At 43.3% G+C, this 60,948-nt stretch overlaps 1 protein-coding gene across 1 annotated transcript; it reads left to right on the top strand.

Annotated features, from left to right (window-relative positions):
- The first annotated feature begins 1,490 nt into the window (after positions 1 to 1,490).
- On the top strand, positions 1,491 to 30,809 carry TNFSF8 (TNF superfamily member 8). Its single transcript, XM_007057318.4, has 4 exons — positions 1,491 to 1,966; positions 10,320 to 10,365; positions 22,402 to 22,470; positions 22,983 to 30,809. The coding sequence occupies exons 1-4, from the start codon at positions 1,772 to 1,774 to the stop codon at positions 23,441 to 23,443; spliced, it is 771 nt and encodes a 256-aa protein (XP_007057380.2). The 5' UTR covers positions 1,491 to 1,771; the 3' UTR covers positions 23,444 to 30,809.
- Positions 30,810 to 60,948: the final 30,139 nt, after the last annotated feature.

Here is a 60,948-nt window from a genome sequence, read left to right as displayed (position 1 = left end):
AGTCCGCACAAGAGATCCACTTCCTGGACACTACAGTGCAAATAAGCGATGGTCATATAAACAACACCCTATACCGGAAACCAGAGAGTGCTGCCTAACAGAAGTATGCACTTTTCATATGAAAGAGAAAGCTGAATTTGTGCCTACGTTTACATTGTTGTGTTTGCTGTCTTTAAGTAGCAGCCTGCATACGTGAGTGACGCAGCCATGAGACGAAGAGCAGAGTTCTACAAGAAGTGGCCGGGGGTTGAATGGGTACCAGGAAAAGGAACGTTCATAGAGGAAGATATTTCTCTTTTATTTTATTGGAAAACTGCTGAAAACATCTTGTAGAAAGAATGGCTGGGCCAAATAATGCAGTTGTTTAACGCCAATGTAAGGAGTGGGTTAACATCCAGTTTTCACCTTAGCGCAAAAAATGGTGGAGAAACAATTCAATGAGCATTGTGCTTCTTTACACCAGGGCTGAATTTGACCTAAGATATCCAGCCATTTTTTTCACCAAACTTCATTAATCTATCTACTTATACAGCCGTCACCAGCATCGTATCTGCGTGCCCGCCTATTAGAACGATTATATGTATTACAGTACAGGTATAATTATTACTCTTACTCATGTTTATTACGGTGGAGCCTGAGGTCCAACCAAGACTGGGGCCTCACTGTGCCTGGTACTGTACATAGTAAGAGCAAGTCTCCGTGCAAACACCGTGTAGTCTAAATAGACAGTTTAGTAAAAAGGCATTATTGTCCCCATTTCACAGCTGGATAACTGAGGCACAGATGGACTGTGTGGTGTGCAACAGCTCACTGGAAACAAAACTGGTTTTGCTGAGATTCAGCCTCCTTCATTCACCACAAAACTACCCTTCTTTTCTAGGCAGCCATCTTCCTACCTGATCTATTTCTCTGGGTTCCACCCGGAAAGGAGTCCATCCAGCACTCCCTCCCAGCATAATTGCTGCTGTCAGGCCATTGCAAGGTCTTTTCAGCTCTGAATCTGCTGTGCCACCCATGCTGCACATGCCACCCTGCTATTTTTAGCATGCTCGCTCAGGCAGAGCTAGTGTGGGTCTGTCTCTCCAGGCTGGGAGCCACACTTCCAAGTGCAGTGTAGACATGCCCAAAGTGATTTAGGACCCTGAGTCCCACTAACTTTCAATGGGGCTTGTGTTCCTAAGTCATGTAGCCACTTATGAAAATCCCACCCAATGTTTCCAAATCATGACTGTCAGGACGGATGGTCACCAAACGCGTGTCGGCTCAATCACACCTGGACCCGGATCTCGAAAAGAGACAAGGAGCTTGCAGTCCTATAACACTTGACTAAGAATGAGCTGGAACTACACTGTGAAACAGGAGGATGCCAGCTGGGGTGATTTACTGTACTGAACTGTCCCTGCAGTTGAGTAGGAAGTGAAACAGCATTTGCCTTGCACTCAGTTTCACAGAAAGAGGGTGGAAGGGGAGGGGGGGGACGGACCAACCTTGGTTACCATTCACCTTCTGACATCAGAAACCGGTGCAGCATGAGCAGCTGCCTTCACGAAATCCCTGATCAAGAACATGAAGCTCCTTCCCCTCTTCACGGCTGCATCCTGCCTCACGCCCCCGGGTCCCTTTTTCTTCGTATCACAAATGATGAAGCTTTTTTTCCAGGTCACATGAGCCCAGGATGAAGGGGGAAAATCCTGCTAGGAACAGAGATGGGCTGTGAATGAGAAGCTGATCAAGGGGAGATACGGAGTGGTGTGCTGAGGGCTATATAAGAATGTGCTCCTCGCCAGAGCAAACATTTTTCCTGGTGAATGATTCTCATGAAGCAGCCATGAACATGACTGAAGCCGGTGTTCCAAGGAGGCTCCGTGCCACTAACAAAAGATACTTCTATTTCACCACAGCTTCCCTCACGGTGTGCCTCGTCTTTGCTCTAGCAACCGTCATGGTCTTAATCGTTCAGAGGAAGGTAAGTCACTGCCAGCTTTTCTCCTTCAGTCTCTTTTTTCCTCCTGCTCTCTAAGAGGGTCCTTGCAACTGGAGATTCAGTCACTGGCCCACAAAATAATGTAGATTAGGAAGATAAAGGCAAAACAGAGGAAGAGAAAGAGAGAGATGTTATAAGGAAATTATTTATTTTCTCTCAGTACAATACTGGTTTCTTGTGCACAATATCTTCCACACAAGAGAAATAGAAAACCTCATGCTCCAGGACATAATCCATCAGGAGAGGCTAGAACAAGACCTTTCTAGAGGGCAGGTTTTTACTGCTTGGTTCTTATCCTTTCCTCTGATGCATCTGGTTCTGGCTACCATCAGAGACAGGACACGGGGCTAGGGGGACCTGCGGTCTGAACCAGCATAGAAATTCTTATAGTACTGTGATGCTTTGCCCAAATGCTTTATTGATTGATGTGATAGAAGGAACCACTGTGTATGACACCATGTATTTGCAAGGAACGGTAGTTTGCAAGGGCCGGGGGGAAGTAATGCTTCAAAGGCATTGCATGGTACATTCCTGCAAGCATGCAGATTTCAAGCTCATTAATGGACGGAGAGAGACATGGAGGATAGATGTTTTCAGATTAGCTTTGGAAAGCAATGGAGAGGTCATCGAGGTAGAGGGATGCAGAGAAGCCATTCCAAACTAGCACAAGCTGCAGAGGATAATTCTCTTGAACTGAGTGTCAAGTTTGGGGGAAGGAACAAGAGAGCAGGGCAGTGCTAACTGCAGATAAGGAGCAAGAAAAATGGGGAACTCTGAGGTAGGTTGTCGACAAGCCTGTATTTGAAAATAAAAGAGGAGAGCTCTGAGCTGGATCTTGGAATGAACGGGGAGCCAATGGTGTATTTCAGGATTGGGCAATGGGGCTATATTTCTCTGTACAGCTGATTATGCACATAGTGGATAAAATCTTGAAGCTATTGAAATCAATGAGAGTTTTGCCATTATCTTCAGTGGAGCCAGGCTTTCACACAGTGGGGTTGGAAATCTTATTATAAATCCAAGTGCTAAAGATGCATCACTGCACCTGTTAGAAGGAAAGCTACAGTAGCTAAAGACCCAGCTTTATGGGAGAAAGTTGAGTTGAAAAATGCTACCCATCATATTCTTTTCTCTTGAATTACTAAATCGAAATGTGTGTGGAACTATCTGGAATTTACCTAAAAATGAAACCTCAGGGCCTAATTCATCTCTCTGTTACATCATTGTAAATAAGGAGTCACCTAATTGAAATCAAGGTTGTTACACTATGATAAAACCAGTGTAAGCAATGTCAGAATGAGACTCACGTAGTTTAACATAATAATCAACTAGTGCAACATTAAGGAAACACCTAAAATAATGGTTTCGTTAATTACTGCATAGATCCCACATAATGTTGGTTCCAGTAGTACTTATTAACACTAAATTTGACACTGAATTAGTGCTGCATCAGGATAAATGCTGTTACACTGAATGCCAGAGGAACGATAATGAAGGATTAAGGTTGTTCATTTTGGAAACAGAGCTTGCAAAAGAAGAAAGCTGCAAGCTGATAGCTCAGGTGTGTGATACAGAGAATCATCCTGCAATTTTGTTCTGCATGGGGGAATTAGGGAGTAAGGAATGTGTCTCCTGGTCTTGCTTTCAAGACGCTGAAGAACTCACATGCCTAAATCATCTCCCTATGGTCCCTTTACTCTCCTTCAATGGGGAAGTGACTAACCTTCAAGCCCAAATGATGAACTGTGACACCCCAGGAGCAGTTCCGCAGTGGGATGCGGTTCTCATTTGGAACATGCATCCGCCGTCATGCCCCCGCTCAGTGTAAGATGGGGCAGGAACTCCTCCGAGAGCTATGTTTGTTGCTGTTGAGTTAGGGGATCCTCTAGTCTAGGTGCTTTCTTTAATGCACCCCCACAATGCAAGTGTTTTTCGGAAGGTCTCATCATTGGAACCACATGGCTCATAGGGCTCAGTCCTGTGACACACTGCACCCAACCATGGCGTTGGATCAGACCCAGGGGCTGTTTTGATTGTCTCGAAAGTCTTTTTCAGCTGGATTGATGGGCGATTTCCAAAGCACACAGGGAAGTTAGGTAGCCAATGCCTATTGACCGTCAATGGAAGTTGGCTGCCTATCCCTCATTTGTGCTGTTGAAAATCTCCCTCTTAACAAATTTCCACTAAAAAAAAATGGTTCACGATTAAGGACCTTACATAGGGTGAAAATTCGATAAAAAAGCAGAGAAACTCTGCAGACCTGAAATCAAGATACCCCGGACATGGATTATACAACATGGAAGATCACAATAAACAACCACCCATAAATCCAGTCATCCCTCTGGATCTAATACAAATGTCATTAAATAATAATCTATCCTAGTTCGTTTCATAGCGCAGCAAAAAAATCTTCCTCACACCCACTTCTCTAGTGGTAATGGCTTAGCAGTGTAAGTTTAGACTCCTTGGAACTGTGTATTGGGATACAGCCAACTCAATTCTTCATGCTTCTGCTAGAGATACATCGAGCATCTTCCCATTTACTGTATCTCGCTCTTTTATGTGAGACCTTGTTTTTCATAAAAGCAGAAGGGTTTGCCATGGGGGACCTTGGACCAAATTTCTCTTTCTCATTGCAGCTGTGCGAGGCTGATGTCCTGCACATCAGAGGTGTCTGCATTTCATTGTTGCTGTATGTATTTCCTCAGTGAAGCACACTGGGGCAGAGGGTGTGTTGTAAACAATAATTATTATGGAGCGCCAGCCTTAAGTTACCTGGTTGTAGCAAAATGTTGCAGTGAAGTGGCAATAGTAGACCCCCTATTCATCCCCAAGCTTGTATTTTACCAGCCATCATAACTACACACCGGGACATGACATTTCAGGGGTTTCTACATGCTCATGTTTCCATCCTGATAGGATTTGGGTTTTTTTCCCCAGAGCTATTCAGCCCTATTCCAGCAATGACGTAAAATTGTATACGTACGTGTCCAGTAATTATACGGAATGATCTAGTTTTCAAACCTGTTATGGTTAAAATTCTAGAACAATTTCACCAGCTGGAATCCAGCCCGGCTCAGTAATGTCCAAAAATAATTCCTATCCGATGGCTGTTTAGAACACCGGCTAACGTGACTTCTAAAAATTCCACTCCATTTCCTAGGTGGAAATGTTGCAATTTGCATTAAAGAATGCCCCCTGGTGGGCAAACGTGGCAGAGACAGCAAGAACTGAATACCATGGAAAATGAGCCACCTACTAAAATAGAACCCTGCAGAACAGGACTAAGGCATCTTGATAGGAGCAAGACCCCTTCCGCTCGAACCCATGCTGTAACCTTTCTATGGTTAAACAGTATCCTTCACGGTCCCAGGCTGTCAGCCTGGTACCATTCACCAGTACTAAAATCATTCCCTTGTATGAATGCAATACACCTGCATTTGTAATGATGCCCCTTGTCAGCTCAAGTGTGAGGCTTGAGCCAGGAGATGTGGATCATTATTCCCAGTTCTTCCTTTGACTGTGTGAGAGTTTGGGCAAGCTGCTTAAATTGCCTCTGCCTCAGTTTCCCCATCTGTAAAATGAAAGTAATGATGCTCATCCACTTTGAGGTCCACAGATGAAAAGTATGAAGGATTATGATGCTGGTGCAACTGGGATGTACATTTTACAGCCTCTGCTGTAACAAGCATATCCAAAGATTAAGAATTAGGTAGCTGTTTATAGGCCCTGTGGGAATATAGGGGCTAGCTGTAATGGCTGGGACTCAGTCATTAATTTTCCTGTCTTCATATTCTTGCACCTCTTAAAAGGCAGAAAAATGGGGAACTGTTGTTTTAATAATAGATGGTTTAAGTAGGGTGACATCCTAGGGCAAAACTCCCATTGATTTTGATAGGTCCAAGATTTCGCCCCCGGAACCTCATTTTCAGAGCTGCTGAACATGCATGGCTCTGGCTGAAGTACATAAGAATGGTGTAGGCTCAGCACCCCAAAACTCCTGAACTAAGGATGCTGCCCTGATGTGTTTGTATAGCACTATGTTAGTTAAGTGCTTTTACATGGATTTTATAAGAACAATCCCACACTTCAATGAATGCAGGTAAAATGGACTTTCAATCCTAAGGCAGCTAAAGATACTCAGCCTGTATCCTCACAAGTCAAGGGTGAATCTCAAATGGTTGGGGGTGAATTCAAGGCTTCAACTAAGTCAATAGCAAACCCTCCCACTACGTTCAAATGCTCAGGATTTCACCCCAGGGAATTTGGAGTCAGGTTGACTACAACACCTGTAAATCAGGATGCTTATCTGAATCTTATCCCAACTACTGAATTCAAACCACTTGGGTCTGCAAAATCTAGGCTAAATTGCTCATAATGACAGTTTTTCTCTCCACGTGTGGGCCCAGATGGGAATGGAGATTTTGGTGACCGCTCAGTGTTGTAGGTTCTGGTTGGGGTCTGGATGTTGAGATACCCACAAGTGTCTGAAAAACGTTATCTGAACGGAAAGAAAGAAAGTTTCAGAACAGGCTCATGCCAGTGCAAGTGCACTGAAGTCAACTAAGTGACACCTACTTAGGGTAGCTGAATTTGGCTCTGCATTCAAATTCAGTTTTAGAAAGAGGCACAGAATTTGGTGAAAGAGTGCTTCTTTTTTCCAAGCCCATTCATCCACCCCTACTCATATCTTCTGCAGGGCATGTTGTGGCATCTGATGCAACAGTAATCCTCATACCTCGTTGTTCGTTATTGCGTGGTTGTTTAATTATTATGGGTATCATTCCTTTCCAGTCAGGGGATACGAGACCTTTGCAGTTTTTCTCCCAGGGAGCAGGGTCTGCAAGAGCCATTTATCAAGATGATTTTGATTAGATGACAAGTGAGACACCAGGCTGATTTGGTTTGGGAAGGTTTTTTATAAAAGCACTTTTTAAAAGCTGATTTTTCCCTGGCACATGATTATCATTTTCTCTGATGAAGCAAACGCAAATCATTCTGCTTGTGATGATTGAGACCATTCATCACCCGCACGCACTGCTATTGCAGATTTATAATGAATTTTTCCCAGGCCTGTACAATACACTTTCATCTCTTTGAGCACCTAGAGGGGAATGCTTTACATTTCAAATTAGAGCATTAAACTGAATCTTCTTGCTGTGGGAAAGGAAACGCCCCCCCCCCCCCCAAACGCTTAGAAGCAAGCACTAAAGTTTTATTTGGGTGTCTACTCAATTATTCTTGAAATAAGATGCATTAGTTTCTGTTATTTTTCATCCATTCTGAGACTTTCCAAGCAGGAATGTGATACATTAGTGCATTTTAATTTCTCTCAAGTCCTCCCATCTGCACAGCAAACTACAAGTCGTCAGATTTATATATTTTTTCCCCTAACCTCTATCGCAGAGGAAGGTTTGAAAGGTGAATGCCTCGCTCAAACACTAATGGCTCAATTGCTTTGCAAAACAGTCCTTTATAAACAGCCATGGAACCATCGCCTGATTCCATTTAGTGAAATGTAGGGCTGTCAAATGATTAAAAAAATTAATCGCGATTAATCGCGCGATTACAAAAATTAATAGCGATTAATCACACTGTTAAACAATAATAGAATACCATTTATTTAAATATTTTTGGATGTTTTCTACATTTTCAAACATATTAATTTCAATTACAACACAGAATACAAAGTGTACAGTGCTCACTTTATATTTATTTTTATTACAAATATTTGCACTGTAAAAAACAAAAGAAATAGTATATTTCAATTCACCTAGTACAAGTACTGTAGTGCAATCCCTTTATCATGAAAGTTGAACTTACAAATGTAGAATTATGTACAATGAATAACTGCATTCAAAAATAAAACAATGGAAAACTTTACAGCCTATAAGTCCATTCAGTCCTACTTCAGCCAATCGCTCAGACAAACAAATTTGGTTACAGTTTGCTGGAGATAATGCTTGTTTACATCTTGTTTACAATGTCACCTGAAAGTGAGAACAGGATTTTGCATGGCACTCTTGTAGTCGGTCGGCATCACAAGATATTTACGTGCCAGATGCGCTAAAGAATCATATGTCCCGTCATGCTTCAACCACCATTCCAGGGAACATGCGTCCATGCTGATGACGGGTTCTGCTTGATAACAATCTAAAGCAGAGTGAACCAATGCAGGTTCATTTTCATCATCTGAGTCAGCTGCCACCAGCAGAAGGTTGATTTTCTTTTTTGGTGGTTTGGGTTCTGTAGTTTCCGCATCGGAGTGTTCCTCTTTTAAGACATCTGAAAGCATTCTCCACACTTCATCACTCTCAGATTTTGGAAGGCATTTCAGATTCTTAAATCTTGCGTCGAGTGCTGTAGCTATCTTTAGAAATCTCACATTGGTACCTTCTTTGTGTTTTGTCAAATCTGCTGTGAAAGTGTTCTTAAAATGAACACTAATGTGCTGGGTCAGCATCCAAGACTGCTATAACATGAAATGTATGGCAGAATGTGGGTAAAACAGAGCAGGAGACTTGCAATTCTCCCCCAAGGAGTTCAGTCACAAATTTAATTAACACATTATTATTTTAACGAGCGTCATCAGCATGGAAGCATGTCCTCTGGAATGGTGGCCGAAGCATGAAGGGGCATATGAATATTTAGCATATCTGGCATGTAAATACCTTGCAACGCCGGCTACAAAGTGCCATGCAAACGCCTGTTCTCACTTTCAGGTGACATTGTAAATAAGAAGCACGCAGCATTATCTCCCGTAAATGTAAACAAACTTGTTTGTCTGAGCGACTGGCTGAAGTAGGACTGAGTGGACTTGTAGGCTTTAAAGTTTTACATTGTTTTGTTTTTGAGTGCAGTTATGGAACAAACAAAAAATCTACATTTGTAAGTTACACTTGCACAATAAAGAGATTGCACTACAGTACTTGTATGAGGTGAAACCTCAAAAATACTATTTCTTTTATCATTTTTACAGTGCAAATATTTCAAATAAAAAATAATAATATAAAGTGAGTTCTGTGCACTTTGTATTCTGTGTTGTAACAGAAATCAATATATTTGAAAATGTAGAAAAACATCCCAAAATATTTAATACATTTCAACTGGTATTCCATTGTTTAACACTGCGATTAATCACGATTAATTTTTTAAATCGCAGTTAATTTTTTTGAGTTAATCGCGTGAGTTAACTGTGATTACTCAACAGCCCATGTGAAATGTAATTGTAGATGCAAAGTTTCCTTCTTCACAGGGCAAAATGTGCACACCTCTTTTTAGAACCAGGTATATTGCATTGAGATTTAATGCCCTGAGTCCTTGGTTGTGGGGTCCCATGGTGGGAAAGACGGTCTAATGGCTAGGGCCCTGGATTGAAGCACAGGAGACTTGCCTTTAATTCCCAGCTCAGCTACAGCTTCCCTTAGTGATCTTGGCCAAGTCAGCCATTCTACCCCATGCCTCTGGTCTCCTTCTGTAAAATGGAGATAGCATTTTTTCCCTACTGCATGGGGATCCTTAGAAGGTAAAATCCATTAATGGCTGAAAGTCACTCAGGCCAAGATCATCAGAGGCATTTAGGCACCTAACTCCCACTAGTTTCCTTAGGGTGTTAGGCACCTAAATACCTTTGGGGATCTGGCCCTCAGATGTTACAGTAACAAGGGTCATATAAGTACCTAAATAGATCTCTAGCTGTGTCGTACAAACGTCTACCATTTGGACTAAAGGAGGAAGTGCCTTAGATGATAGCTGTAGCAGCCGATCTGTGGGTCAGTCACAGAAGGGGGTCACAGGCACAGTTGGCCAAGGAGTTATATTAAAAATATTCATGGACATTTAGGACTAGCACCTCAGGACTTGAAAGAGTGGAAGGGATCACAAGGCTGATCCTTGTGCCTCAGACAGATTTACAGAACATCAGACCAAGTAATGCCTTTTACACTCAACCTTTCTTCCCTCTTTCTACCTAACCATCGCAGGACTCACCAGACTTTAGCCCACTGTCAAGTATGTTCCCTTGACATTTTCAGGTATTTCTGCCTTGTGGCCACTGAACGAAGATCCTTTTGCCTGTCATTTCAGCACTTCTGGTTCTAGTCACAGCCAGAATTGGAGGACAGACAAATTAAAATGAGAAATAAACCACCTCTTGCTTGTAGGACACCATGGGACACAAGTGATGGATAAGGCCTTGTGCTGGTCTGCTGCTCAGATTGAATTTCACTCTTCAGGGACAGAATGTAATAGAACATAACTTGAAACCACTCTGTACCTTGAACACAAATATTCATAGGGCCTAGAATAAATATCGGCTTCCTTACTTTTCTTTCAGGGCCTGGCTCCCCCAGAGGATGGCATTACACATGCAAGCAGAAAAGGTAAGGCCTGTAACTGACTATCAATATAATTTGCCTGGTTTATAATGCAAATGCCACCCAGGGTAACGAAAAGCTGTTTGCGCAACTCTTAATCACTTACCCAAACTCTCCTCTTGTTGTAAAAGCCAAGCCAGTGGAAAAAGCTTATAAGTTACTCAGTACGTCCGGAAACCAGTGCACAGCTAAGCAAATAACAAGCATTTCTTGTCTTTGGTACAGTGTGGTTTTTGCCAGAGGATGTGAACGTTAATCTGATTATATGGCAGCACTTGGATGGCTCAGTCCTGCATTCCTGCACGCAGAGACACATTTTACCCTGTTTTTATTAGGGATGGGTCATTGTCACTCTCGTCAAAACCATTGGGACACCATGGGTTCATGGGCTTGATATGACTTCAAACAGTACTGGGTTCACATTCTGCTTCAGAGAGGATGCAAGAAAGAAGGAGAGTTGAGGTGGAGGTAGGCGGGAGGCTGGTGAAAAATGGGGCATCAAGAGAGGCAGAGGGAGAAATATGTGGGGGGAAAACAGAGCACAGAGGGGGAGACAATTCTAATGAGAATAGTGTATACAGTGGGCCAAGAGTCTGCTGTCACTTAAACCATCATAAAACTGGAGTAATTGTTGGTTTCATTGCAATTATCCATCTGCTTATATGGTCCTCATCACCAAGTATTTCAGCATCTCACAAATATTAATGAATTTATCTCCACCTCCAAGAAGAAGGAAAGCATCATTACCATTATCATTTTACATGTGGGGAAACTGAGGCACGACAATTTATATTGGCTAGCCCAAGGTCACACAGAAAGCATGTGGCAAAGTCAAGAGTTTAACCAGGAACTCCTGAGTGCCAGTCCAGGGCCTTAATTACGAGATCAGCGTTTCTCTTACTCAGCATTTACACAGAGGTAACTCAGAGCAATGTCTGTCCAAGTTCATACGCTTTCCAGCATACCAAACTGCCGTCACATGCCAACTATACCATCACAAGCTTCCTGGCAGCATAAATGTCTCATCACTTTTTATTGTTTTCAAATCGAATCTCTCTGGAAATAAGAGGTTTTAATTTACACAACCAGGTTTGGGTAAAGAGAAGATTAGATCCTTGAAGTCCACATTCTGCTCTCAGTCACCCGAGGACCAATCCAAAGTAATGGCTTCAGGGAAGCTACCCTGGCTTTACACCATAGTAACTGAGGTTGATACCAGAACCTGAGTAAGCTTTACAAACGCCCTCCGAAGATTTGCAAAACATCATCAGCCAAGTTTGGACCATTTCTAATCTTTACACCAAGAGAAGGAAAGGCAGACACTGGCAGTGTGAAGATAGGGACTAAAAGAGACACTCAGAGGACCAGAGCCTTGGCAATTGTAAGTTGACATGGCCTCACTGACATCATTGGAGTGATGCTGATTTACAGCCATCTGAGGCTTTAGCCCTAATTAGTAAGAGGCAGAGGGAGCTGCAGTAGTGGATGCTTACCATAGACAGAGTAATTGATGAAAACCAGGTGCAATGAAATTGGCGATCAATTAATGTATATTTAATCCAAAGCTAATGGTACAATACAATTCTCTGTGGTGCAAGGTAGATTGCTCACTTATTCTTGTATTAGCAGGAGTGTTGTAAGCAAGACACAAGAAGTAATTCATCTGCTCTACTCCATGTTGATTAAGCCTCAACCAGTGTCTTGTGTCCAGTTCTGGGCACCATATTTCAGGAAGGATGTGGACAAATTGGAGAAAGTCCAGAGAAGAGCAACAAAAATGATGAAAGGTCTAGAAAACATGACCTATGAGGGAAGTTTGAAAAAGATGGGTTTGCTTAGTCTGGAGAAGAGACGACTGAGAGGGGGGCATAACAGTTTTCAAGTACATAAAAGGAGGAAACAGATAAATTGTTCTTGTAAACCTCTGAGGATAGGACAAGAAGCAATGGGCTTAAATTGCAGCAAGGGTAGTTTAGGTTCCACATTAGGAAAAAATTCCTGTCAGGGTCTTTAAGCACTGGAATAAATTGCCTAGGGAGGTTGTGGAATCTCCATCATTGTCTTATCTGCTCTTAAAAATCTCCAAACACCTGTCAGGGATGGTCTAGATAATACTTAGTCCTGCCATGAGTGCAGGGGACTGGACTAGATGACCTCTCGAGGTCCCTTCGAGTCCTACAATTCTATGATTCTAAATAAACACACTGAAACCTTGATTCCTTCCCAGCCAGCTCCTGCCAATTGCTCTCTCTCTCAGCTCGAATAACCAGGGGAATGCCAGACAGAAGGAATGTGCACTCTCAGGATGCTTACAAGCTGTCATTTCATTTGCTCCTAGCTGCAGTGTAGACATACTCAAAGTGGGATTTGTGTGCACTTTGAGGCCCCTTTCCATGACTCAGTTGGTGTAAAGTGGCCTTCATGTAAATATACATTCTATATACAAAAAGCTACATTCAGAGAAAGTTAGTTAGGTTGTAAAGTCAAGCATTCAAAAGTTAGGAAATGCCAGATTTATGGTTGTCAGTGCAACCTTAATTCTACCCCTCTGTGTCCTGAAGGAGGCAGGTGGAAAAAATAGCAAATTATCAAGTAATTAAAAAATGTATCATCAGGCAAATTCACAGTGGGATAGACATATGCTACTTTCCAGAGTTGATTGAGTGATACTAAAAACATGCATTATATTTTCATCTCATGTTTCATTTAGAGTTTACATCCTATTGCATATTATTAACTAAATGCCAATGGGTACTTAACAGCAAATTTATTCAGGTGTACATATTCCTTACTCAGCTGTCAATCCTCTGGGGATAGGTTTGAAATAGTCTAATGGCATCTAATTTAGAGGCATGCTTTGCCAGCTAATTAAATGTTTATTTGAAAAAGCGCCACTGAAGCATTGATAAATCTCTTTTCGCTATTCGGTGGAATGGCACAAGCAACAGAGGGAAAAAATTAAGATCACCTTAAAATAAATCTTTCCTGAAATGTAGTCTCTGCAGTTGTGAAATCACTTCCACGGTTCTTGGCATGCATTGACCATTTTGCTTAACAAGTGATTCTGCCTGTCAGAAGCTGTTTGGTGAGAGTTACCTATCAGGGCTCCACAAACCTCTCCATCTGTCATTCCCCTTCAAGTTCTATGTCTCCAGCTTGCTGACTTCTCTTGTTCTTCTCTGGATCATGAAGTCATGGCACCAAACTCTGCTCTCATTGACCCCGGGGTATACCAGGAGATACTTCATCGTTTGCCTGGAAGTAAGATATTGAAATTCATTAGGAGCTGAGTGATAAGACACTGCAGGACATATTTTGATCTTTATTATGCCAGAGTAAATCAGAATAAACTTGGAGTCAGTGGAGTAATTCCAAATTTATACCAATAGAACTAAGAGCACAATTTCATCTTATGGGTTTGAATCTGGTCTCTCTTACACCAGAGTAAATCCGGTACAACTCCACTGAAGACTCTGGAGTTACACTGGGGCAAAAATAATGCAAGTGAAAGCAGAATCCAGTCATATGATGGTAGTCAATTTCTAAGGAGTCTGTCTGGACTGAGAGATATGGAAAGACTGCAACTTTACTGACCTGTCTTTGCAAGTCACAGTCAGTACATTTGTATATGTAATGTGGGGAGGAGAAAGCTACCTTGCCATGACTTTAGTATGGAAATTCACAGACAGGTTTGGTATTACCCTCTGAGAGCTTCCTAGTCCCCAATTATAGAAACCGTTTTTTGTTTCTTCCTCTGTTTCCTTTTAGGAGAAAAAGTGGGTGGTGGCAAGTCTGGGCTTGCAAATGCTAATCAGGTCCTTCAGTTTACTTCTAAACCAGGCTTCCCTACCTGACCACCAATGCAATATGTCTGGCATAACATTAACAAGTGGCCGGAAGTTAAAGCCAGACAAATTAAAATTAGAAATAAACCACCTCTTGCTTGTAGTGAGGGTGATTAATGACTGGAACAAACTACCAAGGGAAGTGATGGAGTCTCCATCTGCTGAGATCTTGAAATCAAGACTGGATGCTTTTGTGGAAGACACGTTTTAGTCTAACCCAAGCTGCTTGGTTCAATACATTTTTTAATAGCCTGCAATATACAAGAGGTCCCACCAGCTGCGATGCTGAGGAACCGGGGGACTTGGGCAAGCAGCTCAGATAGCAGGAAACCAGGCAGACAGCCTGCCCCAGCCAGCTTAGTTTCTGGTGAAAGTTTTGACAGAATCAATGGAACGTATCGATTCCACCAAGTCAGCATTTTCCAACAAAAAATTGCTCCACTGGAAATTCTGCCACCATCTCTAGTTCGTTATGATTATTTGTATTACAACAGAGCCTAGAGATCAGGGCCCTATTGTGCTAGGTACTGTGCCGGCACATAATGAAAGGCAGTTCCTGCCCTGAAGACAGGACAGACAAAAAGATGGGAGGGGAAACAGAGGCTGATGAAGTGACAAGGACACCCAGCAGGTTATTAGCAGAGCTGGGACTAGAACTCCCATTCTCTCAACCATGCTACCTGCTTTTCTCCACGACGGTGCCCTAGTAAAAGCAGCACACGAAGGTCATGCTGAAGAGCTCTGCTCAGCTTGTAGGATCCCCTAGGATCTGACAGCAGCAGCGGCTGCCATGTCTTGCAGCTGGCGGCAGGATACAAAAGCAAACCTACCGGTTTAATTAAAATACTCTCAGATAGCTAAGCAGATATTTGCTAGAGATGGGTGAACTCGTTTTGCCTAATTTCAAAGGCAACTTAAACAATAGTGGGTTTGGACTTGTGACTCAAACATTATTGGTGACAGGTTTCAGAGAGGTAGCTGTGTAGTCTGTATCAGCAAAAACAACGAGGAGTCCTTGTGGCACCTTAAAGACTAACAAATTTATTTGGGCATAAGCTTTTGTGGGCTAAAACCCACTTCATCAGATGCATGGAGTGGAAAATACAGTAGGGAGGTATAAATACACAGCATATGAAAAGATGGGTGTTGCCTTACCAAGTTGGGGGTCAGTGCTAACGAGCAATTCAATTAAGGTGGAAGTGGGCTGTTCTCAACAGTTGACAAGAACGGGTGGAAATCACTTTTGTAATGCTAATGAGGCCAATGTAATCAAGGTGGCTCATTTCAAACAGTTGACAAGAAGGTGTGAGTATCAGTAGGGAGAAATTAGTTTTTGTAGTGAGCCATCCACTCCCAGACTTTATTGAGGCCTAATTTGATGGTGTCCAGTTTGCAAATTAATTCCAGTTCTGCAGTTTCTTGTTGAAGTCTGTTTTTGAAGTTTTGTTTTTGAAGAATGGCCACTTTTAAGTCTGTTATTGAGTGACCAGGGAGATTGAAGTGTTCTCCTACTGGTTTTTGAATGTTATAATTCTTGATGTCAGATTTGTGCCCATTTATTCTTTTGCGTAGAGACTGTCCGGTTTGGCCAATGTACATGGCAGAGGGCACATTGCTGGCACATGATGGCATATATCACATTGGTAGATGTGCAAGTGAACGAGCCCCTGATGGTGTGGGTGATGTGCTTAGGTCCTATGATGGTGTCCCTTGAATAGATATGCAGACAGAGTTGGCACTGGATTTGTTGCAGGGTTTGGTTCCTGGGTTAGTGTTTTTGTTGTGTGGTGTGTAGTTGCTGGTGAGTATTTGCTTCAGGTTGGGGGGCTGTCTGTAAGCAAGGACTGGCCTGTCTCCCAAGGTCTGTAAGAGTGAGGAATCGTCCTTCAGGATAGGTTGTAGATCCTTTGGAGAGGTTTGAGTTGGGGGCTGTAGGTGATGGCTAGTGGGTTCACCATCCCCTTAGGAGATGGAGAGGAACAGCCAGAGAAGAGAGAGGGGCTAGCCGAAAAGCAGATACACTGTGTACTGGATCCCAAAAATAGATCACTCAGGTTGTGGCTGCCTAGCTACAGGGGTCTCTTCACAGGCAGCTGTTTAGCTAGAAATTTGTAGTATTATTTGAATCAGACTTGTAGAATCATTTTGGTTCAAATTATACTTCAAATAAGCTGACCACATTTTATGAACCTCCTAAATAATTCCATAAGAATCACAAATGTTCAGCTCCCTCAGCTCCAACCAAACCTGATGCTCCACCATGTGCAGGAGAATTTCATTGAAATGGGGCGACTACCTAATCAGGGTAAACTTCATCTGCCAAGACATCCTGTCTAAGCATCTTCTCCTGTTTACTCCTTGATCCTGTTGCCAGAGTGCTCCATCTGGTGGCTGGATTCACCATGTTCTGTGTGTGTGAGACAGAAAGACCAGATGCATGTGTATGGCCTTCAGATTCTTCCTGTCCTGAAGCTACAGTCCACTGAATAACATTGTGTACCTGTTGTAGACACCCGCCTTCTTGCATGACTGGTGGAATCTGAGTCATGTTCCCAATGTTACTGCAGATGTGGCTGTAGCCCACCTGAGACGCATGTTCCATAGACATAGCAAGCTCTATTGGTCGCATCAGATAGGGAGCCTCCCTTGATCTGGACCCCAAGGAGATACACTAGGCTTGTGTGAGCTGTTACTGTCTCCTGTCTTTCAGCATGCAGATACCGCATCCCTCAAGATAGGTTCCTTTGGGAGCCACATGTAACTTACTCCCAGCATCCATGGCAATGGCATACAAATGTTGAGAGTCTCATGACATAAGTAGCATCTTCAGGACAGAATAGTCTACACACCTTCCCTCTAGGGCTTCTCTCCCACTGTCAGACTCTCCTCAAGTTTGCACCATATGTGACCTTCAGGTACCACACATCTCAGGGGACAAACATGCAGCCAGCAAAGATTCCCTTACCCTTGTTTCCAGCATCTGGCCCTGGTTTTCCTCATACTTACTGTGGTTTAAAACTGATGTAACCCAACCGACTTCAGTGGCATTACTCCTGATTTACACCATTGTACGTAAGAGAATTAAGCCCTGCACACACGGATCTTCCTGTGCTTCTGAACACACTCACACTAGTTTTACGCTCATGGAACTCCTTTGATTTGCACTGGGCCAATTGCGATCAGAATAACTAACTAGAAAAGCAAAACTGAAAAATGGTTATAAGCAGCCCCAGTGGCAGCTTCAGCTCAGGAAATGCTTCTTTACAACCAGACTTTTTTTTTCCATGCTTGGTTTTCTCAGAAACACAGCTGATGTCACCAAATAAATGCTATTAAAACTTACTGACGTCAATGAAAGCAAGTACAGGTTTACAAAGGCCAGGTACAGTCACTTCAGCTCAGAGCTGATCGTGGGAGATGCCTTGAATCGCCTGAAGTTATCTAGTGAGGTACTCAGCTCTTTGCTCAATCATGCTCTTTATTTCAAGGCAGCATTCTTTGCTTGATCAATAGAGCTTGGAGTGCTGGAGCTTTAAATGCTACAGGGGCTTTTCTGATCTGAAGGGTGAATTCCACTCACTAACACTGAGTTTCTGTTAAACTCCCACCCCCAAAAACAGACTCTACCCTCCTGTAGGACAGATGAAGTTTTTAGGGTCCAGGGCTATGAATGCATATTACCAAATCCTATTTTTCATCATGATGCAGGTTTTAAGTATCTAGGATAGTCATAAAGCTTTCTATTCTATTCTATTCTATTCTATTCTATTCTCATCACTGTAGTATCTGGGCAATTTCCAGTTGTGCATGAAGCAATGTGATTAAGTCTGTGCTTTGGTCTTTCTTTGACTGGGATTTTCAACAATAAAGGACCCACTGTCATGGACTTTCCGTGTGCAACAGTCACCTACCTTTGGCCCTTTTGAAAATCCCAGCCTCGGTCATATGTTTAGTGTTATCTAATTTAATTCATTCCTGTGTTCGTCACCTGCCTGGCCAATGGTTTGGTGGTATGCGTACAAAGATTGCAACATTACAAATGCCCAGCCAGTAGGATTATCTATAGCAGCTCAACTGCTCCCCTGTTTGCCCACCCCAATGACAGGCAACCTCTACCTTCTGACATCAAAGTCAGCCTAAGCCGATGTTCTTGAGACCTAGACATTAGGATCTCTTTTCTTACACTTTTATAGCAAATTTTATCTGAAAATCTTAACTAGTTTTACACACAGGCCACAGTTTGTTCTCATTTACACTGTGTAAATGAGTAACTCTATTGATCTCAGTGGAGTTACTCCAGATTTACTACTGATGTGCTTTGACAGCAGAAGTTGGCCCTGTCATTAACAAGGCTTCGTAAGAACCCTGTGAGGTTGATAAGTATTATTCCAGTTTAACAGAAGGAGAAATTGAGGCATAGAAAGGTGTCAGTGACTTGCATTTGGCTGTATATCTTGGGCCAAATTCTTTGCTGGCATAAAATGACACAGCTTCATTAAAGCCCATTTACACCTGGAGAATTTGGCCCTGTAGTGTCAGATCCAGGTACAGAACCCATGAATCCTGACTTCTGTTCCCCTGTTTTAGCCACTAGACAACACACTCTCCGCGTCTGGATTACTGGTCACAGATTTTACTTATGCCCTGTGTAATTCTATGTGACTTAGTCAATGGGGCTTTCATGTACTATGTGAAAGTAGCATTCACCCATCTGGAGGAAATGATTAGCTGTGCACTGAAATATATTTCCTGGACCGTGTGCTCTAGTTTATAACACCTAGTTTATAGCCAAAACAGTCAGGGAAACTATGGAGCGGGGGCAGGGGGGGGGGGGAAACACAAGAGATGCAAGATCTTTCTGTCTTAATCACAAAGTAATGGTTATTATTACTATTTATTATTTGTGCTACCATAGTGCAAGGGAGACCCAGTCACGGAGCAAGGTCCCACTGTGCTAGGGATTATACAAACACAGAACAAAATACATTCCCTTCCCCAAGAGTTTACAATCCCAGTATAATACAAGAGACAACAAATAGCTATATTTAGAGGGGATGAGTGCAGGGAAACAATGAGACAGAATTGGCAGTCAGCACACCAGCAGCTGAACTGTGTCAAGGTTTTTTGTTGGCATCACAGCAAAGGGGAGATTTGAAGGTGGCTAAATGAGGTAGCTTTGTAGATGTTAACGGAGAGCAACGCCCAAGCGTGAGGGGCAGCGTGGGAGAAAGCCTGAAGGTGCTTGTTTGAAAATTGAACCAGTGGGCAGTGGAGGGTGGTAGCATAGGTAGACTGGAGGCAAGCATCGACAGTGAAGGAGAGACGATAGGCAGGATGGAGCAAGGCTGTGAAGGGCTTTGGAAGTGAAGAGAAGTACCTTTTATTTGACACGCTAGAGAAGAGGGAGCCAGTCGAGTGATTCAAAGAGAAGTGTGACATGCTCAAAGCGACGGGCTAGGAAAATGGTCTTTGGAGCAGCATTCTGAATGGATAGGAGCGGGGTAAGATTACATTGGTCAAGGCTAAGGAGAAGGCTGTTGCAGTAATCAATAAAAGAAGGAGAATTGGGGGACAGGTTAGCAAGAGGCTAAGAGCTGACAGGATCGTTGGTTAAGAAGGGAGGAGGTCTGGCTTACAAACATCTGCATCCACACTGTGGTAGAATGTGAAATTCACTCCCTGTTGTATTGACAGAATTCAGCTATGCTGCACTATTTTTGCCCAGTAGGGGGACCTGTTCTCCTGCTTTTGAGCAACGGTAAAGCAGCTACAGAAGTACAGTGCCCTACTCACTGCAGTCTATGGTTCACACGCAGTATGCATGAGATCACCTCTCCATTGCATAATTTGAGTCGCTCAGCTTCACGCTTGCAAATCAGCCATTTCTTATTGCCTCATCATCAGAGAAAAGGATGCGGGTGAAATGCATTTGTGCGTAATGGAAATAAAACCTCCGAGAGGGTATATAAAAGGGTCAATTGTTTCATAACATTTAGGGAGTTTGCAAGAGTTCTTGAACCACTAAAAAAATTTAAAGTCCTCTTTATACAGTCCTTCTGTCCTCTGTCTACAGCTTGATTATGCTGATAGGGCAGTGATTTAGGGCATGACAATGAGCAAATAGGCTCAAGGATGGCAAAATAGGCTCAAGGATGGCAACGGAGTCTGAAGAGCTAATGGAAAACATCTCAAGCATCTTTTGTTGGGTTTTACTGGCTTTCCCCACGCCCCATTCCTCCCCAGCTTCAGTTCCTGGATTGACTGAAGGTGCTTGCATTGTGCGTACCAATTCCTCTTTCACTATTGTTATGCAGGAAGAAACGTATACAAAAATCAAATTGTCTTATATGAAGTAACCTGTGGCCTTCAGGTCTAGAGGGTCATCAAACTCCCATGAACATCTTTGAGCTCATCTTAACGTTTCTCTAATTATAAAGAAATAGGGTAAAATTGTCAAAAGTGCCCGTGTGAGCCTAAATCCCCTTTTCAAAAGCAAGGCCTTGTCTACCCTAGAAAGCTGTACTTCTTTAACTACATTGGTCTAGTCAAAGCAGTGAAACTCGCTAGGGTGGTTAAATGTTATAACTTATCCCCATACGGGATGGGGAAGAAGGGGTACCAGTGTATGTCACCTTTATACCAGCGTAACTGGGTCCGAAGGCTTGCACCAGTATAATGATATCAGTAAAAAAATCATACCCCTAAATGAGATAGGTTTCAGAGTAGCAGTCGTGTTAGTCTGTATCCGTAAAAAGAAAAGGGGGACTTATGGCACCTTAGAGACTAACCAATTTATTAGAGCATAAGCTTTCATGAGTATGCATCCGATGAAGTGAGCTGTAGCTCACGAAAGCTTATGCTCTAATAAATTTGTTAGTCTCTAAGGTGCCACAAGTCCTCCTTTTCTTTTTACTAAATGAGATAGTTATACTGATATGAAAGCTGTGTGTGGATCAGGCGTTATTTAGAAAGTTAATAAGGCTTAGGCTATGTCTACACTTGCAGAGTTTTTGAGCTGTCAGTTTCACCGGTGATTGGGAACCGGTGAAAGAAAAGCACTGGTTTGTGTTCTCACTTACTTCCACCGGCGTCAGATCGTGTTCACATTTGCAGCACTTCCTTTGCTGATGAGAGCAGCGCTCTAGGGCAGCTATCTCTCCATTTTGAGGGTAGGTCTTGTCTTGTGGGAAGTGTGGGGTGATGGCGGGGCATCCTGGGTCCCTGCACAGCCGCCTCTCCCCAAACACTGATCAGCTCCAGTAACTCAGCATTGCTCGGAGCAGGGGATCCTTTGCTCCATGGAGCAGCCATTGTCACCTGGCCAGAGGATAAGTGAGCACTTGCCAAGACAAAGGAAGGGGAGTTTCAAAGTTCCGCAGCTTTACACGGGGAGGGGCGGACGTCTGTTTACCTGGCCTCAGAGCAGCAGAGCTGCTCGCCAGAGTGGTCACCTAGGCACTGTGGGATATTCTGTGGAGGCTAAAAGCACTGTAAACAGGAAAAACGGGTCTTCACATGCCCATCAGGGCAAAAGCATCATCAGTAAGAGCTGTACGCCTCTCGTGGAGGTGGTTTTCTTTTGCGGTGAAACTTCTGAGTTTCACTGCAGAAAGTCACTGGCAAGTGTAGATGCTCCCACGGTTTTTGCGCACAAAAAGGGACTTTTTGCGCTTTAAATGGCAAGTGCAGACATGCCCATAGACGCCGAAATCGCTTCTGAAAATGGTACTTCGGCTAAGTCATTTGCAGTACAATAGGGACAATTATTGCAAAATGTATTAATATAGGGACAATTATGTTTCCAGAACACTGATTTATTAACTCCCAGCAAATTAATTTCTGGGATAATATTTGGTTTATTTTCAAGTTCTTTCTCTGTTGTCTTTTATTGGCATCCTCAGCTGACAAGTATTCCATCTGGGTGTCAGCAGAATGAATTTAAAGCAATACTGAGATAAAGTCATCCCTGACTTCAGTAAAGTTAAACCAGGAATGAATTTTCTCCATTCATTAAAAAATGAAATGAAGCTAGAATAGGATTATGCTGCATTGAGGACCATGGGACTTGGTCTTTTTACTTGGGATGGGGAACGGTTCATGATGGTGTGGGTTGGAGAATCACTGCAAAAGACTACTGGTAGCAAACCCTCTAATGGAAATGAAACTGCAATGGTTATTTATCTTTTGCTTCCTCCAGGGAATGATTTAGATGTTTTAACAACCCTACAGAATGCTTCATTTAAGAAAGTGGCGGCATACATGACAGGTCAGTGAATGAGTCCAGCTAATTCAAGTTTATGGGAGCCTATATCTCAAACTGGCTGAAGATTTTCCATAAAAAAAAATTTGGTGGAAAATGGCCTTTTGACTAAGTGGATATTTTCATGAAAATAGTACTGGTTTTCTGGGGAAATTTTTTTTTTTTTTTAAGTTTTCAGCAACCAAATATTTTGTTTTTAAATGATGAAAACAAAAATTGAATGAACGAATGTCTTTGTGCTCACTATTTCCCACCACATGTTCCTGGCAACATTTTGACTGCATCTGCTTGTGTTTAAGTTGGGAGGAGAGGTTTAAGTTGGGAAGAGAGGTGTTCAAAATTCTCAGTCTAAAGCCTAGTGGGCCTAGGACAGTGGTTGTTGTCTCCTATAGGAGAATGACAGAATACATGGCTACCATTTACCAGCAAATAAGTCCAGCAAGCTCTCATTTGTGTGTTTAAATAGAATATACACCGTATTGGTATACTGTATTAGCTCATTCTCCTTTTCTTTCTAGTGTCAAAGCCAATAAATAGTCCAAAACTGAAGTGGACTAAAAATCGTATTCTCCAAGACATCACGTACAACAGCAACGGAGACCCGGTGATCCAGACGCCAGGCTTGTACTTGGTCTACTGCAACTTGCACTTTCATCTAACCAACTTCTCAAGAAACACAATCGACCTACAGATGGAGCTTTTTGTGAATAACAGCCTCAACAGGCAAACGTTACTCACACATTGTCCCACCACCGACAGGCAAACAGTATTCAAGCAGTGTGCATCAGTTGCAGACTCTAACAGGATATATCAGGAGCTCTCCATACTCCATCTGGTGAACCTAGATGCAAATGACTGGATATCAGTAAAAACTGAGCAGTACAAATATTTGGATTTAGATTTCTTACCCAATGAGAATGTTCTTGCAGTCCTCAGGTACAGCGATAAAAGTAAGGAGTGCGCTGGCTGCTCCCTGTAGCTCAAAGTAACCTACCTTCAATGACAATGCCTCTGCTGGACAATACCTGGTCTTAGTTGACATACATTACCTCATCCTAAGGGGAAATAAGGAACTTTCCAAGCGTCCAAAAGAGAAATCTAAAACACAATAAAACATTCACCCAACAAACATAGGAAAACACTCTGCTTTGGCCGAAAGTGGGATTGCCGTGATGCCAGAAGACTGTCCGTCAGGAACGAGGCCAGCAAGTGATTCGCAGTCACGACAATGGCGCCTCAAAACAAAAACAACCAAATTAGGAGAAGAACTGTCCATGCTGAAAATGATCAGCTATCTGATATCTTCCACTTACAGAAGCAGCTGGGCAAGCATGACTAGCCTGGGGGGAATGGGATCTCTTGTCATCTGAGGATTTTGGAATTATACACAATAGTACTTTGAGCTAGTTTTTTCCAAAAACTAGCAGTCAAAGCTGATTACTGATGCTTTCTTTACAACTAGAGCAAGCAGCTGTAAATCTGTGAGACAGCCTGTGGGCAGCATCGTTGAAAGCAGAGGTGGGAAGAAGTTAGGTCATGAGAGGCAATGTGGCCCAGCGGATAGGGCACTGGACTGAGACTTGGGTTCTGTTCCCTATTCTGCTACTGACCTGCAGGGTGGCTTTGCACAAGGTGTTTCACCATTGGTCCATCTTTCGTATTTAAATTGTAAGGTCTTTGGGGCAGGGACTATGTATTTGTACAGTGCCCAGCACAATGGGATGCTGATCTCAATTGGGACCTCTAGGTACATGCATAATACAAATATTAAAAGTAATAATAATAATCTAGTCCATGTGCCACGTAACAGGCTTGTCCCTTACAGTATATGTTGAAGTGCTTTGTGAAGTCAAGTTTTAAAGGTAATCTGAATGTCACCACGGCATACATGCATATAACCATTTGCTTTTAGGGGGCTCAGAGGAAGAAGGAATGTCCCCCACTGCACTAAACACCTACCATTTTGTGACATTTTAGACTGAGCTCTGGATTTGAGCACCCATATTTGGGAATGTTTGCATCTGGAGTTTTGATATGGGCCACCATCGAGATCTGGCATTTGGATCAGGGCTGCACTGTGCTTTTGGTTTGACCTTGCATCTGTTACTTCTGAGTGTAGAGGATGGAGGATGCAACAGGAGAGGACCATGCTCTAAAGTTATGAAGTTATTTATCTATAGTACAGTAAATCAGAGTTTTACCTGAAATTCCAGCTTCACAAACATGTTTAATTAAAATGTAATTCCTGTACTATTGGTGACAGCAGAAAATGTAAAATTAAGAAAGCAAGCACTAGATCATACTATCTTTTCACCATCAAAAGCCTACTGATATAAAGATTTTTCATGAGTACCTATATTTTGTTTTAGCCACATGACTGGAGCTGGGCGAACTGTTCACAGTGGAGTTTTTCACTGGATTTAGCTCCCTTATGTCTTTGTGAATTTCCCCTAAACAGACTACAGTTTTTACTATGGGTTTTGTTAGTCAGGTTTTTCTGATTAATGGCTTGTGTGAGCACATTCAGAATATTTGTAATATTAATAATTCATTATTTGTGCCATGTGACTGGTCACCCAAGTCACATGGTATGGTTTCTGCTCCCTGGTCAGATGACTTCAAAATGCACAAAGAGCTTCAAAACACATCCACTTCATCTGTGCAAATACATAGTCACACAAAAATGTGTGTGTGTGGGGGGGGGAGCATAATTACATAAGTCATAGATTCCAAGGGCAGAAGGGACCAGTGTGGTGATCTAGTCTTGCAGGCTACAGAACTCCTCCAAAATAATTTCTGTTTCAACTAGAGTATATCTTTTAGATCAGAGGTTCTCAAACTGTGGTCCGTGGTCCACTGTGGTCAGTGGTCCGCGAGCTCCATTCAGATGGTCCGTCGATAGTTCCCTTTAAAGTGCGTGCCTGGGCGGCCACACATGAGAGAATAAAGGGCCACCCACCCAATTAGTGGAGATGTGCAGGCGTCTCCACTAATTAGGTGCCTGGACCCTGGAGAAGACGCACATGTAAGGTGAGGTGATGGCCTTGGGGGGATTAGGGGGTAGGTGGGAGGGGGCAGTGGGGTGAGAAGAGGGGGTGGGAGGAATTTGGGATGTGCAAGGCTGTGGTGGCCAGGGAAAGAGGCAAATTTCCCCAGAGCCAGGGCTGTAGCAGCCGGGGAGAGACGGCCCTCCTTCCCAGCCCCAGCTCGGGGGGCTACTGCAGTGGGAAAGAAAGGGAGAGACCCCCGCCACCCTTCACAGTCCCAGCTCGGGGGTTGCCGCAGAGGGGAAGAGAGGGCACATCCATTGCATTAGAAAGGTAAGACTACTGGTATTAAAATATGAGTTGTGTGCTTTTATTTGTAGAACAAAAAAAACGTTAATTATTATTAAGGGTTTTTTTTTCTACAAAGCGCTTTACAGTAGTTAGCTAACAGTACAAACAACATTTGGAAAGATCATTAAGTGGTCCACTGAGACCCTCAGCAATTTTCAACTGGTCCGCAGAAAAAAAACGTTTGAGAACCACTGTTTTAGATCATTCTGTTTTGATGACCATTCATGTGAAAAATATTTCACACACATACACACACTTGCAAAAAATGTGTGAAAGGGATCACAGATACTGTGGAAACAAAACCATGTTTTTTATTTAAAGGCATATATTTTTTGCAGCATTCACCTAGCTCTACACATTCAGACCCGTGGTAGAATCAAATCATCCCTCTGCTCTTAAAAATCTATACTGGTCTATGAATGGCTTTCTATCCAGCATCAGCCTGCACTTGTGTGTCGCATGAGTAGAAGCCAACAGAGGTTAAAGAGGTTCATCCCTCTTAGGAACCTTTAACAAGAGTTGATTTCTCAGCCAACGTGAATGCAGGAGCAGCACTGACACAAAAAAAGGCTTTGACTTTGAAGGGGAAAATAGCTCTTTTAAAAAAAAAATCCCCCCTGCATAGGACGATATGTCACTATTCTTTCAGCAAATGGAGGAAATAATGGAAGAGTGGAACTAGACCCATCAGCCCCTGGCTTTGCACGATGGCAGGATAGAACAATCTTGCCCTTACCACGCCACATCCAAGAAATAGGCATAAATTATAGCCAGAATTTGCTATAGCTAAATTAGCTATATTAGCTAAATGTGTGTCAAACAGCTTTCATGAAAACAAAGCCCCGGGCCAGGCATCAGACTCCACACTTCATTGCAGATTCCAAACCACTTTACTATTTCATCTTCTCTCCCGCCCCCTCTCTTCTCCCTGTTTTTGGCCATGTTTATAGAATAAGAAAACCCATTTCAGTTCTTTGAACTACATCATGCCTTTTCAGCAAGGTCCGTGGCGACAGCCTTTGGAGGACACATAATTCCACAGGCCTAGACTTCACGGGTTGCAGAAGACCAAATTCTCAACGAAGGCCACTTTTCAGAAGGTGGTTGTTCTCCTGTATTAATTAGCTTGGTCTTAGTCCCAGGACACACTGGTTATGCAAAGTTCCTTCAGTACGGGTGGTAGCCCAACCCTGCAGTCCTTACTCAAGCAAGACTCCCAAAGACCTCTAGAGCTCTTTGGAATCAGGAGTTTTTCCTCTTTTGCTCTTCTCATTGTCTCTCAAATCCAGAAGTTCTGGATGTACCTTCTCTGAGGTTCCCTCAAAAGACAGAACAATCTTGGACCATTGAAAGAGCCTATGTCACATAGACGCTTTTGACTATCCCTCCCCATGTCCTCAGATGTGGCAGTCCTGTGGCTTTCTGTGCGTACTCTCTGTTCCTAACTTGACCAGAAACGGGAAGCAGCAGAAACCTCACACGACAGTCTGTTCTTTCTGGGTTTCTGGTCCTTGTTCAGAAACCAAAGAATCTAAGTCCTCTGAATCTTTTTATGCTTTCTTGACCTGAGTCTACAGATGCTGGAAGATTTGTCTGTCACTGATAAATATAGGCGAGATTTTCAAAAATGCTCAGCATTGGTCTAACTCTGCTCCTATTGCTTTACCATAGACTTCAATAGGAGCAGAGTTGAGTGCTTTTAATAATCCCACCCTCTGAGAATTAAAAATCAGAGGGATGAGCTGGAGTCATCGATTTCAGAGGTGGACCTGAACTTTCCCAAAGGAGGAAGGCTTGGGAGCCAGGCTTTTGACTCACACCATTATAAAGTTTGAGGTCACCTGCAAAGTTCTGATCTTGATCCAAACTTTCCCAAAATTCAGAGGTGGCCAGGTCTGAGGGATTTAGTTGTGTTCTAACTGTTACATATTCTCAGCCTAGGCAATGGGTGGTTTCATCAGGTGTCTTGAAGTTTCCTTCTCCATTTATGTCCATTCTTCAGATCTTCCTGGCCAGGGATCTGGGGGCAAGATTCTACACAATCTGGGTGAAATTCTTCACTATGCTGAGGGCTGGCTCAGGTATATGCACACATAAATCCCACTGACGCCATATTGTGAGAATCCAAGTTGAACATAAATGTTGCATAGGCCTTGTTTTGGTCCTCCACAACGGGGCTCCTATAGAGGGAACAATAATAAAGATACAACTTCCACCAAACTGACTGAACTAAGCAGTTAGAATAAGGCTACGTTTACACTACAGCTTATGCTGGCATAATTTATGTCGCTCAGGACTGTGACTATTCCACCCCCATGAGTGACATAAATTAGGCCAGCATAAGCGCTTATGTGCACACCGCAATATCAGCAGGAGAGCATCTCCCACTAACATAGTTTCTGCCACTCGCGGGTATTTTTATGCTGCCAGGAGAGCTCTCTCCCATCAACATAGAGCATCTTCACCATACACACTGCAGCACTGTAAGTGTAGACATGCCTGAGGCTGTAGAGACTTGGAGTAAAATTTTCATAGGAGCCTGAGTAATTTAGGCCCAGACCCTCAATGGCATTTGGGTGCCTAACTCCCATTGAAATCAATGGAATTTTTGAGAATCTGGGCCAAATCCAATTTTCCAACATAACTGAAGAAGTTAGGAGCCTAAGGGCCTGTTTACATGAGTGTAATGCACACTACAGGATGTGATTTCTAAAGTGCATTAATTGGTCCATGTAGGCCCTGCTGGTGTGCAAAAATGGTTTGAAACAGCACAGTGTTAAAGCACCCTAGGGAAACTTTAGTGTGCACCAGCCTGGTCTACACGGACCAATTAATGTGCAACACATTAGTGAGCTTTAGACATCACACCCCCATAGCGCACATTGGCACACCGTGTAGACACGCTCTAAGTTTAATATAAAGTCAGTGGGACTTGCATGCTTTTGGAAAATATTACTTTTAGAGACACCCCCCCCCCAAAGAAATGTCATGAAGAAATGTCCAGGGCTAATTTTTCAGATGCAATTGATGATTTTGAGGGCCCAACTTGACACCTCCTTGAGGGTCCTGCTTTTCAGAGGATGGGAGTTTATCACTTTCTAAAATTCAGGTCTCTTTAAGGTGCTTTAATCTGGGTGCCTTCAAAGCACCTGGCACCACTGGTTAATTTTGAAAATGTATTATTATTTTGCCTAGGAGCGCTAGTCATGGACCAGACTCCCATTGTGCTAGGCACTGTGCAAATACAAACGTAGGCCCTGTTCTTTGCTGGGACACTACTAAATTAAGACCTGATCCTTCGAATGCTTAAGAGTGGAAGCAACTTTTGACTCCAAGAGGATTACTCATGAGCATCTCATTTATGTGAGGATAAGCACACGTGTAAGTGGTTGTAGGATCAGGGTCTGTGTGTTTGCAGGATAAGGCCCTTAATTACTGTCATGATAGTGTTCTACCCAATGATAGGCTCAGGTACCAATGATATTCCAGGGCCCTTGTCTTCTTCAATCCTGTTTAATACAAGATTACTATAAAGGTAATTAGCCCTGACGTGTGATCATTTCTTACAGTAGAGGCCCAACAGAAGCTTGCTTGGCATTAAGAACATAAGAGCGGCCATACTGAGTCAGACCAAAGGTCCATCTAGCCCAGTATCCTGTCTTCTGACAGTGGCCAATGGCAGGTGCCCCAAAGGAAATGAACAGAACAGGTAATCATCAAGTGATCCATCCCCTGTCGCTCAATCCCAGCTTCTGGCAAACGGAGGCTAGGGACGCCATCCCTGTCCATCGTGGCTAATAGCTATGGATGGACCTATCCTCCCTGAATTTATCTAGGGAAAGTATGACATTTCAGAGCAGCGGCCAGTCCCACATCTCCCCAGTGGCATCTGCTTGTGCAGCAAATCATTGATGCCAAGTGCAGAGCAGGGCTGGAGAATATTTAGATAGTTGTGCTTGCGTTCCTGGTTAGGGCATGTTTAGATTTTATTTTTCCAGTACATGGAGGGAGAAAAGAAAAAGGAATGAGAGTGGATGCTATTGCAGCCAATGGCCTGTATCGGATTTCACTTTTACCAGTTTACACTCATTACAAATGGTCAAAAATGAAGGGGGGGGGGCGGGGCAGGGAGCCCCCCCAAAATTAAAATGCCTGTCATTTTAATGCTGCAGGTTTTGAAGAGGAATAATTTATTGTTTACTCTACCTTTTCATCAATATTTTATTGAATATTTTTTCTCCAAACATTCATTTTTGAAATGTTTCAACTTTTCAGATTTTTTAGTTTCTTTGTTTTCCCCTCTCCCTCCTTCTCCCCCCCACCCCGTCTTCCTTTTTCCACTGAAAAATGGGTGGGAGAAAGGAGGGAGGAAGGGAAAAGGAAAAAACAACCCCAAAAACCCCCACACGCAATAAAAAAAACTCTCCAAACAGCCATTTTTTGTTTTTTTGCCAATTTCTAAAAATACATTTTTAAAAAGAAAAGTTTGAACGCCAATATTTTTTTCTTGAAAATGTTCAACAAACAATGGTTTTGTTCAAACAATTTCAGTTCCAGTACTGCTGCATCCCCATTGACATCACTTAAAATTAATCCCAGTTTAGGTCACTATCCTGAAAATAAGCGTTCCTGTGCTTGAAACTGATGAGACTATTCACATGTTTAGGGTTACGTACATGTGGAAATCCTTGAAGGATGAGAATCTTGCACTGGGCTAACTCCACTGATTTCAAATGAGTTCATCCAGATTGATGCCGATCAGAATCAGGTCCCATTGTGAGCAGGATTGGGCCTAGTGTGTCAAAGCCTTTACCCTTAAAGGCTATTTAAACAAAATATGTATAAACAGGATTGTGTTCAGTGAGATAGTGTAGCCAGGGGCTTTAGCAATGAACACAGATATAGGACGTCTAAATAAATGTCATGTAAACAAACTAAAATGAAGCAGACTTTTTGTAAATTGTTATTTTCTTTTTAGAAATCTGAATAAATAGATCTGGTTGATAACTCAGTGATGGTTTGTTTTTAATCTGAGTAAGTGTCATAGATAAAGATACAAGCCCCATGGTACAGACAAGCATTAGACATTCTCGTGCAGACAGGGTTGTGGACTGGTATTCAGCTGACTTCAGCTCAATTTTGGTTAACTCAATACATGTAAGTTCTTGGGGCGGGGGGACGGGAACAGATTTGTGTGCAAGTCTAATTGTTCCGGCATTGATCCTCGCTTTCTGCTTCCACTGATCAGAGGTCCAGAGACCAATGGAACTCAATGGAAACTCTTCAGTTAGTGCAAATCAAGAGGCAATTGAGTTAAACTGGTATAAGTGAAGGGAAAAATCAGACCCCATGTTTTTAAAACACATAATTTGGTTCTATGGAAATGAAACAGGATTTAAAACAAATTACTCTAATGACACACATGGCCTGACTTTGGGCTCACTTACACCAGCAGAAATTTGGAGTAACATCATTGAAAGCAATGCAATTCCCCTGCTGTTACATGGGCGTAAATGAGAGGACAATTGGGCCCATAGAATTTAATTGAGAATGAGATCCCTGCTGTGGAATTTTAAAGATTGGTTTAAAATTTCTGCCGAAAGGTTATCCATCTCTGGGACAGCTATAGGGCATTTCTATCAGTAAAATGGCTGTAGCAAGGGTTAATGGTTTGCATAATGGTGTTTTAATATATTCATTGCCGCTTTTACACTGGCTTGATCCAGCAAGTTGCTCAGTAGCCTGTCCCTGATGCAGAGAAAAACTTAAATGCTTGTTTAGCTTTAAGCACGTGCTTATGTCTTATTGAAGTCAGTGGGTCATAAGCACATGTTTAAAGTTAAGCATGTGTTTGGGGGCTGTCCTGAATGGGACTGGACTTAAGTGCAGCTTGGGTGCTTTCCAGAGCCAATGCCATTTCAGCCTGTAAAGCTATAAGGTGATTCAATCTTGGTACATTTACCTTCTGCTAATACTTTAAACAATTGCTCAAGCACTTTGATTCCTCATTATCATATATATTAAATGTTAAAAAAAAAAACCACAAAAAAACCCTGAATAACTTTAATGCAATTTTAAGGTTGTGAAATCCAATATTCAACAGTGACTTCAGTGTGAATTTTGTTTTACTATTCACTGAAACCACTCAAAGGCTAATAGGAGTTGAAGGTTGTGATGTTTCCCTAGGCAAAGAGCTCAGTAGCTTTCAGACTGGATAGTTTTTATTGCAGAGTAAGAGAAATCAAGAAAGAAAGAACGAATATAATGTCCCCATAAGAGAGTGAACAGTGTGAGTGATGCATTCTGTAAATGCATCCATCTTGAATTCCATGTTGCAGACACGCTAGGCGTGCCAACTGACTCTTAAAGTTTCACTACTTAGGAAACTGCTTTCCAGACAGGAAACTAGAGCCTTGCAACCTGACTCAACCCCCCCTGGGACCAAACAACAAGCGTCATGTTCAGGTCAGGCCTGAAAAAACGCAACCCGCTGATGCTCAGGTTGGGCTGTCTCTGATCACCTCCTCCAGCCTGTGGGGTTGGCACGGGAAAGGATGGGAGCCCTGCTGGCCGCCGCCACCTCCCTGCTCTGGGCGTGGGCCCCCTAGTGAGTCAGTGCCTCTCTCTCCACAACACACAGAACACTGAGGCAGTGGCCATGAGGAGAGGGGCATGCAGCTGCCGCCACACCTATCCCGTGGACAGGAGGCAGCCGGAGATGGAACAAGGGCAGCGGGTGTTGGGAGGGAAGGGGTACCTTTGGGAACGGAGGGTTCCCCCCGCCCCAAGCTCACCCTCAGAGATGAGGCTGTTCATACAGGTTTGTTAGTGGGGAAATGTTGGGTCCAGGTTGGTCTTTAAAATCTATGGTATACACCACAACGGTTATGCCTGTGCAAATTATGCTAAGGTCTGTGGTTAAATGTGAGATTTCCCAGTAGTGTGAACTTACTATCCTGAGGATTTAATAATCCTCCTGGTTATATAAAAAGGGAAGATGCTGGGATTTTATTAATTGACAAGGCTATATTTCATTAATAGTGATAGCTAAAGAGACGCTGTCAACTTAATAAAAAGCAAGTTAAAAGTAGTTTCAGGTACTTTTGCAGAAATATAGGAATTTCCAGACTGAGTCAGACCCAAGGACCATCTTGTCTCCAGTAGTGGCCAGTACCAACTGTTTCAGATGAAAAAGAAACCTGAAGTCAACAGATGTGGGATAATCTGCCAGGTGTTCCCCCACCCTCATACCAACTATCTGTAACAGAGCTCGGTTAAACCATGAAGCACGTTTATATCCACTCCAAAATGTTTGCTGGCATTAAGAAGAACTCTGGATATTCTTGATATCCCTATAAATGTCCAATCCCTTTTTGAATCTTGCTAAATTCTCAGCCTTAGCGATTTCCAGTCTAATTATACAGTTGTGTTCAAACGTATTCCCTTTTATTGGGTTTTGAACTGGGCTATTATCGAGGATTTCCAATCACATTCCAAAAATGTTTTCCTGTCTTGTGTTGCTTTGTGAAAGAACTCCACAAACAACAAGGGATACTGACTACAAAGGGGAAAGAGTGAAACTGACTACTCGTGCAGAAGAAACAAATATTACAGAGAGGACCAATTTATCAAAAGAGCACAGCTTGTTCAGAGTTGAGCCCTTTTGGAAATCTGCCCATCAACGTGAGTGGGAATTTCAGGTGGCTGAACTTTTATGAAAATCTGGCTTTACTCCATGCATTTTACTGGATGTGAACACACTGGAAAAACTAAGTGTGTGTGTGTCGGGGGGAGAAGCGGGAGAGGGGATATTTTTTTTTCTCTAATCTCTTTCAGTAGCAGGACTCATAGGGGTTATTTGTATTGGCAGAGGTAACAATTTTAAACGATAGTGTGATGAAGTTTATAGGCTCCCTTTCATTTCTAAAATGTAAGTGATTGGGTAGCCCAAGTTACACTTTAGGGTCAGATCCTCATCTGGTTTACAGCAGCGTAGCTCCATCCAAGTCAATTACACTAGTTTACACCACCTGAAGATCTGGATCTAGCTTTTTAAAGCAGTGCATATGGATTGGTCATAATTCCCAGGTGAGTCTGTATGTTTGCCAGTGCACTCCCGCACTGCATGGAACTGGAATGCTTAACCATATGCCAGAAGCCCTTTACTGATAATGAGGATTTCCCTTTAGTTCAGATTAGAGGGAGCTGTGTTTTCAGAGCAGGAAGATCTGAATTCTATCTTCACCATCAATATGAAGTTCCAAGGGGCCAGCCAGGGTATGTAGCCTAATCCAGCTGGCCCCAAGAGTCCAAGGAGGCAATAGATTCATTACAATTAAGGCTGGCTAGAAAACAAGAATTCCCGTTTGTAAAATAACATTGAGCTTTCAGAATTTGGTTTAATGCCATGTTGGATCAAAACCAAGACATTTCAATATTTTTTGTGGGGGAGGGAGAAAGAGAGAGGCACACATCTACCCTAGACTAGTCATAAGCCCTTTTGAAACACTTAAATCCTAAGCGGCAGGATTGTTTTAAAGTTCCCCAGAGGAAGGTGGGCATTGATTCTCTTCCAAAGGCTTTCTTCCCATTTTTCAAATTATGCAAAGGGAACACTGCAAGGAACAGTTGACAAGCAGGGCCGGTGCAATCACTAGGTGAACTAGGCGGTCGCTTGCAGTGCCAAGTGGTTGGGGGCGGCCAAAAGCGCGCTCTGGGGAGGCGGTGGAGCGGAGGTGAGCTGGGGCAGGGGGGCGCGGGGAGGGCCGCCTGCAGCAAGTAACGGGGGGGGGGGGCGCACAGGGGAACCGCTCCCCACCCCAGCTCGCCTCCTCCCCTGAGCACCACCCTGCTCTGCTTCTCCCGCCTCCCAGGCTTGTGCGCCAAACAGCTGATTGGCGCCGCAAGCCTGGGAGGCGGGAGAAGCGGCGTGCTCGGGGAGGAGGCGGAGCAGAGGTGAGCTGGGGCAGGGAGCTGCTCCACGCAGCTCCCCGGGCCGAGGGGAGGGAGGGGGTGGCGGGAAGCTGCCTCGGCGGGGACTCCCCAGGCCGAGGGAGGGGGCGGTGGGGAGCTGCCGCAGGGGGGGCTCCCCGGGCCGAGGGAGGGTGGGCGGCGCAAGGTGGAAGTTTTGCCTAGGGCGTGAAACCTCCTTGCACTGGCCCTGTTGAGAAGATTCCCAATACCAGTGGCAGGGAACATGACGACATGCAAGGGTAGGATTTTAAACTCTAGTTTCTCTTCCCTTTCAAGAGCAGATTGGTAATGGTCACAAAGGAAGAGTGAAGGAGGTTTCCAGAGAGAGTTCCCCAGCCCTACAGCCCCTGTTTTCCTCAGTCATGAAGGAGGGAGGGAGGTGTGAGCAATCTTTTTTGACTGTCACTTCCTCTTTCCATTTCCTCAATTGTTTTGTTCTCACTCTTTGCTCTGCTTATCCCAGCTGCTGAGTCTGCCACCTTCCACTCCCACATAGGAGATATTGCTCAGACCAGATGTTCTGTAGGTTGGAAAGTGAAAGAAGCAGAAATGGAAGATTAATGGAATTCTTAAGCAGTGATGCAGCGTTTGCACGAAAGCATAGAACATCTTAGTGCCTGTTTCCTGGTCTTATAACAGGCCAATGCGGCTGTTACAAGAAAGGCCATGTTCGTTGTGGGTTACAGCGAGATACTGGAGATCAAGAGACCTGAGTGCTGGCTGGGGTTTAGCAACGAGCCTAAAAGGTAGTTAAGTGCTCAAGTCCCATTGAAATTCAGTAAGACTTGGTTTCCTAAACTCCTTTGAAACTCCCTTGAAACTCCCAGCCTCTCCTCCCAGCTCTACTGACTGACTGAATTATCCAAGGTCACATAGTGAGAGTCAGGACAATGTTTTCAGAAGTGACTGATATTGGCGTTCTCCATTTTCCGGAGCAAAGCTTGTGATGGCACCCAGAACTCAGGGACACCCACAGTCAGTGGCCACTTCTGAGAACTCTTGACTTAATCCTACCAGTGCCCTAGGTTCTCCTACCTAGAAAGAAAGGTCATAACAATATTTGTCGTTGGTCATCTTAATCAGATATCACTGTAGTGTGAGAGTGTCTGAACATTGTAGAAAAACCTAGCGAGTTAATGCAATTCCAATTTAGTAAGACACTTTTTGCAAAGTCTGGTTTCTGGACCTGAGGGTTGTAAACAGGTGTCCAAAAAAAGTCAACCACTTGCTAAACAGGGTCCTGGCATGGAAAATATCGACAACGGCCTTTCTAATGTGATTCATTGCTAATCTTTGTTCTTTTATTTTGGGAGTTGCTTGAATTTTAAAAAAAAAAATCTGTGATTATAAAGAGATTTGAATGTACTAGAACTTGATGATAATGGAATAGTAGCACCATATACATTCCAAGATAAGGGATTGAATGCAAAGGATGACAGTCTAGCAATACTGGTAGATGACCATTTAGAGACAAATTATTCAAGGATATGCATCTCTTTAAGAACGTTGGGCTCAGATCAGTCTTCCCTACCTCCAATAATTCTTGGTTCTTAAACTCCCACTGACAGTTAGACTACAAGGTGCCACAAGTACTCCTAGTTCCCATTGTGTCACTGATCGGCAACCCAGATGCAAAGCTAGGAAATACCTAAGGGACAGATGAACCATCATGAGCCTGCTAGGTCTAAAATAGAAGGAAGATGACTAGAAGATCAACTTTATGTAAACCCACACACCTTATCCGTGAAACACCAGGTGAAACCCCTTTATCTGAGAGGTCTAATTATGAAAATTGGGTTGTAGCCAACTTTCCTGCAGCCCTCCAAGTCCTGGCTTCATTTGTTGTAACTTACGGAACTGGAAATGTTTCGATCTCTTCCTTCCTGGAGATAATGGATTTTTCAAGTCAGTGACAAATAGATGACAGGAAAGACTTGACAACAAGATGATTCAGAAGGGATGCTTAAAAGAAGTCAAGAGAGAGACAACTTGGTGTGATCAGTTAATGTCTCTATTATCTTATAGGAATGAATGAAAACATTCTCCTCTTATCTTTTTCTGTAGGATATCAGGAAATAGGAATTGTGGGTCTGACCCAATCAGAATTAAGGAAGACTTCCATAGACTTTCTCAGACATTGGATCAGACCCTATATCTTGTAAGGAATATTTTATGCATTCATTTATACACTTGTTCAATAAAAAGGCGCGTTTACCTTTTGCTTAAGGTACCCCATTGTGCATTTCTAAATTACAACTATATAGCCTCCTTCATTCACCCACTAATTAACATAAATCATAGCAAAGCAGATAAAGGACATATTCTCAGTCTATGATCTTTCACCAGAGCCCTTCTAGCTCTCCTTACTAAAGAAAGCAAGTGTGTTGTTAATAGGGCAATTTTGGACCTTGCTAACAATTTAGCAAGTTCCTGCGTTGTGCAGGGTGAGGATGCTGATCTGATATAGCAATGTCACAGCTGGAAGGGTGATTCTGTGGTTCAAGGATTGCACTGGGACTCAAAAAGACACGGGTCAGGCTCGGCTTTGCTACTGACTCAGTGTGACCCTGACCAAGTCTCTTAGGGCCTCATTTTCAGAGGGATAGGTACACTGAGTGTGAAGAGGGACTGAGACCATGGCCCTGTCTCTCCCTTTGGGATAGATTCTATCTCCAGCAGGTGCACAGTGGACTCCCCATTGCACACTGACCGCAATTGGCATGCTCTGTGCACCTTTCCTTCTTCCTTGTCCCAGTGCTGCAGCCAGGGACAACCTGCCTATCAGCTCAGATTGCAGAACCTTTATTAGAAGCTCTTGTAATGCAAGAGGCAGAAGGGGCACAGGTGAGTTTTCAGATGTCAGGCTGAGTTAGTGACCCTTGCAGACAGCAAAGCCAGCCTTTGATTTGTAAAGGGAGAAACTGGACCTAGAAGGGAAGGAGGGAACAACTGCAGAATGCAGTGCTGCTATTTCTACAGAGTCACCTCTCCAAGTACGGGAGCACTTTCAGGATTTGGAATTCAAGAAAGGGGGGGTTGTGATGCTCTGTACTTCTGGGGAACACCTAGAATCCCGATGTTAACATGAGTTTAAGCATAATCACCAACATGTGTTTTGCTTTTATTTCATTTGACCAAATCTGACTTCTTATGCTTTGACTTATAATCACTTAAAATCTATCTTTATAGTTAGTAAATCTGTTTGCTTATTCTACCTGAAGCAGTGCATTTGGTTTGAAGTGTGTCAGAGGCTCACCTTGGGATAACAAGCATGGTACATATCAATTTCTTTGTTAAATTGATGAACTCATATAAGCTTGCAGCGTCCAGCGGGCATAACTGGACACTGCAAGACGGAGGTTCCTAGGGTTGTCTCTGGGACCGGAGATACTGGCTAGTGTCATTCACTCGCAAGTAGCTGGGAGCAGCTTACATACCAGAGGCTGTGTGTGAACAGCCCAGGAGTGGGGGGTTCTCAGAGCAGAGAAGGATAAGGCTGGCTCCCAGAGTCAAGGATTGGAGAGGCCTAGAAGATCACCAGTCCAGATAACACCAGAGGGGAATGTCACAGGGGTTCTTTTGTGCCTTGGATCACGGGGTGTAAGAGAAATCATTTCATCCTTCAGAGTAGCAGCCGTGTTAGTCTGTTTTCGCAAAAAGAAAAGGAGGACTTGTGGCACCTTAGAGACTAACCAATTTATTTGAGCATAAGCTTTCGTGAGCTACAGCTCACTTCATCGGATGCATCTGATGAAGTGAGCTGTAGCTCACGAAAGCTTATGCTCAAATAAATTGGTTAGTCTCTAAGGTGCCACAAGTACTCCTTTTCTTTTTGCATTTCATCCTTGATCCTCCATGTGGTGGGCAACAGGATGTACAACGCTGTTGTTCCCCAGTGCGAGCATGAGTGGTAGCTGCATCTAGGTGAAAGTAGGGTAAAATGGCTAGGCATAATCCTGATCCCTCAGTAAAAGTGCAACTCAAGCCTCTTGCACAGCCACTCCCTTACAAGAGCACAAGGTGGTAGGAGAATGTGCATGGCTGAGGAAACATGAGTTTACGCATAATCACTAACATGCTAATGAGATCCTTAGCTGTGTGCCCCTCTCTTCGGCCTCCCTCTAGGCAGGAGTAATTCAGCAGCTGCTGTCGTATGGCAATGGTACAGCATCACGGAAAGAACCGTTGGCTTCTGACACTGAACACGGAGCTTCATTAGAACAGGTGAAAACAATATTATCTGGAAGGTACATTCTCTCGCTCTGTGTTAGAACTCTATTTGGAACATTCCTGGCTTCCCCCTTTGGCCTGGCTTCCTGCTACAGATTTAAATAAACGTTCCACATATCCTTACAACCATGCTGTCACAATAAAGGATCGTTTTCATTCCTTTTTCCCCCATGCACATAGACATGTCCAGGATGTACGAGATCCACTGCCTCCGATATTCCATCAATTCAGTGCATACAGCCTGAAAAGTCACCCTTTAGCTCCTCCCCAACTCAGAGGGTCCAGGAAGTAATAAGCAGATAGCACCCTGCCTCTTAATCAAAAGGACCAGAGCAATAACAAGGCACCCACTTCACATTTAATTATGCTAAATTTTCATTAAAATTGAAAGGCAAAGATTTGACCATTGCATTGTACATTACACTTTATTGTTTCCTTTGTTTTTGCTTAAGTCTGTAGCACAGATAATAATCTCTTTCCTATTGTATTTGGCTTCATTCTCGTTCAATGCATCAATGATGCTTTCTTTAAAAAAAAAGGTCAGACCCTAGTGAAATCAACAGGAATTTCAGAATTGGCTTCAATGGGTCCAGGATTTAGCCCTGTGCAAAACCAAACAGGCCTCTTTCTGCATTCCTTGAAGTCCAGTGTGCTTTTGGCTTCCATGGGACAGAATTCAGGCCAAGAATGGTTCAAAAGTAGTAAAGGAAGTAGTGGAGCATAGACCAGCATTTGGGTCATAAATTCCATCACCGTGACATCCCAGTTGACCACATGCTCAGATTTTCCTCAGCCAATAGGATAAGACGACAACAACAATGCAGTTAAGTGACATAATACCAAAGCCTAGGCTGCAGCAACTTGCATGGAACTTAGAAGGAGCAGCAGAGCTTGCAGCATGGAAGTGTTTGTGTTGTGATGTATGCTATATGCTATAGGCCATATGGGCCTAGTATAAATGCTGTATGTTTGACATGAGCACGTGAGTTGCATGCTGGCAGCTGAAGCAAGCATTCAAGGTTATGAGTGATCTGCAAAACCAACTTTTATGTCTATGGGGAATATGAAGAATTAGCAGAGAAGGGAATAACACCAGCTGTGCAGTTACGCAAAAATTGGGGGAAATGGAACCTTTTGGATTATGGTGGCCTGCCCAGAACTGTTTGCCTGGAGTTATGGGTGAAAGGCTTTGTAAACAGAAACAAAGTTGAGGATGCAACAAACTGGTCTATAAATAATTGTCTGACATATCTGAAATGTGGAGTCAGACATTGATCCAGAGCTCTGAAAAAGAAAAAGTGTGTAACACCAGCTCCCCAGACCTTGTGATCGGACTGAATTTCGATGGGCCATTGGGATTTCATTTGGATGTTCAGATTCTGGTGTAGTATGAAAGGAGTGTGAATGTGGAGTGAATGAGATTTATATTGTAATCAATAAAAATATTTAGAATATTATATGCCAACACTGTGTCCAGTATCTGCCTGCTCCCCCATCCTGTAGGCCTCTATCAGAGTCTAACATCTGGAGGAGAATGCGGACAGATACTGGACACAGTGGAGAATTGTGGGGGGGGGCAGGAAGGGGGACGGGCTAGGGGGAGAGATATAAGGAGTGCTGGATTGTGAGACGGGGTCTCACAGTGTTGGGGGAGTCTAAAGGGTGACTCCTTATTTGTGGGATTTGTGAGATTAAAAGTACAGATGGGGAGATACTGCGTGGAGTTTTGGGAACATGCTACATTAAGTATAGGTGAGTGAGAGCATGTGGGGAGATACTGCGTGGGGTTATTGAGATAATGTTTAACAAAGAGTAAAGGGGTAGAGGAAGCACCCCAGTGGATTAAAGTTAAAGCCCTTTCTATGTTAGAGAAGGAGATTATTGCATTTGGGAACTGCCTTGGATGGAGGATGCAGTGGAACCTGATGTGATAACTGATACATTAGAAAACATGTTGGAGAAGTATGTACAGCTATACAAGCCTAATGCCAGCAAGAAGCAGGCAGCTGTGACATGGTTGTTGTGGCAGGCTACGTAAAAGGTAATTGAATACAAGGGGGAGGCATGTACAGGGCTACAGACCATGCAAGAAAGTTCTAAATTCTGCCAGGGAAGTTTAGAGAAGGAAGTCAGGCAAGCACAAGCAATGCAGACTCCGTTGGAACACCTGGAAAAACAAAATAGAGAACTGGAAAAGAGAATGATGGAAGGGGGACACAGGCTAGGCTCTGCGGCATCAGAGCTGGGAATGGAATATTGGGGAGCAGGCTCTGCCCGCGTGTAGAGCTACGAATATGTTTGCCTCTATTACTAGCATGGCAACAACAATGGGTCGAAGTCAAAGAGGTATAGGATAATTTATTGTGGGTGGCCTCGGTGCAGAGGTTGGGGTGTTGAAATTCATTTGATATTAAGACGTTAGGAGGGAAAATGTCTTGGGTGAGGTTTTGGGAGCCATACAAATGCATGTAAAACAAAATTTCAGCACATTATCAGAGCAAGGAATAAGGAATGTAATGTTCCAATTAAAACAGATACAAGCCTTGGAAACATCTTTAAATGCAAGTTTATGGAGCGTGTCAGAAATTAATAACAAGATTGTGTTAGAAATGATTCAAGCTTATGGGATACAGTATATAGAGAGAATAGTCAATATACTGAATAATGGGCAATGGCCCTTTTAATGGTTCAAAGACTCCCATATATGGAAACAATGAATTATAGGATGGAAGAAACACCTTAGGTTTAATTGGAATCAAACCAAGCTAAAAGGGGACTGGAAGGGAAGGATGCTATCACGTCACACTGGAAAAAAGAAAAGAGCGGCAATGGCCTGGGTGCTGCTGAAGATTATTAATGGAAAATTAGAAATAAGTGGAACACACTTGATCCAGGAAGGGGGGGGGGCTCTAAATTAGTGGAATTGATAAAACATTGTGAGGAGCGGGGGAAAATAAATGGGTGTGCCCACAGCTAACTTGGTCTTTAGAGGGATGTCATCTTAACCATTCAAGTGGGCAATGTATAATACAGTATTTAGCCCCTAATGGCACAAGTGTGTTTGATTTAGGCAATGGGTGTATTTGTGTCATGACCCCTGAAAAAATATATATTTTGGGGAGATGGGACAGAAAAGGTCCAGTTGAGACACGCAAATGTCATGGAACAGAGGTTATTATTGAAGGAATTATTTATCTGGCATGCTGCGGAACAGCTGATCGTGGCAGGCAGAAGGTACTGGGAGGGAGGGGGAGGAGTTGATTGACAGGGCTTCCGGTGGACGGGAGGCGCTGGGTGGGAGGCGGGAGCTGGCTGCTGGTGGGTGCTAAGCACCCTACTAATTTTTTCCCCCAAATTACTAGAGAGTCAGTGCCTATGGTAGAGAGTGTTTATCTCTTTGATGAACCTATCTGTTATCGCAGTGTAGCGATAAGGCAATTAATTCTCATTTGCACGTGCATACTTTAATTCAGTTCGATAAGGGCCTGATTTAAGTCCTTCTAAGTGAAAGAGAGTCTCGCCACTGACTTCAATGGGTGTGGACTAAGTGCTAACATCTTAGTGACCCAAGACAAGCTTTACAAGTGGGGTCCTAGTTTTCCAATAGACAGGCCTCTCAGCTACCCATGAAAGGCGGGGTTAAACTTGCCCATAATAAGGACTTACAAGATGCTTGTGATTTTTTTCCTTCCTGTCCACTTGACACCATTATCCATCCCTGATTACTCAGACATGCTCTCTTTCTTTCCTGCCCAGATAACCAACAGGAAGTTTATTTTAAACATTCCTCGGTTCTCTTGTGAACTTCAAACCTGACATAGTTTGTAACACCCACCACATTCCTAGCTAGGTCTATCACTTTGGAGGTATACACCAATTTCTCCATGTAGGCACAGTGGGCTTATCTCACTTTTCTTCCCAGACATTTTATAGTTGGCTTAACAAGAAAGCTTGTGTGGGTGGGTGTGTGTGTGGAGGGTGGAAGTAGTAAGGGAGAGGCTATGGAACTTCCATTTCCTTGTAACAGGACATGAGACAGGCTCTGAAAATTCAATTTTTGTAAAGTCCATAAACATCGTTGTGTATTTTCCCTACAATGTTGTACTCATAACCCACACAATAAAATAGAGCTTGTCAACCTGAATGAGCATTTTTATCAGCAAGAATTGGAACTTTTCGAAAGAATATCATGACTTTGTTTTAAGTTTTCTTTTTTTTCCAAAATCAAACAATTGTCTTGTTTATTTCTTTTCCTTTTTAGATCTTTGCTGGAATATTATTTTCTTTCCTTGTCCCCGCTTTCTCATCCTTCTGTATCAGTGGCAATGTGGAGGGAAGAGGAGAGAAACTTGGAGAGGGGAAGGAAAACTGAAAATAAGATTCAAAAAGAAATTTTAAGAGGAAGTTTATTTTTGTTTTGTTTTCCTTTTCTTTGCCTCCCCAGCCCTCCCGCCTTTTCAAGTTTCTGTAAAAAAACGTGGGGGGAAAAATTAAAAATTGTTCCTTTTCAAAACCTCCAGATCAGTGCAATGAAAATTGCACCACCACTCAACCCGCTCTACTACAATAGCCAAACAAGGAACTTGCGTTCATCAAAAATCAGTGACTGACAGAAGCTGCGGTGTATTGTATTGGCCAGCTTTATCCCACCACTCTCAGGCATGCTGCCAACTGGAAAGGTACTTCACTCGTCCAGCAAGTGGTCACCACTAAAAGGTCAATATTTGCCAACACTATCGGTGATGCTATGATTTCTGCTTACCATGGAAACAAACTGATCTCAGTTATTAGTTGGTCGTTCTTGGTAAATTTTTTTTTTTTTTTTTTTTTTTGCTGGTGACCACTGTATATATTTTTAAGGTGAGCTCTGTTACCAATATCAAGTAAAACAGAATTCCCATACCTGGTTGGAAAATGGGGATAGAGTGCAAAAATATTTCTGAAACATTTCCATTTTTATGGAAATTGTTAGTATAGAGCAGGCCAGAAAAGCTCAACGATTGGTACACATGTCGCAGTGTGACTGAGAGCCAGATTCGATTCAATAATCATCCTTTACATTCACAGAATGCCTTCCATTCCACAGCTCTGGGGAGGAGAGTGACGAGTTATGCAACCACCACATTGAACAACCAGGAAAGGCATATTTTGTCCAAAGATACTAAAGCAAACCCTACTGGAGGGGAGCTATACGATGTTTAACACCACATACACACACAGAATACGCTGTATGGAACTCAATTTATTCATCTGCTTCCCGCAGCTTCCATTGGCTGGGAACTGCAAACCACGGTCTCTTGGAGCTGCAGGGGGCCGTGCCTGTGGACAGTCAACGTAAACAAAGCGTCTCGCGGCCCGCCAGCAGATTACCCTGATGGGCCGCGTGCTAAGGTTGCCGACCCCTGGTTTACACTATAAAGTTATGCCAGCATAGCTATGGCCCCATAGCTATGCCAGTACAGTCCCTGTAGTGTAGGCAAGCCCTAAGATCCTGACAATTCCAAGGGAGCGTAAACCATTTCTGGACACATACTGCTCACTTGATGGGCACTGAGAGTCCCTGGGCCATATCCCAGAGCCTGGCCCTAGATATTTCTTACTGACTCTTAGATCATTAAAAATCCATGTCCTCCCACATGAATGCATGAGAGGCCAGAATGCTGGCTGTGTATAGATTCTGTAAAAGTCCAGAGGTACTATATATAAATGAAAAGTGCTATATAGGTGAATATTTTGGGCCTAATTCTGCTTTCAGTTACCTTGGTATAAATTTGGAGTCACTGAATCAGTGAAATTGCTCCTAAGTTTACACTGGTGTTTATGAGAGTTAGAATTCATAAATTACCTTTGGAAAAGCGAAGCAGTTGCCTAAACAGAACAAGCGTGCAAAGACTGAGACGTTGATTTCACAAAGGGATGCTGACTGCACGCCAATCACAGCAGTTCTTGCATAGAAAGGCTTGAACTTCTGTTTCTAATTTTAAGATATTCCCTTTTCCATGAGTACAAACTTCAGCTATTACGTAGGAGAACATTGCAACAGCAGTCTCTGTGCCAGCAGAATTGGGGCATATGGAACATATGTGTAGATCTTCTTGTGCAATACAATTTGTACTCCAAAACAACACCCTCTTTTACCCCTTGGAAAGTGTGATTGTTAAGACACCCTCCAACTTCCTGCTTTGTCTTTGCTAGAGCTGATCAAAACTAACAATGTTCATTCTGCGAGAAAATGTCAACATTTTGAAGTTTCCTTTCATCCTGAATTGGAATGGAAAGTCACAGTTTAAAAAAAGAAAAGGAGTACTTGTGGCACCTTAGACACTAACCAACTTATTTGAGCATAAGCTTTCATGAGCTACAGATCACTTCATATCCGATGAAGTGAGCTGTAGCTCACGAAAGCTTATGCTCAAATAAATTGGTTAGTCTCTAAGGTGCCACAAGTACTCCTTTTCTTTTTGTGAATACAGACTAACACGGCTGTTACTCTGAAACCAGTTTAATAAAAAATGCTGCAAAACAAAAATCCTGAAAAAAATTGTTTTGGAAGTGTCCAAACAATCTTATCAAATTGTGTACACACACACACACACTGTACTATGCTTAGGAAGAGAAAAGAAATACATAACTACAAAATGAAATATTCTTGGCTAAGGGGTAGTATCGCTGAAAAAATCTGCGGGTTATAGTGGATGACAAGTTGAACATGAATCAATGTGACGCAATTGTAAAAACCACTAATATTCTGGCAGGTAGTAACAGGAGTTACTACAGACACAGTACATTGATACAGACACAGGAGCTGCTCTACTTGTGTCAAGGTTCCTTCCCCACTCTGAACTCTAGGGTACAGATGTGGGGACCTGCATGAAGACCCCCTAAGCTTATTCTTACCAGCTTAGGTTAAAAACTTCCCCAAGGTACAAACTTTGCCTTGTCCTTGAACCGTATGCTGCCACCACCAAACGTTTTAAACAAAGAACAGGGAAAGGGACCACTTGGAGACATCTTCCCCCAAAATATCCCCCCAAGCCCTACACCCCCTTTCCTGGGGAAGGCTTGAGAATAATCCTCACCAATTGGTACAGGTGAACACAGACCCAAACCCTTGGATCTTAAGAACAATGAAAAATCAATCAGGTTCTTAAAAGAAGAATTTTAATTAAAGAAAAGGTAAAAGAATCCCCTCTGTAAAATCAGGATGTTAAATACCTTACAGGGTAATCAGATTCAAAACATAGAGAATCCCTCTAGGCAAAACCTTAAGCTACAAAAAAACACAGCTTATTTTACCAGCCATTCAACAAAAGAAAATCTAACGCATGTTCTAGCTAGATTACTTACTAACTTTACAGGAGTTGTAAGGCTGCATTCCTGATCTGTTCCTGACAAAAGCATCACACAGACAGACCCTTTGTTCCACCCCCCACTCCAGATTTGAAAGTATCTTGTCCCCTCATTGGTCATTTTGGGTTAGGTGCCAGTGATGTTACCTTAGCTTCTTAACCCTTTACAGGTGAAAGGGTTTTGCCTCTGGCCAGGAGGGATTTTATAGCACTGTATACAGAAAGGTGGTTACCCTTCCCTTTATATTTATGACAATTTGGCACTGGTGAGGACTCAGCTGGAATATTGCGTCCATTTCTGGGTACCACACTTTAGGAAAGATGTGGACAAATTGGAGAGAGTCTGACTTTGAGGAAAGGCTAAAAAACTGGGCATGTTTCGTCATGATAAAAGACCTGGTGGTCTTCAAAATATGTGAAGGGCTGCCCTAACCCTAAGAGCTGTTCTAAAGAGGATGGAGAACAATTGTTCTCCGTGTCTACCGAAGGCAGGACAAGAAGTAATGGGTTTAATCTGCAGTAAAGGAGATTTAGGTTAGATATTAAGAAAAACTTTCTAACTTTATGGGTAGTTAAGCTCTGGAACAGGCATCCAAGGGAGGTTGTGGAATCCCCATCATTGGCGGTTTTAAAGAACAGGGTGGATCAACACCTGATAGGGATGGTCTAGGTTTACTTGGTCTTGCCTCAACACAGGGGGCTGGACCTGACTTCAAAGTCTCTTCCAGCCCTAAATTTCTATCCTTATATTAAAACAAGACAAGTAGAAACAAAAAATGTAAAGCAAAGTTTCACCTTTATTAAAATGAAATTCCTTTTTGTTGAAATTTTAGACCAAAAAAACCAACACCGTCCCATCAAACATTTCAGTTTAGCTGAATCAGCATTTTATGAGGGAAAACTGCAATAGAGTTGGTTGAAATTGTTCAACCAAGGGAACATGCAGATGACGCAAACTCTGATATGTCAAACTATGGGGCCGGAGTGCTGGTCCATTATGGACAGCATACAGAGGGACATACTTAGCATGCAGCAGGCACAGCTTATATGCAACCTGTTATCATCTAAGGCACCCTACAGTGGTGGAGATAGAACAAGCTGGAGGGAGTTAGAAAGATACAACATGAAACGTATTTAGGACTTAATTCTCATGTTTGTTTTACACCAGTGTAATTCCACTGCAGTTACTCCTGGTTTACAACATTCTAAAAAGGAAATTAGACACTTTGGGTCATATTCCTTTCTCGGTTACACTCTTCAACCACTTCTTGTTTTAAATAAAGAAACTAGCTGGGGGTGGGGCAGCTGAATCTCTTTCGGGCTAAACTCAGATTCTAAAGCCAGATGGAACCATCGTGATCATCTAATCTGACTTCCTGCCAATCAAAAGCCATAAAACTAACTGTCCCCAAACATTCCGTCCTCAAAACCATACGTTTGAGATGAGCAATAAAGCGTCTTTTAAAAATACCGGCTCTTACTTAGCACTTCTTGTCCATAGACCTCAAAGCAACTTTATAAGCCAACTGGGCATCATTACTAGCCACATTTTACAGATAGGGAAATTGAGGGATAAGGCGGTGAAGTAACTTGCTCCAGGTCACCCAGCAGCCGAACTGGGAATAGAACCAAGTTCTCCTGACCCCTACAGAGGTACTGCAGACACTTGACCTCACAGCCTCCCCGACAGTTTTTAAAGAGACAGGATGAAAACTGCGCTATAACCCTGTGTAATTTTTTTCTGTGGTCTATTACCCTCACTGTTAAAAGTTCTTGCCTGATTTCTAGTCTGAATTTTTCTAGCTTCAGCTTTCCCCCAGTGGCTCTTGTTATGCTTTTGTCTGCTGGCTTTGCCACTTCTTAGTAAGACAAGCTGAAAACACTTAAGCAGCACAGAGTGATGACCGAATGCAATGTGTGTAAGATTCCTGGAGCAGATTAAAGCTCCCAGCCTTCTTGGCTGGGTTGAGCTTTCTGTAAAGTGGGCCAGAGAACACTAAGGGCTAATCAAAACATTTGCATCTTTTTTAAAAAAAAAAAAAAAACTACAGAAAGTGGATGACTTTCAAGTAAATGGGAAATTTTGCCTCCCTCCCAACAAAACAAAATAATGCAGGTGAAAAGAGACAAGGTAGGTGAAGTAAATATCTTTTATTGGACCACTTCTGTTGGTGAAAGACACAAGCTTTCAGCTACACAGAGCTCTTCTTGAGGTCTGGGAAAGGTCACAGACATAGGTGCCGACTCTGTGGGTGCTCTGGGGAGGGGGGGAATAGGGGAAGGGGTGGAATGGGGGTGGGGACTGGGTCAGAGCAGGGGTCGAGCACTCCATGGCACATTAGAAAATCGGTGCCTCTGGTCACAGGTAAATACAAAGTGGAACAGAGTGTGTAGCATTAGTAATTAATACATTCTAAGAGACCATTCAAGGTGAAGTGGCCCGTTAATACCTTTTCAGTCATAGGACAAAAAAAGAGGGGGGAGCGTGCAGTTAATGGGTTACAGCTTTTAGTAATAATCCGTTAAGATCAGGGTTTTTAGTGTAAAAACTAAAAATGACAAAAATTGAATTCACCTTTGTAAAAAAATTTCATGTAAAAAAATTCCTAACCAGTTCTAATTAAAAAAACCAAACCCCATGACAGAGCTATGCCAATTCACAGCAACTGAAGAAAACAAAGTCGCCCACAGTGTGCTATGGTCCCATGTACACTTCCATTTCCAAAATAAAGATTACTAATAAGAATTTACAGATCAGACGAGCACAGTTTCTTCTGGCAGCTGTTTAAAACAAAGACCACATCACTAAATGTAATTAGAGTCCTATTAGCATAATAAACTTAGAAACTGATCAATAATGGGCAAAATTCCATAACCTAGAACCTTAACCACATGGAACAAAACTAATTAATGTAAATCAGAAAAGACATCTCTATAGCTGGTTGCTAAAGCTGCAAAGTTTGCTTGAATTTGGCTCAGGCTGCCAGTGATTAGTGCAGTTTATGGTGATGCCGACAATTGCTAAGCTAAGACTTTGATTAACTCCAGTAGTGAGGGTTCCACCACTTCCCAAAGAAAATGACCCCACAGTTTATCAATTATCAGGAAGTTTCTCCTTGGTATGCTGGCCTCAATTCATGGCATTCTTCTAGGATAGCCATTCTTCCCTCTGCTTAATATTGACACCCATAATTATTCTTTGGATTTCAATAGCATCATCTGAGACTGAGGTCACTTTCTGCCAGGTTCTGTATAAATACAGTAAGCCAATCCCTGACCTAATAGCCTTTCAATCTAAATAGCAAGAGAGGCTAACCTAGTGAGGAGGGCTTTAAACTAGGTTCACCGGGGAAGGAGACCAAAGCCCTGAGGTAAGTGGGGAAGTGGGATACCGGGAGGAAGCACGAGCAGGAGAACGCAAGAGGGGCAGTCTCCTGCCTCATACTGAGAAAGCGAGACCATCAGCGAGTTATCTTAAGTGCCTATACACAAATGCAAGAAGCCTGGGAAACTAGCAGGGAGAACTGGAAGTCCTGGCACAGTCAAGGAATTATGATGGGATTGGAATAACAGAGACTTGGTGGGATAACTCACATGATTGGAATACTGTCATGGATGGCTATAAACCTTTCAGGAAGGACAGGCAGGGCAGAAAAGGTGGGGGAGTTGCTTTGTATGTAAGAGAGCAGTATGACTGCTCAGAGCTCCGGTATGAAATTGCAGAAAAACCTGAGAGTCTCTGGATTAAGTTTAGAAGTGTGAGCAACAAGGGTGATGTTGTGGTGGGAGTCTGCTATAGACCACCTGACCAGGGGGATGAGGTGGATGAGGCTTTCTTCCGGCAACTCACGGAAGTTACTAGATCGCAGGCCCTGGTTCTCATGGGAGACTTCAATCACCCTGATATCTGCTGGGAGAGCAATACAGCAGTGCACAGACAATCCAAGAAGTTTTTGGAAAGTGTAGGGGACAATTTCCTGGTGCAAGTGCTGGAGGAACCAACTAGGGGCAGAGCTCTTCTTGACCTACTGCTCACAAACTGGGAAGAATTAGTAGGGGAAGCAAAAGTGGATGGGAACCTGGGAGGCAGTGAACATGAGATGGTCGAGTTCAGGATCCTGACACAAGGAAGAAAGGAGAGCAGCAGAATACGGACCCTGGACTTCAGAAAAGCAGACTTTGACTCCCTCAGGAAACTGATGGGCAGAATCCCCTGGGAGAATAACATGAGGGGGAAAGGAGTCCAGGAGAGCTGGCTGTATTTTAAAGAATTCTTATTGAGGTTACAGGAACAAACCATCCCGATGTGTAGAAAGAATAGTAAATATGGCAGGCGACCAGCTTGGCTTAACAGTGAAATCCTTGCTGATCTTAAACACAAAAAAGAAGCTTACAAGAAGTGGAAGATTGGACAAATGACCAGGGTGGAGTATAAAAATATTGTTCAGGCATGCAGGAGTGGAATCAGGAAGGCCAAATCACACCTGGAGTTGCAGCTAGCAAGAGATGTTAAGAGTAACAAGAAGGGTTTCTTCAGGTATGTTAGCAACAAGAAGAAAGTCAAGGAAAGTGTGGGCCCCTTGCTGAATGAGGGAGGCAACCTAGTGACAGAGGATGTGGAAAAAGCTAATGTACTCAATGCTTTTTTTGCCTCTGTCTTCACGAACAAGGTCAGCTCCCAGACTACTGCACTGGGCAGCACAGCATGGGGAGGAGGTGACCAGCCCTCTGTGGAGAAAGAAGTGGTTCGGGACTATTTAGAAAAGCTGGATGAGCACAAGTCCATGGGGCCGGATGCACTGCATCCGAGAGTGCTAAAGGAGTTGGCAGATGTGATTGCAGAGCCATTGGCCATTATCTTTGAAAACTCATGGCGATCGGGGGAAGTCCCGGACAACTGGAAAAAGGCTAATGTAGTGCCCATCTTTAAAAAAGGGAAGGAGGAGGATCCGGGGAACTACAGGCCAGTCAGCCTCACCTCAGTCCCTGGAAAAATCATGGAGCAGGTCCTCAAGGAATCAATTCTGAAGCACTTAGAGGAGAGGAAAGTGATCAGGAACAGTCACCATGGATTCACCAAGGGCAAGTCATGCCTGACTAATCTAATTGCCTTCTATGATGAAATAACTGGCTCTGTGGATGAAGAGGAAGCAGTGGACGTGTTGTTCCTTGACTTTAGCAAAGCTTTTGACACGGTCTCCCACAGTATTCTTGCCAGCAAGTTAAAGAAGTAAGGGCTAGATGAATGGACTATAAGGTGGATAGAAAGCTGGCTAGATCGTCGGGCTCAGCGGGTATTGATGAATGGCTCCATGTCTAGTTGGCAGTCGGTATCAAGCGGAGTGCCCCAAGGATCGGTTCTGGGGCCGGTTTTGTTCAATATCTTCATTAATGATCTGGAGGATGGCGTGGATTGCACCCTCAGCAAGTTTGCAGATGACACTAAACTGGGAGGAGAGGTAGATACGCTGGAGGGCAGGGATAGGATACAGAGGGACCTCGACAAATTGGAGGATTGGGCCAAAAGAAATCTGATGAGGTTCAACAAGGACAAGTGCAGAGTCCTGCACTTAGGATGGAAGAATCCCATGCACCGCTACAGACTAGGGACCGAATGGCTAGGCAGCAGTTCTGCAGAAAAGGACCTAGGGGTTACAGTGGATGAGAAGCCGGATATGAGTCAACAGTGTGCCCTTGTTGCCAAGAAGGCTAACCACATTTTGGGATGTAAAAGTAGGGGCATTGCCAGCAGATCAAGGGACGTGATTGTTCCCCTCTATTTGACATTGGTGAGGCCTCATCTGGAGTAATGTGTCCAGTTTTGGGCCCCACACTACAAGAAGGATGTGGAAAAATTGGAAAGAGTCCAATGGAGGGCAACAAAAATGATTAGGGGACTGGAACACATGACTTATGAGGAGTGGCTGAGGGAACTGGGATTGTTTAGTCTACAGAAGAATGAGGGGGGATTTGATAGCTGCTTTCAACTACCTGAAAGGGGGTTCCAAAGAGGATGGATCTAGACTGTTCTCAGTGGTGGCAGAACAAGTAGTAATGGTCTCAAGTTGCAGTTGGGGAGGTTTAGGTTGGATATTAGGAAAAACTTTTTCACTAGGAGGGTGGTGAAACACTGGAATGCGTTACCTAGGGAGGTGGTAGAATCTCCTTCCTTTGAGGTTTTTAAGGTCAGGCTTGACAAAGCCCTGGCTGGGATGATTTAGCTGGGGATTGGTCCTGCTTTGAGCAGGGGGTTGGACTAGATGACCTCCTGAGGTCCCTTCCAACCCTGATAGTCTGTAGGAAGTATTTTTATCCCCAATTTGGAAGATGAGAAACTGAGGCACAGAGAGCCTGGGGGACAGATTTGTAAAGGTATTTATGCACCTAAAGATGCATGCAGTGACTTAGTAGGATTTTCAAAGGCCCTGAGGCTTATTCCCACATAAGTACCTTTATCCCAGTATAACTACATCCACGCCCAGGGGCTGTGCCACTCACTATATCCGTTTGTAAAGATATATATTTACGTAGGTGTACAAACACTGTATAAACCAACCCTTAGAAAGCTACATGTAACACTGATTAAGCTAAATGACTGATGTTGTAGGTGGAAAGGCTCAGATAGCATGTAATAAGAACCTGATCTGGCAATCCCCTACCTGCTCTACCTTTGTTTTAATAACAAACAACACCACCACCTTGTATGAACTTGTCAAAGCACTTTACAAAAGAGGTGTGTCATTATGCCCATATTACAGATGGAGACATTGAGGCACAAAGAAGGAAAGTAACTTGCCCCAGGTTACCCTGCAGGCCAATGGTAGAGCTGATAATGGAACCTATATTTACCCAGTCCCAGGCCAGTGTGCTCTATCCACTGGGCCCCACTACCTCCACTTTAAGACTATCCTTCCACTAGTTGTAACCAATTATCAAACAACTGTCTTTTAGCCAAGGAGCAAATTTCTTTCATTCTCTCCCAGCCTTCACTGATTTGTGTTACATATTTCTGGATCTTTTCCCCATTTCTCTTTCTTGACTTGGAGATGCCCAAAAGAAACTACTGTATTAGATTGTGCTCTTTTATTTTGAACAGTGACATTTGTATTAACTGGATGGTAAAATACTTTGAGACCACTAACAAAGCATAGACCAGCCCTGAACCCCAGACAGATGAGTGGAGGCACTGAAGCCCTTTAGAGAAAGGAGGAGACCGTCCTGCTGATCTGGATGGGTTGATGTATGGAAAGTAGCAAACTTTGCTTTAAGGTTGCCAGCACGATCCAGTCGTTAGGGCATTAGTCTAGGAGTTGAGGGAGCTGTGCTCAATTCCTGGTTCTTCTATGTGACCTTTCCCTGCTATGCCTGTGTTTCTTCATCTGTAAAATGGGGGTAATTATATGTATTTCTCTTTGTGAAGCACTGTGTATGGAAACTGTTACGTAAGTGGTGTTATTCACCTGGAACCCACAGCTTCTTTATCTTATCTGGCTCTTTTCCCCATCAGTTATCTAGCTTTAATGAATTGCATGCAGAAACTACCTGGTTGCTCTCTGTCTGCATGATTGAACATGTGCTCCTCCTTGTATGTTACTATGCCTGAATGCACCCCTGTATTCACACCCCATGCACTATCGTTATAATCTTTGTACAAAATATGCCACAAGGTATCATTTGAAAACTAAATAATTCTCTGGTCAATAGTATCATGGTGAAATGTATGTAGCAACGTTGTGTGTAAAGTTATGAAATCCCCCTGTATGATGTTAAAAGCACACATTCAAACTCACATGGAACTGGTCAAGCAAACATGTCTTAAAGGGATGTGTGTTTACCTCCGTTTGCATATAAACTCAGACAGCAAGAGAGCAAAGAAAGAAACACAATCTGCATTTTAGCATGCACAGGTGAAAAGCAATAGCATAACACCTCTTCCTCACCAAACTCCATGTCTCCTTGCTCTCCGTTGGAGAGAACTTTACCTAAGGGTCACTCTCTGGAAAATGGAACAGGAGGACTTGTGGCACCTTAGAGACTAAACACATTTATTAGAGCATAAGCTTTTGTGGGCAACAGCCCACTTCATCGGATGCATAGAATGGAACATATAGTAAGACGATTATATATATATATGTATATATACACACACACACACACACACACAGAGAGAGAGAGAGAAGGTGGAAGTTGCCATAAAAACTGTAAGAGGCTAATTAAGATGAGCTACTCTGATCTCTGGAAAATGCATTTCAAAGCATAATGGAACTATAAATGTGAGGGGCAAAAACACCCGAAGTTCTCTTTCCCTATCCATCTCTCTTTTCCAACTAAGATGACAAAAGAAACAGCCAACGGCCTTGGGGCAGATCCTGACCTGAAACTTGGTCAGCAACAATACTTGGAAACTGTGGTAAGAATTTCACCTTCAACCAAGTCCAGTCTGTTAAATTCAGTACTAGAAAGCATTTTGTCTTTATTTTTCTTGTAACCATTTTTTATTTTAATACTTGTACTCACTTAAGCTATTTAACTACAAAGAAATAATGTTTTGTTCTTTAATGAAAATTAATCCAGTGTTTTGAACGTGGTGGATAACTACTTAAGATGACAAGTTACTTCATTGTTCCCTTACAGGGACAACAGGCCTAAAAGTATCTGAACTGGCCAGGAGAGTTGTTTTTGGGGGGAAATTCAAGCCTGGGAGTGTATTGTTGCCACCCTGTAATAACCAAGGGTGGTGGGAGCCAGAATGTGGCTGGTGTTTGCTGACAGGCTTCTGGCATCAGAGTTGCTGAACCAGAACCGTGGCCATACAGAGATGCTCAGGGCGTGACCTGCACGCTGGCAGGCTGTTTGTAAGCAGCTCCAGTGGGAGATACAGCAGCAAGGCATCCAAGACTGCATGGCAGGATTCCCCGCCTTCCCTCCCCCCCCAAAAAAAGTGTCAGTTATACAGGAGGGATAAGCAGGGAGAACCAAGCAAGGATGGAACATAGTAGTGGCTGAGGCTGAATGAATCAGGGCCTGAAAGGGATGATCTAGCAGGGACAAAACATAGAATAGATAAGGGAGAGAAGAAATAAGCAGAGATAGTGGCAAGAAAAGGTGAAATATGCAGAGAGAGGACAGAAGGATTTTGTTTCTGCACTGACTTGTAGCCTTGCGTCTTATTCTCTTGCCACAGAATTTCCATTCCAATGAAAGACAATGGGAGTTGCTTGTATTTTACAGTGTACAATAAGACCCCACTTCCCTACTTTTCATCTGTGAGGAGAGTTTCAGGCCCTTGGAAATGGATTGAGGGAGAACAGTGTTGAGGACAAGCAAAGAAAACCCAGAGGGCCCGTTGCTGCCATCCTTGCACATGCATATTCCCTACTGATTGCAATGGGAGTTTGGAACATGGAAGGAGGAGACGACAAATACTAAAGATAGTTTAAAATGATTGGAATGATTCAGAGCACATTTGGGGTGGGCACGGAGAGAAGGGAAGAGAACAGAGCAAGAGGGAGGTGTTTTTTAATGAATCCATAAGCTTGGGGGTACTACTCCATGACCGGAGAATTCCTAATATAGTACCTACTTTTAAGAAAGGGGAAAAAAGTGATCTCGGAAACTACAGGCCCATTAATTTGACCTCAAGATCCTGGAACAAAATTTTGAAAGAGAAAGTAGTTAAGGGCATAGAGGTCAAGAGAAACTGGGATAAAATACATGGTTTTACAAATGGTAGATCATGCTGGACCAAGCTAATCTCTTTGAGAAGATAACTGGGTTTTTTTAGACAAAGGAAATACAATAGATCAGATCTACCTGGATTTCAGTAAGGTACTTGATATAGTTCCACATGATAAATTAGTTAAATTGGAGAGGATGGTGATTAATATGAATTTTGAAAGGTGGATAAGGAACTGCTTGAAGGGGAACTACAATAGGCCATACTGAAAGGTGAACTGTCAGGCTGGAGGGAGGTTACTAATGGAGTTCCTCAGGAATCGGTCTTGGGGCAAGTCTTATTTGACACTTTCATTCATGACTTTGGCACAATAAGTGGGAGTGTGCTAATAAAATTTGCAGATGACACAAAGTTGGAAGGTATTGCCAAAATGGAGGGGGATTGGAAATGTGCAGTGGCAGTCAAAAAAGCAAACAGAATGTTGGGAATCATTAAGAAAGGGATAGATAATAAGACAAAAAAAATCATATTCCCTCTATATAAATCCATGATATTCCCACATCTTGAATACTGCACGCAGATGTGGTCGCCCCATCTCAAAAAAGATATATTGGAACTGGAAAAGGTTCGGAAAATGGCAACAAAAATAAGTAGGGGTATGGAACAGCTTCCATATGAGGAGAGATTAATAAGATGGGGACTTTTCAGCTTGGAAAATAGATGACTAAGGAGGGATATGATAGAGGTCTATAAAATCATGACTGGTGTGGGGAAAGTACATAAGGAAGTGTACATAAAGAAGTGTTACTCATAACACAAGAACTAGGAAAAAGAAAAGGAGGACTTATGGCACTTTAGAGACTAACAAATTTATTTGAGCATAAGCTTTCGTGAGCTACAGCTAGGGGTCACCAAATGAAATCAATAGGCAGTAGGTTGAAAACAAAAGGATGTATTTCTTCACACAACACACAGTCAACCTGTGGAACTCTTTGCCAGAGGATGTTGTGAAGGCCAAGAGTATAACAGGGATAAAAAAAGAACTAGATAAATTCATGGAGGAGAGGTCCACCAATGGCTATTAGCCAAGATGGGCAGGAATGGTGTCCCTAGCCTCTGTTTGCCAAAAGCTGGGACTGGGCGACAGGGGAGGGATCACTCAGTGATCACCTGCTCTGTCCATTCCCTCTGGGGCATCTGGCATTGGCCACTGTCGGAAGACAGGATACTGGGCTAGATGGACCTTTGGTCTGACCCAGTATGGCCTCTCTTATGTTCTTAAGTGCAATGTCAAGAATTTTTGCTATAAGCTGGGGATGTATCAGTTGCAAGCAACAGAGGAGGAGAGAGACCTGAGTGTATTGGCTGATCACGGGATGACTAGGAACCGCCAATGTGATGCAGCCATGAAAGATGCTAATGTGATTCTAGGATGCAACAGGCAAGGTATTTCCAGTAGAGACAGAGACCATGGGTTCTGTGGGGAGGGTGTTACCATGTGTTTCATTTTACATCCCAATAGTGTCTGGCAACATCAAGTTACGTTGCAGAATGGAGGTGGGATTTAAAAAAAAAAATTACACTTGAAGCCGGAGCTATTTGGAATTACTAACCCCACTATCAGCTGCATACCGGGGGAGGGGGATTAGTTTTGAACTAGTGCCATAAATAAATGGTATCAAACCTTGGCTACACAAGCAGCATGCTGGTTAGAAGAAGACTAGAACACGGGATAAGATTTTTTAAACTGACTAGAAATTTTGGGTGTCTAACCTGAGACACCTAAAAGGGCCTGAATTCCAGAGGGTGGATCCTCAGTATTTGCTAAATATCAGGCCTCTTTCAAGGTGACTTAGGTTGGGCCCCCAAAAACTGAATCACATGATCATTGTCACTTTTGAAAATCATGGCTTAATGTTCCTGGACCTGGGGATGGCTGGCTTATTTGCGGTGAGTAAATTAGCCAGCACATTTAGCCATTTGACCACTATGTGAATTGCTGGAGAAGGGATCTTGGTCTTTGCAGAGACATTAGTTATTCCTAAATCTTTATCGCATAGCTCACTCAAACCGAGTTCAGCCTATGCCTTACTTGGCAATCGGGGAAACTCACTGGAGGGGCAAAGGGCAGGGGGATCTCTGTGAGGTCCATGCCAATTATCCCATTCCGGGAAGGGTGCCTTCTGCTCCCCACAGAAAAGGCTGTGGCGGTGGCCCACATTCCCCAAAGATCCAGGGGGATCGATAGGGAAGCAAAGCTTTCCATTCAGAGGCCCTTTGCTTCCATGGAAGCTTTATAGCCCCTTTGCTCCATGGCAGCACGTTTCTACATCTGGTGGTTGCTCCAGGGATAACCACCTCCCAGTGGGTCCCCATCCATGGAGGAAAGGGCAGAAAAAATTAGTACAGCCTGTCTGGAGATGTATTGACTTCACTGGGCACAAGTTGGGATAATATGTGTCCCTCTCTTCCAGCATCACTGCCAGCTCATCTCCCATAGCAGGCTCATTCCCCATTCCTTTTTCCCTCCTCTATAGACAGCCCTCCAGCAGTTTAGGTAACAACAGGGACACTTGTCCCTTATCTGTACATGAAGGGTAAGTTCTGTAGGTGGAGTGATGGGGCCATGATTGGGCCCATCTACACAAACAAGACCAAGAAGTTGCTGTTTTATAACATGGTCAGGGAACTACCATGTTGACCTTTGTATGCAAACAGGGCCTTGTTTTCTTTGAACCCAGCAGAGCTATTTTCAGCTCCCGCTGGTTTCCAGCACCGCTCTTCTTGGCAAGAGACACAAGTGGCTTTTCACCTGGTTCATTTACATTACAGCAGAACCCAGAGGCCCCAACTAAAATCAGGGCCCACTGTGTTAGGCACCGTGCAAATACATCACAAGATAGATTACAAGCAAATAGACCCCCATGGATAGATTACAAGCAAATAGACCAGCGAGACAAAGGGTGAGAGGGAAAACAGAGTGAAGAAGTAACTTGCTCGGTGTCACACAGCAAGTCAGTAGCAAAGCTGGGATTAGAACCCCCCCGCCCCGTCTCCTGTCCTGTTCATTAAACCACACTGCCTTTTATTGTGCTTGTGAAGGTCACCAAGGAACAAGTCTTTGAACTCTTCTTTAAAACGCTTCCCTTAGTCAGAAAAATGGCTGGGTGCTTAGCATTTTTTTAAGGCTATCATTTAAAGCAACCTACTCCGCAAAGGGATGGGTGAAACGGTTCAGGTAATCCCTATGTCCCAAGATGCTGTGAGGCCCGGTGAGTTCCTATTTATAAAGTATGTTGAGATCCTCCAATGGAAGGAACTATGTAAGCCCCAAAGGTGCACGGAATTTACCATGTTCTGTAATGATAGGATAAAGGTATTGCTCTCCGTGAGTAGTGCTTTCCAGCTCTGACTGCCTCCTCAGTCCCACGTGTGAATCTGCTCCGAGAGCAAGTTCAGAGCATTAAATTCAGGCATTAAAACCAGATCATTGTAAACAAGTGAAGAAAAGTTTACTCGTTCTACAAATGACCAATACCCGCATTGAAGCACTTGTTTCACTTCTGCATTTGGAACTATGACAACTTAGTTTGTGCGCCATGGCAATACTTTCTTCTCTTTATTTTTAATCCTGCCCCCCACATCCCCACACACCCCTCCAGTCATGGTATGAGTTGCCCTTTTCTTGGTCACCCATCTGTATTATTTGTTAGTAAACTATGGTGGGTCATGGGACCTCAGGGCCTGAAATGTACAACGTCCCAAGTCCTCTTTGATTTGCAAACCCTGTGATCTGGACTGAAACTTTCATATGCCATTTCAACATAACTACTTATGTGTTGCAATTTCTAGAGTCAACGACTTCAGTAGAATACATTTCCACATCTCTTTCAAGCTCCGGGATGAGCGCCAAGCTCCCTGTCTACACCAACCATGAGCTGTAATTGAGCATAATCTGCCACCCGACACACACCCACTCAGAGTGTCTGAATGCCTACGGGTACCTGATCCTGGGAGACAGTTACAATCCAATGAAGGCAGTGAGAGCAGAAGGTCTTCACCTCAACCTGACTCCAATTCCTTGGAAGCAAAAAGAAAGAGATGAAAAGATGCAAAAACAAAACAAGGTCATTGCGCTGTTGGCGTGCATAGACAGAGACATCAGGTCACAAAGCAATGAGGAGATGCTCCCCTATCCTAGAGCTACACTGAGACTTTGTCATCACTGACAAAAAGAGGTGTGTTTTGCTGTAAGGATAACTAACGTTCATTAGCTGTCTGGCTCTAAAAACAGTGGGGACAAGGCACTTTAGTTTCACTGTGATGTAAATAAAGTGAGGTGACCCCCAGCTGTGGGGAAGAGGGGGGCAGAAGAGTGTATTTACCCAAGGAATGCCCCCTTGTGGCTGGGTGTAGCATAGCAGATCTTTTTTTCCTGGCACCCCCTGTTGATGGTCACTCCAGTCCTGTGGTGGTCCACCACTTCTTGTGACTTAGCTCTCTGACCAGGACACAATTTGGTTCCACACCCCTCAGAGGCATTCCAGGCCCAAGTCCCCATAAAATAATAGCCAGAGTTCAGTCCCTTCAGCATAGGTGCTGGAACTAGGGGTGCTACCACACCCCCTGGCTTGAAGTGGTTTCCATTACATACAGGGTTTACAGCTGGGTTCAATGGCTCTCAGCACCCCCACTATACAAATTGTTCCAGTACCCCTGTCCTTCAACACCTCTTCCTGGCAGTCACTAAGACCCATGGGTCCCCACCAAAGATCTTCAACACAGACCAGTGGTTCTCAACCTTTCCAGATGACTGTACCCCTTTCAGGAGTCTGTTTTGTCTTGCGTACCCCAAGTTTCACCTCATTTAAAAATGACTTGCTTACAAAATCAGACAAAGATACAAAAGTGTCACTGC

The sequence above is a fragment of the Chelonia mydas genome, chromosome 16 (assembly GCF_015237465.2).
Source record: "Chelonia mydas isolate rCheMyd1 chromosome 16, rCheMyd1.pri.v2, whole genome shotgun sequence".
NCBI classification, from domain to species: domain Eukaryota; kingdom Metazoa; phylum Chordata; order Testudines; family Cheloniidae; genus Chelonia; species Chelonia mydas.
This window is presented reverse-complemented; position numbering and strand designations above follow the sequence as displayed.

Excerpts from the sequence above, each read along its gene's own strand:
- TNFSF8 (XM_007057318.4), top strand. The coding sequence starts at position 1,772 with ATGTGCTCCTCGCCAGAGCAAACATTTTTCCTGGTGAATGATTCTCAT. Across the intron at positions 1,967-10,319 it reads TCTTAATCGTTCAGAGGAAG|GGCCTGGCTCCCCCAGAGGA; the intron begins GTAAGTCACTGC and ends CTTTTCTTTCAG. Across the intron at positions 10,366-22,401 it reads TACACATGCAAGCAGAAAAG|GGAATGATTTAGATGTTTTA; the intron begins GTAAGGCCTGTA and ends TGCTTCCTCCAG.